This window comes from Mus musculus, chromosome 1 (genome assembly GCF_000001635.26).
Source record: "Mus musculus strain C57BL/6J chromosome 1, GRCm38.p6 C57BL/6J".
Taxonomy (NCBI): domain Eukaryota; kingdom Metazoa; phylum Chordata; class Mammalia; order Rodentia; family Muridae; genus Mus; species Mus musculus.
This window is the reverse complement of record NC_000067.6, coordinates 182,404,182-182,466,662: the sequence shown is the minus strand read 5'-3', so window position 1 is coordinate 182,466,662 and position 62,481 is coordinate 182,404,182. Positions and strand designations below refer to the sequence as shown.

The window sequence follows — 62,481 nt, the reverse complement described above, 5'->3', positions numbered from 1 at the left end:
GAATTATAGCACCATTTCAAGTAGTAGATGGGTTTCTCCAACACAGCTAAAGGTGGGCTGGGAAGGTTAAGAAGTTGGGAGAGTGTGTATGGAACTAACTCGGGTCACTGGATTGAGCTTTCTCTGTTCAACACTGAGGGGTTTCAGAATAGGGGGGAATGGGTTGTCTTGGGAGTATGGGTGACCAGAGTAGTGTTGGTGAAGGACTGAAGATGGGATTGGATGGAGGAAGGTGATAGAATGTTTGAAGTCTGAGGTTAGGAGACCTAGCAGGGAGAGGGTGGTTATTCCAATAAGGGCAGCAGTTCTAGACCTGGGTGGGAGTGAGGGCAGGGGTCCTGCTGTAAGAAGCTGAGAGGAGGGTGGTCTTGGGTGAGGTGTGAGCTGGCCCCTCCCAAGTGGCAGAGGCTACTCTTGACATCACTAGCTGGCAGCATGTAGCCAGCCCATCTGTCGCTCTCCCTGATGCCAACTTTGCTTTGTTGCAATGAGGACAGGGTTCAGTTCCCTGCATCTCATGGCAGCTCACAACCTGCTGTGACTCCAGTTCCAGTAGATCCGATGCCCTCTTCTGACCTCCATGGGCACTGCATGCATGTGGTGCACAAGCATATAAGCAGGCAAAACAACAATACACACCAAATAAAAATAAGTAAGCCTAAAACCAAAAACCGGTCGGTGCTCATTTTACAGGGAGGAGATAGACTCCCATCCTTTTTGATCCCATGGGAACTGTTCTGGCCTGCATCTCACCACCACTCCTGTAAACCTCTGCCCTGAATTGCTAGCCCACACCTGCCTTAGCTCTTCTGTGGACCGGACACACTCATCTCTTCAGTTTTTCTTCTCATAGCTTCTCCTCAACAGCATCACAATCACACTCCTGCCCCATCCTGACCCGTCCTTCCCCGGCACCAGGGATTCTAAACTGTCCTAGCTAGATTCACTTCTTTGTTCCCCAAATCGCTTCTCCACCTGGTACCGTCTAGCTAATTAACAGCCTATCAGTCTTCTCATGTGGCTACGGTCCAAGTTATCTGTCATGGGTGCTCCTAGGTACACCTCCAGCCTCCAGGCCCCCACCGCCCACCCCTGCCAGGCTCTGCTGCCTTTCATTCCACTCAGTTCTTCCTCTGACCTGAGTCCACATTCCCCTAGTTTCCTCCTGTCCCTTGCTTTTGTCAACTGTGACTCCAGTCACATGACACCACCTCCAGCCAAGACTTCACCTAAAGTTTACACTCTCCTCCTTAGCATGGCCCACTGCACAAGGCTTCCTTCTCCCTTTTGTAAAAACAAAAAGCACCTATAAATCCTGCTGTTAGACTGGCTAGCACACACACACAGAACTAAAGAACAGTTAAACTGTTGGATAAATTATGAGTTTGATATAGCCATTGAATCCTAACACACAATAGCAAGCAAGCAACAGAATACAGAATTGTTTCCAGCAGGCTCTCAGCTATGCAAAAAAAAAAAAAATCTAAAAACGAGACTACAAAACATACCCAACAGTGTCTCTCCAGTGTCCACTGCCTACTCTACACAAGACTTCCTGCTTTGTATGTAAAATTTGGAGTGAAATTACAAATGAAATAAATTATATGTACTCAAGTAGTATTAAAAGGAGAGAAAGTATTAGACTGAGTTCTGTTGTAACAACCACTTGTGGCTTATTTTCATCATGATTTGAAGACAGATTGACAACCCACAATTCTGAGGTCTTAGAAAACACTGAGTACCAGAGATTATTTCTGTTGAGTCGATTGTTATGTAAAATCTGGCCAGAATCGATGCCTTCATTGTGTAATTCCTGTTAAAGTCTCATAGGCATTGTTTAAGATGGTTTGCATATATGAGGTCTATGTGATTAGTTTGAACATCTGTGAATCCCAAATACATCTCTAGTGTGGGTGGACAAGGAGTTGTAGAATTGTACTGCAGAGGATTAATGTTGCTATACACAACTTAGGGGTGTGAATAAAAAGCTGCTACTTAGGAACCTTAAAAAAAGAAAAAGAAAAAAAAAAAAAAGAATTAGTCCTAGACAGAAGCTGCATCTAAGGCTGGTTAGAATGCTTCAGGTCCAGGGCTTAATCACTGAATTTTGGGCTAATTTTCGGCCCTTGAAAGCCACCTCTGTGTCAGACTAGCATCTGGTAATAGATAAAAACTGTCTTAGAGTCTATCAACCTAGAGTCTAAGAATGTCATCACATAGCATCTGAGACCTACAGGAGACTCCCCATCTTGCATAACTGCCTCTCTGATGTACCCACCAATGTCTTAGGTTGCCTTGATTTGTGACTTCCTTTGCTCTACTATAACCTTTGTGGAACTGCTTCCTTGTGGGAACACAGGAACCTGGAGTAACCTGGCTCCATATATCCTGGCCCTTGGTCATTCAAATTGACTGAAGACAAACGGTTTCTTATTTCCTTGAAAGCTGTGTTACTTTGAGTCAGTAACCTTGGTCTACACTTTCAAATATTAGCCCCAAGAAGCTTTGGTACTTTAATAATAAAACAGGTAAAAACCTACAAAGAGAATAAAAAGGAATGGTAAGGGTAAGGGATTTGCAACCAGCCAACAGCCGGCTTGGCTTCCTTCCCTACTTCCCACATCTCCTGCTTCTATAGACTTGCGATACTCCTCGGCAGTCTCCACAGTCTCACTGCCAGTGTTAAGAGAACAAGTCTCCCAGAGGTCAACTGTCTCGGCAAGGTCGGACAAGTAATGACTGCAACAGTCTAGTTCTAGAACTCACGTCGTATTTGTCTCCTACTGCAACAGCTCATACAAATCCAATGGCTTAAAAACATATCCATGCCAGGCAGTGGTGGCGCACGCCTTTAATCCCAGCACTTGGGAGGCAGAGGCAGGTGGATTTCTAAGTTCGAGGCCAGCCTGGTCTACAAAGTGAGTTCCAGGACAGCCAGGGCTATACAGAGAAACCCTGTCTCGAAAAAAACAAAACAAAAAACATCCATTATCTCACAGTATACAGCTGGGGTCCAACAAAATTTTCATTAGGGCACACCACACACATGAGGAGTCATCTCCGGACAGATCAGCTCACCTGGTAGGGTGTACTCAGGTCCACATGGCTACAAGCCTGAGGCCCTGTCTCCTGACAGTCCAGAGTTTTTCTTCATTTTCACACTTTCTGGCTCATGACCCCTTTCATCTTCAAAAACACCCCACATCTGGCTGACCACCCTTTCGGTGTCAGGCGCCTGCCTCTCCTGCTTTTCAAGGGCTCATGTGATTACTCTGGGCCCACCTGGATAATCTAAGCTGATTGGTAAAATCCCCAGTTCTGTGTCAGACTCACTAACTGGGGAAGGCACCTGGGTCTAGAATTCTTCCTGCTGTGCAGGCTCCATATTTAATCCATGTTGTCATTCTTTCTTCATTATCTGGAAGGCTATATTCTGTCTTTCATCCACTTTCCTTGTTAGAATTCAGTTACTCTTAAAAACATCTAGAAACAGGACAGCCAGGGCTATACAGAGAAACCCTGTCTCGAAAAACCAAAAAAAAAAAAAAAAAAAAAAAAAAAAGTCTAGAAAAAGTAACCAGTGGGTTTGCACCTACACCTTCTATTATGGTTTCACTAAGCAAAATGGGTTCTGATACAACTCATTACTTGGTTGGTAATAAAAATAAGTAAGTAAACAAGTAAATTTTTATAACTTTATGAATAATGTGTAAAGAGTGAGGACATTAAAGGACATTAAAATAGCCCAGCAGAAGTTGTAGGTCCAAGTAAGCTTTCTTTCACTATGGTCTCTATGACCTTTTTAAAAATTACTAAGTTAGGTGCTGGAGAGATGGCTCAGTGGTTAAGAGCACCAACTGCTCTATAGAAGACCAGAGTTCAGATCCCTTCACAGACATCAGGTAGTTCACCAACCATTTTAACCCCAGCTCCAAGGTATCCCACATTCACTTCCAGCCTCCATGAGGAAACAGGTACATAGCACACACACCCTCACCCCAGTCTCTTAAAAGCACAGTACTCTAGCCATTCAGCCTTGTAAACTGCAGAGATGCATATCTGTAATTAAGAACCACTTCTCAATCACACGACTGTCAGGAAGTTTTCCCACAGTGCCCGACTGTTGGATCAAGCAGTTCACTATTTCTCAGCTGTGCAGTAGGTAGCCCAATGGCTTATGCCCCATAACCAAAGCTGTGTATAACATTAAAAGGAAAACCAGGAAATAGCTTGGAGTCATAAAGTTTAATTTTATTACAATCATTTTTAAAACCAGCTATGATCTTGACAAATACAGGTAAATCTATAACAAATCTCTAATTTCCAAGATACAAAAAGACAATAAATATAGATTCAAATTCAATCTAAAAACAAGATTCTAAATCTACTTTAGATTAGGTAGTGTAGTTTAATTTCAGTATTTCAAATATACGCATAATTCTTAAATGCTACAATAACTCATACAATAGTTACTGCTCACTGACAAGCAGCTAACAGTTCTTCACTGATAACACACAAGTGTACAGCACCCGCCGGGGATCCCAAAGCCTGCTGGTGCTCAGGGGCAGTTGGAGATGGTGCCAGATGGCACAGGTCCTTTCTGGCAGGTCAGCGGAATGGGAACAGTGCCAAAATCACCCTACACAGGACAAGAAACTGATTTTCCCACAGTCCAGCAAATGGTCCCATTTCTTGACAAAGCCAGATGGCTGCCTCCTATGCTGCGCCGCCATGAGCATTCTGCCAGCCAGGGTGGTGCGGGCTCAGCAGCAATGCCTCTGCTCACGCCGAGTCCTTCGGTCCTTCATTTTCTTCCACGGCACATTCTTCATTGCTTCTGAGCTATACTGTCATTAAAGTAAGCCTTCTGATTTTTTTTTCCTGGATAATCATAGTATTTCTTCTAGCTCATTAATTCTTCATTAACTCAAGTTTCAGGCCAAGCTCCTTTGTCTTGGTTTAATTCTTGGGTATAGCTGCAAGAGAATTTTAAAAAAAGATTTACATGTGGCATATGTATGGAAGTTTTACAATATTTCAATAAGTACAGGAAGAGGGGCAAGGAAGCTGACACAGGAAACCAACTCGGGAAGGCACTGAGCTGTGGAAGCAGGAAGTGAATCTGCACTGATCACATCGAGGGCCCAGCAGCTGGAACAGCACCACAGAGCCGTGACACAGACTCCAGGCACGAACTCAACTTGCAGTTTGCTCAACCACACTGCAGCCCAGGGAAGCCAAACGCTGAAGACTACTTGTAAATTGCTGTGTGCTCCAGAATCTGGAAACCCATCATGACGGGCAAAAGTCGTTGTTTGTTTTTTTTTTTTAAGGCAGGGTCTTTCAAGGTAGCCCAGGTTAGCCTTACAATCCTCTTGCCTCACACTCCTAAGTACTGGAACCACATATGTAAGCCACACTTTTTCAACCTTATTTACAGGACATGGCACTGTGGGTGGAACCTGAGCCTATCAGGACAAATGCCTGAATCAGTGGACTTCGGAAGACATGAAATGCTTTGGGATTCTGCTGGCCTGTGCTTTCCCTAACAAGAGCGAGGGGAGGCTATGTGAGGGCTGCAGGGCTCTGTCTGGAGGCCCAGAGCAAGTCAAACTAGAATTTCACCATCAAGCTAAACAAACCCTCCCCTTCGTCTCCTAGGGACAAGAAAACAAAAGAGGTGGTGTGTTTATTTAAGAGTCAGTTTCAGCTGAGAAAAGACATTTGTCAAAGCCCTTTGCAGATTCCAGGCTGAGCCTGTCTAAATATTCCACATTGTGAAATTTCCTTTATTTTTTAATACTCAGAAGATACTAAAACATGACACATACAGCACACGTTTATAGAAGAGAGCACCAGGGAACTAGGAGTTCTAAGTTTAGGACTAAAATTACAACCTTTATCCCTGTCTGTTAATTTCAAAACCTTCTGAGAGCGCAACCCTGTCTCTGACTGACTGCTTCCCCCTCAGAATAATCCTCCATCTCATTAACCATTCTCTTCACTAGAAAATTCAACTTAATAGCAGTCTGTTGTACACCATAGGAATTAATAGTTAAAACCATACATACTAATTGAAAACTCGCTAACAGATTTTATTTCCATCACAGAATTAAAGGTCCGCTTTGTCAGGTTACACAGGTTACTAGCTTGACTGAGCCATTTTATAAATCAGCCATTATTGTAAACTCGGGTTAGGGTGGCAAGGAAGGAGCAGGCGGGATGTTCAGCAGCTGACGCTGCCTGCCAGGCGTCTTCAGTGGATCGCAATCTCAACTCCCAAAAATGTCTTCTGACTTCACACAATTACTGTGGCACATGAAAACTCTCCCCCCGCCCCCTCTGTTTTAAAAATGATTAAAAAGTCATGCTTCATACCACAAATATGTCCAATTAGTTAATAATTCCCAACAAATGAGGTAGGTCGGTGAGACATACCTGTAAACCTAGCACTTGGAAGGCAGGAGGGTTCAGTCTGAGGCTAGCCTCGGCTACATGGCCAAGCCCTGTCTCATCCCACTCACAGACATGGGGGAGGGGAGAAGAGGAACTCATCTGAGCAGCTCCTGAGAGATCAGAGCATTAGGAGGCTGGAGAGATGGCTCAGCAGTTATTTTACAATAAATGCTGCTCTCAGAAAACAGCAGTTAAGGTGCAGCAAATGCCTTTTAACAGACATGTGACAGACAAGCACAGGAAGGGGGTCACTGTCACAAGCCAGAATGCCAGGTCCCAGGGCCAGGCTCCTTGAAACACTCAAGCAGAAGAACCTTAGCAGAGAGAGCCCTGCTCCTGGTGTGATGCTGGGGACATCTCCCACAGGCTTCTAGCTAAAGCTATAGGACAGACCTTGTCTAACTGACGCTTGATAAAAACCTACCAATGTCTTATATGCACTGTCTGCACACCAAGCTCAGAGGCAGGCTTCTTCAGTCTGCACCAACACCTGCTTACACAGACCAGAAATGTTCTGAATGAACGGCGGCAATGTGGAAGCCAGGGCCCGTGACCTCCGTGACCCATGTGTCCATCACCGTCTCTCCTGCCCTTTAGCATGTTTCATGTTCCTCACCACCAGCAGATCCACAAGCACTCCAAGCCTGATCTCAATCCGCCTGCACTCTCTCTCTAATTCTCTCACTCACTCCGAGAGTCTTTGTTGTGTGCAGGCTGCAGACAGGAATATCCAAGCCCATGGAGGACCTTGTTTTTGATCTTCCTACTTCCATCTCCCAAGTGCTGGGAACATGGGCATGACCTACATGGCACCTGGGTTAAACCTATAAAAGAGCCTAAGGCACAAATTTGGAATATATTATCCTGAGCTTAAACTATTAATACACTCAAAGTATAATCAAGTGCACTGTAGATATACCTGTGAGTCTAAATTAAGGGCATCATAAATTTAAGCCTTGTGTTTTAAAAAAGATTTTATGTGTATGAGTGCTTTGTCAGCATGTATGTATGTATGTATGTATGCCATGTATGTGCAGTGAGCAGGCATTAGGTCCCCTAAAATTGGAGTTTCTAGACAATTGAGAACAGCCATGGAGACACCGGGAACTGAACCTGAGTCTTCTTCAAGAGCAGCAAGTGCTCCTAAGTGCTGAGCCCTGTATCACGTCTTATAACAAAGGCAGTAAACTGCACTGACTCTACACAGCAGTTCATATATGAAACACGTCAGCATTGGAGTGACTTACTCCTAGCAAGTTGCGTGGAACATATCCTTCCTTATCGTTAAGGCGCGCCCACCACCACTCGATCTCCTCTTCATCTTCTCTGCGGATGACGGTCATGCAATCTCCTTCTTTCATGAGCAGCTCATCGTCATGCTGCGGCTCGTAATCCCACAGTGCATAAATGACGCCTTTGTTCATTATGCCCATCTTCTCCTGAACGCCTACAAAAGACAGAAGAAAGACCACGTGGGCTTCGCCGCTCAGATTACACCACTCACAAGAACTTTAAACTCTGTGAAACCAACGGGGAAAGGATCCTCATTAGAATGTCAGAACTACAGCAGGAAGCATCCAAGAAGTAAACGTCCCAGCATGGGAGGGAACGGGAGACCAGCAGTGTTTATAGACCATAAATGATCCGTATCTAGGAGGCCAACAACAAACACCCCCTAGGCATCTCACAAAGCTTACCTTCCCCAGAGAGGAAGCATTCTGTTAGCCCAGCAGCTAAAAGAAAAACTGTTTGAATGTATGACACTTAAAAAAAGACTCTTGTCAACTTCTGGCCTACTTCTATACATAATGGCCACCCAATACACAGAGCAGACAAACTCAATTCCTAGTTATTAGAAGGAAAAATACAATATCATGTTAGAATGTAGAATATGGGGGGTTTATAAGATAGAAAAGTCTATATATGGTCACTCCAACAGAATTCTAGATGTTAAAAACTATAAACAGAGCATGAGAAAATCCCCAAAAGGCCGTTTTCCAGCAGTTATGTACTGACTGTGAGTTAGGGTCAACCTCCTTTTGCCCTAAAAGCGAAGGATAGCACAAGCCTAGAGAAATAGACAGCTGGCACCACAGAGGAAAGCAGATGTGGATACAACCATCACGTTTACAGAAAGCTAGTTATTTTTCATTTACCTATATGTCTTAAAAATACAGGAAAATACCTCCTTGGCGTTCAGACATATTTTTTCAACTCTGAGCAGCCAACAATTAGTTTATAACAATTAATAACCAGCAGGTACTGTACTTGCTCTGGGCAAACAAAACAAAACAAAGATCTGAAATTGTTCTTTTCCAAAAGAAAGTTCTGCCAAACTAAGGAGTCAGGTTCTGACCTTTTAAAATAACACACAAAAAAAACCCAGAACATGGAACAACAATATGAACTAACCATTATCCCCAGAGCTCGTGTCTCTAGCTGCATATGTATCAGAAGATGGCCTAGTCGGCCATCATTAGGAAGAGAGGCCCCTTGGTCTTGCAAACTTTGTATGCCTCAGTACAGGGGAACGCCAGGGCAAAGAAGTGGGAATAAGTGGGTAGGGGAGCAGGGCGGGGGAGGGCATAGGGGACTTTCGGATAGCATTTAAAATGTTAATGAAGAAAATATCTAATAAAAGAAATTACAAAAAACAAAAAAAAAACCAAAAAAAAAAAAAAAAAAAAACCAGAACAATAGCTGGAGGTGTCTCCCTCAGTGGGAGAAGGTCCAAGGTTCCTACCCAAACATCACAAACAAGACTGGACAACAAAACTTCACACAAATATAACTCCATAACATTTTAAAGCTTCATTGTGTTTTTGTTTGCAATGGGACTGGAAAGAAATCCTAGGTGCTATAAGATGCTCAAATTAACAATTCAAGTCACAGTTTTCAATGAAACTCCCATGAAGAATTGCAGGCAGGACTGTAGAGATTCTGAGTTGAGAGCACCACTGACTGCTCTTCCAGAGGAGCCAGGTTCAATTCCAAGCAGCCACATGGCAGCTGACAACACTCTAACCCCATCTCCAGGGTGTCCAGTGCCTCTTTTGACCTCTAGGGCATTGTCAACACTTGCTGCACAGACATACATAAAGGGTAGCCTTCTACGTGAACTGAATAAAATGGGAAGATAGATTTTACAAAGCAGTAATACTGTATCCGCGAGGTCACTTTCTTCTCCCTTAGATAAGCATCTGAGTCCATCACCAGTAATTAACCTTTATCCTGTACCATCAACCTTGACATCTCTGATACAATTATGAATCAAAAGACTATGACCAAATTTCCTTCATGTCTTTTTAAAAAAGAAGTCATCATATATAAATTAAATCCTTCATGTCTCTTTAAAAAGTCTATCACATATACATTTACAAATAAAGTTAATGTCAAAACACTCGATTGGTCTAAAGTTGAAAACAAACAAAACACAATCACAGGTCTCAATGACGACGCCTGCACAGCTTCAAGGGCTGGGTTCACTCAGTGGTAAAGACCTGCGACTTAGTATAAGGGCCTGGGTTCAAACCTAGCACCCAAAACAAATAGCAGAAAAATAAAGAAACACACTTAGATGACAGGAACTTTGTGGACATCAAGAACTCCCTCTCTTCTCTCCTACAACCTGAAAAAGGCAGAAACACCCAAGGAACATGGCTGGGCAGAGAGGGCAAAGACCGGTGCTTTAATTTCAAGAAGCTGTTTCAACAGTTGTTAAGAAAGAAACTTTGGAGAGCTTGAGCAATCTATACTCCTGAGACCTTCTGATTTCCTATTCTCTCAGGCCAAATTGAACAGAAAAATTAACTTCAACTGTAGTTTAAACAAAACAACAACAACAACAACAACAAAAAGCCTTACATAAAAGACAATCAACACATATGGATCTCAAATTCACTTCCATTTTTCTCTAAACAGAGATCAGTATCTAGGTACAGCCTTAGATAAGTACAGCATCTTTCGACAGTAATCAAAATCATAAACTCAGCATCAAGAAAACATGAAACAAAACCAAACTCCAAACCATGCGATCTGCTGTCTTTATTTTTTTTTAATCTCGTTTTCCAACATGCTGTAACTCACTAAGAGCTAAAGCCATAGAGAAGGTCTTTTGAATACAAAGACTTAATTAACACCAACAGTCAGCTATAGCTGACGATGTCGCTGGCAACAGCTCTTTAGGCACACACTCAGAAGCTGTGACCTAGACTGGCCTCATTTCAGTATCTGGAACTATGCAGAGCAAATAACACCATACTCACTGAGCTTTAGGCTATTCCCTCAAGAGACAGGGCAAATAAATACGGCAACCAACACATTAAACCACACTGGCTACATACCATAGAGAAACTGGGAGCACTGCGTGTAGCCTTCCTCCATTTCCTCGCACTTGTCTGCAGCAGTCTGCATGTCACTGTAGGTCATAGCAAACACAGCTGCTCCAGACTCCACCAGGAACTTACACACTTGGACATTGTTGCAGGAGGCAGCACAATGCAATGGCGTCCTGTGAGGTAAGACAGGGAACTGGTTAGAAACGTTTCTCCAGGCTCAAGGACCTCCGCGTAGTGAGTTACCTGTGAAGAAAGTTCCTCAGGCTCTTATCTACCAGCCTCACAAATAGCTTAGAAAGACTAGTTCAATCAAGACAGATGACTGAACCAGTAAGAGAATTACAGTACAAAGGAACATATCAGGAGCAATGGACCAATGGACCCAGCAGCTGAGTGCCAGTGTGAAGAGTCAAGGAAATAACGTCTTTACTGTGACCTAAAAAGAACAGAAAAAAGTGCATCTGGTTCTGTCTGGATTTCCCCAACCCTATAATCATCTCTTGTTGAAATTTTAGTTTTGCATGTATATGCTTTGCCTGCATGTGCTTATGCGCATCTCTTATGTGCCTGGTGTCCATGGAGACCAGAAAAAGATGTCAGATCCTGGAACTGGAGTTATGTACAATGGCTGTGAACTATGATGTGGGTGACTGGGAACAACCAGTGTTCTTACTACTAGGTTATCTCTCTAGCCCTGAAACCTGATCACTTCTGCCAGGGGGGAAAAAAATCTAGGAGTCTTTAAACTACATGCCTGCAATTCTTTTTCAACACCAACTTTCAAGGAATCTGGTTACACTCACAGGCTACATATATTTTTAAAACTCAAAGTAAATTCTGGCTGAAACTGTAAGTTAAATTCTAAGTGACTATAACTGAGATCATTTCTGAAAATACAGTCTCAGAATAGTGACTGCAACACACACACACACACGCACACGCACTCGCGAGCACGCTCGAGTCGTCCCTTCTTCCCCCCCCCCCCCCCCAATCTATTTTAGGCAATGAGTTAGCAGGAACTTATCAACACCACAGAAGAAAATCTGTGGTATCTCCTATCTCCAAGCTTGGAAGACTGGCTTGAGACATGCTCCTTAGCTCTCAAGTGTACAGTATTCCTCGGCTTGTCTTGCCTCCTTCGGTCTGGGTCCCTCGTCTGCATGCTTTTCCGTCTGGTCTCCCTGTGTGTCTCCTCTCTCTTTTGCATTTATTCTACTCTTCTATGCTCACAGTCCTGGGACCCCTGGTTCTTCATTCCAGACAAGTGTTCCACTGTTGAGCTAGGGCTCACCCGTGGTTTGGACAAAAGGTTTGTTTATTTATTTACAGATACCATTAAGGCTATACAGCACAAATATCTAACAAAAGGCAACAGTCTTCAAAGATGATCACGCAGTCACTTGGAATGATAGGTTAATTCAAATTTTTGATTTACATACATGAGCATCTGATATTAGAACATTGAAAGAGAAAACAAATTAATAAAATTAAAGTACTTAATAGGAGATTAAAGGGTAACATTTCAGTCCTTATAGAAAAAGTTTTCATATTCCTCCACAGAAAGAATTTGTGTCTCTTACAGTCTCACATAGGAGATCAACGGAGCTCCAAATCATTTGTGAGTTATAGACTATGGCTTGCTCGGAGTAGCACGGTGGAATCATTCTGTCTGCCCTGTCCCTTGCAGTGTGACTTCAGCACTTGGTCTGGAGAATGCACACTGTATATGCCACCTGCCCTGTGTCCACTTGGCAGCCACCTCAGCAGTCCCCATCCTCCATCCAGCCTTCAGTCACCACAAGCACAGAGGAGGGATGCTGGCGAATTTATTACAGTATACGCTAATTAAAATTTTAAACTCCATTGCTTCCCAAAATTGAACAAAATGGCTGCTACAAGAGGCCAGGCCCTCCAAGAGTAACACGGAGCTTGAGAAGGAGCAGGCTGGCTGCTTCTGTGCCTGCCAATGAGCCACACCACTGCTTCTACAGCGACGCGCACAGCTCATGTCTGACTGGAGTTTAAACACAGAACTTACCATCCATCACTATCTGCTGCATTTACATTCACACCGAACTGTACCAGGAACTTCACAATTTCTGTGTGGCCTGCACACACAGCATTATGAAGAGCTGTGATGCCCTCATCATTTGGTAGGCTTGGGTCATCAACCTGTCACACCAATAAAAAGGGTGAGAGCCACTCCAATTCATGTCGCATTAACTGTCATTACTAACTGGCTTCTTAGGATCAAGAAAGCAGAAAATTTGGGGACATTTTAAATACCGTAAGTGAGACAGAGGGGCCTCTCTCTAAGCTTTTACTTCTTCCTCTCTAGCCTTCCTTCTCTCTCTCTCCTCCCCCTTCTCTCCTCTTGGCCATGGCCAGCGTCTCCCTCTCTCTCTCTACCTTCTCTCTTTCCCCCTGCCTTTCTACAATAAAGCTCTAAAACCAAAAAAAAAAAAAAAAAAAGAGAGAAAGAAAGAAAGAAAAAAAGAAACAGAGGAGCCAAGAAAACTGTAAAGAAAAATCCTAGAAATAGGGCAGAGAACCTAGCTGAATTAAGTACTTATTGCAAGGTTTTGTTTAAAAATCATACCATCAGAAACTATATCCTTACAGTTACCCTGTTCTTCCTTCCAATTCCCGTCACAAACTGGTTTCTAAGGAGACATACTATTTGCTATGGGAAGTTAGAGAAACCCAAGTGAAAGTATTTTAAAGGAGCTGGGAACAGCAGCCCAGGCCTGGGCTTCCAGTGCTCAGGAGCCTGAGGTAGGAGAATCATGAATTTAAGGTGCTTTTACTTCTTCCTCTCTAGCCTTCTCTTTAAGTGCTCAGGACCCTGTCTTAAATAATAATAATAGGGTACACTAATGTATTTCAAGTGTAAACTCAACTCCTACCTTATCAAAATCTTACAGCTACATTCTTAAAATAACACAGCCTATTTTAGAGCTCAATATCCCTCTCCACAACACCATAGCCCCCCAAAAGAAAATTTTAAAATAAGATTTCTCTATAGTAGCTATTTTGAGCTTTAAAATAGAATACAAAGTTATAGTCAAGAAACTTACCTCATAGATAATTCTCTGTACAAGATCAAACTCTCCCTCCAGAGATGAATCTAGCAGCAAAGCAAGGGGGTTGAATTTCACCCTCATCCCGTGAGCAATCCGCTCGGAGCCAGTTTTCCGCAAGTTTGTCCTTTTGCCCTGTAAAGGAAGTGTGGGGGATATTAACATGGGCAGAGGCAGTGCTTAACTGAGGTAGTGAAAAGAATAACTACTTGGGGTTTTATTTATATACTTAATTTCCTCAACATTTAGCTGAGGCTGGCCTGAACTCACCATGTGGCCCAGACTGACTTTCAATTTACAATCTTCCTACCTCAGTCTCTCAAACCCTGGGGAAATGGGAGTGTGCCATGGTGCCTGGCTATGGAACTCAGAGTGAACTAAATCTGGTGGCAGGCGGACCAGTTTCTGATTGAGGTCCACAACCAGATAAGACTGTTTCTAAACCACTTATTTAAGAGTATAATGCAGAAAACCTCACTTGAAAACTGGGCAATGCTCAGACTCACAAAAGCTCACATGCACAAGTGATTAAAAGCCCAGTCACCCTGACTGCACACAGAAGGAAAGACACAGCCAGCAAACACCAGGGCCAGAATTTGAATCTAGGTAAGCCCTTCCTAGTACTTCACACCACAATCCTTAAGGCGCAAGCAAAACTAGGCTAAATAATAAAGACGAGTAATTATAACTAGATACACTGAGGGAGAACTTTACATCTTAGGACAAGTTAGTAAGTTAGACTTTAAAGGCCCAAGCGGTAGTTCTTCTCATCGTATGAAACAGGATTTTAAAACACACACACACACACACACACACACACACACACACACACACACATACACAGAGAGAGAGACAGAGACAGAGAGAGACACAGAGAGAGAGAGACATCAGACTTCATAAATTACATCTATCTATGTGTGGGCGTGTTTGGAGTGTGCATACTCATGTGTCACAGTGCAAGTGTGGAAGTCGAAGAACAACAGGAGTCAATTCTGTCTACAATGTGTGTGCCAGAAATAGAACTCAGGTTGTCAGTTTTCATGGCAAGTGCCTTTGCCCACTGAACCATCCTACCCCTTTTTCATTTTGATCTCAGATGTGAAGAGTCGGAAGTTTTAAGTAACAAATACTATACCTTGCAGATAGGAAAGACTACATGTTAGACTGTACAGTGAGCCTAAGATTGTACTAACAGCCTTCGGATGCTCCAGAAGGCAAACACCTTAGCCACACACTGTCAAAGAAACACACACAACACAGCATCTACTCATGTAAGACAGGAAGGAAAGAGCAGTCATTTTCCTAGGAAGAAAATAAGAGGCTCTTCCAAAGGAAGTACAAACTCATATAAAATATGGCATTGGGCATACAAAACCCATTTAAATAATCATTCAAAAGTGCCAGTTGGTTTTTACTGTGTTTTAAAGTCACATGCTCCACTATGTTCATAGCAGCCTTATTTATAATAGCCAGAAGCTGGGAAGAACCCAGATGCCCCTCAACAGAGGAATGGATACAGAAAATTTGGTACATTTACACAATGGAGTACTACTCAGCTATTAAAAAGAATGAATTTATGAAATTCCTAGGCAAATGGATGGACCTGGAAGGCATCATCTTGAGTGAGGTAACACAATCACAAAGGAACTCACACAATATGTACTCACTGATAAGTGGATATTAACCCAAAACTTAGGATACCCAGGATATAAGATACAATTTGCTAAACGCATGAAACTCAAGAAGAATGAAGACCAAAGTGTGGACACTATGCCCCTTCTTAGAATTGGGAACAAAACACTCATGGAAGGAGTTACAGAGACAAAGTTTGGAGCTGTGACGAAAGGATGGACCATCTAGAGACTGCCATATCCAGGGATCCACCCCATAATCAGCTTTCAAACGCTGACACCATTGCATACACTAGCAAGATTTTGCTGAAAGGACCCAGATATAGCTGTCTCTTGTGAGACTAGGCCGGGGCCTAGCAAACACAGAAGTGGATGCTCACAGTCAGCTATTGGATGGATCACAGGGCCCCCAATGGAGGAGCTAGAGAAAGTACCCAAGGAGCTAAAGGGATCTGCAACCCTATAGGTGGAACAACATTATGAACTAACCAGTACCCCGGAGCTCTTGTCTCTAGCTGCATATGTATCAAAAGATGGCCTAATCGGCCATCACTGGAAAGAGAGGCCCATTGGACACACAAACTTTATATGCCTCAGTACAGGGGAACGCCAGGGCCAAAAAAACGGGAATGGGTGGGTAGGGAAGTGGGGGGAGGGTATGGGGGACTTTTGGGATAGCATTGGAAATGTAATTGAGAAAAATACATAATAAAAAATATTAAAAAATTTTTTTAAAAGTGCCAGTTGGTTTTTACTGTGTTTTAAAGTCACAGTTCAACATTCTATTTTGTGTCTAAAGAAACAAAAACGACTTCTGACTAAGCTATGCAAAAGTAGGCTAGAGATTATGGTTGTCTCCCACCTATTTCAAAGTGACATAAACTTCCAGAACAATTTTAATATGTCAAGAAGTAAAGAAGGCATTTCCAGCCAGAAACATAGTTTTAGGAGAACTTGATTCTACAGAAAGAGGGGCCCAAGAGACTGGTACTTGCTAGTGATTTCCAAACAGCACTGTCCGGGAAGAAAGGCAGAAGAGCGTACCCCACTCTGCCTGTCTCTCTCCTGCCCCACTCTGCCCATTCTCTCTCCTGCCCCACTCTGCCCTGCTCTCTCCAATTCTCCTTCAAATTTTAACAGTTTTAAGTTTAAGACTCAACCTACTATTTCATTAAAAATACACTTCAGGGGTTGGTGAGGCAGCTCAGCAGTTAAGACCACTGGCTGCTGTTGCAGAAGACCCTGGTTCAATTCCCAGCACCCACATGGTAGCTTACAGGCATCTGTAACTCCAGTTCCAAGGGATCTGGAACTCTCTTCTGGACTCCTTGAGCGCTATGCACGCACACAATGCATGTTTATACAAGTAGGCAAAACACTAATGTACATAAAATGAAAAATAAAAATAAAATCTTTACACCTCATGGACAGAGAAATCAAAGCTTAGAGAGCAGCAGCCCAACAATGAGAAGACACTGCAGGTCCCACCTCGAAGCGGCGGGAACCCGGCCGCGTGTTTCCCACCCAGCATCTCCCTAGCGCACCTTCAGTGAGAGAGAAGAGAGGCAGCCCGTACAGATGAGAGAAGAAAAATGTTTCCTGAATAAGGAACCCACACACACCAAAATATAGCAGTGTTTTTCATAGTTTTTCATTTAATGTTACAGCATCTATCACTCCTACCCTGAGAGTGATTTGGTGGTGGTAAAGGTCTGTCTGTGTCTCAGCTATTCTAGAGGCACAAGGCCTGTCTGGCAACTAAGTAAGACTCTCTCTTTTCTAAGAGGGGGTAGGGGAAGACTGGGATACATAGCTCACCTTAAATGAGCTCCAATGCTGTCAAAACCCAAGACTACAGAGATCCACTTCATGCCAAGGGTTAGATCATAAGTTAAAAAGACAAACTGAGAACAGCCACCATGCTGAGTAGCCCAAGGGAAGGTCTCTATGTTACTTACACGGGACACTATGTTACTTACAGGAGGCAGAGACACCTGCCCGGTGATTTCAGGTGGGCGCATACGTGCGGAGTCTTCTTCGGACACCTCTGGCTCCCCAGATGGGTATGGAGGGGGTGGGTATGGGGGGTATTCTTCTAGGTACACTTCAAGTAAGTGGGGAGCCTCTGGGTTTGTTTCTTCTACGTTATTCTGCAGATTGGTACTGCTGTCTGTGACTCCCTCAGACACATACTCAAGGCCTGCAGAAGGAGCTGGCACGTCACTGTTCTCCGTACTGGCACTCCCCATATCCTCTGGGGACAGTGGTTCAGGGACTAAAGAGCCCACCTCCTTCTCTGGCTCCACATGTAAATATGGATTTGGGATTTCAACGGAGCTCTCTGGATTGACAGTCACTGAGCCTGGTGACTTAGATGGGTGTGAGGGGACTGAGATGGTCTCCATGGCAGCTATGGTGGTCCTCTGATACAAAAGTTTCTGAATATTTGGCCCATTAGGGCCTTCTGGTTCTGTAATGGAGCTACGTTTCTTTAGTGGCCGTGGTGCATTCGACAATTTTTTCCTCAGGGCTTCTAAGTCAGCATCGCTCTGGTTTCGATAAGGGTTAGACAAGAAAGGCAGTAATTTTGTTGGGCTGAGTGGTCGAGGAATCCTTTCGTTTTCATGGCTCTCATGAACTGAAGAAACGGTCTCTGTCTCGGGCTCCGGACTGCCAGGCTTCCCCTGGCTACAGGAGTAAATGTTCTCTGGGTGCTGTTGTGGATTCTGGGCAGCAGCTATCACAGGCTTGCCATACACTAATTGGTGAAGAGAAAAAGGAAAATTAGGTTAGTGCTAATTAGGCAAAACTGGTAAGAACACAGCTAATGGTAAGCCAAGTCTCTCTTCACTTCATAGCTACTACATTATTTCCCTCACATACACTTAATTTCTTTAAATAAAAAAATTTTATTTAAAGCAAGAATTTCCATCTTTGCATTTACTACAGAATCAAAATCTCCATTGATGATAACATGCACTGTGTGCTATGAAACAGTGAGAAGGAAACCACACCCGTGGTTGGGAATCTGTCTACATATACAGACTACGTCTACATATATACTACCCATCTTAAACACCACTAGAATGTTGATCAATGTGAGAAAGCATATTTGGCTCACTGAACTGAGAGCCACTAGTCTTTCCCAAAGACAATACCCTGAAACATTCCAATTATGTCAAAATAATCTGATTTCTAAATTATTATATTAGCAATATTTACCAAGGATTACTGAAAAGACTAAGAGGTAGCAGTACACGGACACTTTAATATCTGTTATGATAGCTTTAAACCACAATTACATGCTTATTTCATAACTACAAAGTCATTTCAATCAATTAAATCATGGTCAATTTTACTCTAGCCCTATAATATAACCAAGTCAGAAAAAAACCCCTCAACTATCCAGACTATGCACGTTTAACACAAACTAATTTTATTATAGCTTCATATTTATTTAGTGGCCATCTCCTCATTAGAATAGCTTAGAGTACAAGAGAATGTTGCTTTTAAAAATTCAGAGACAACATAATCATCCCATCCTCCACATACCAGCAACAGCCAAGCAGCAAACAGTAAGGATACAGGTTTCTGTGACCCCGTGTCCCCACATCAGTGACCTCCTTCAGAACCACTCCCATCTTGTCTGTCATGGCTAGTTTGTAACTCTCAACTTGCCACAACCTAGACAATCACAGTTGAAAAGAGCCTCAAACAGGTTACTATCCAGATCAGGCCTGCTTATGGGCATGTCTGCGGGATTCTTTATTGTTACCTGATGTAGGCAGGGCCAGCCCACTGTGTATAACACGGTTCCTAGGTAGCGGGTCCTGAACTATGTAAGACAGAAGAGAGCCAGCTGAGAACCAGCAGGCACAGTGGGTTTAGTGATTTCTCTCTGCTCTTGACTTTGGCTACAATGTGACCAGTTGCTTGAGTTTCTGCCTCGACTTCTCCAAAATGATAATAAATCTTTGCTTTTCTATATTGCCTTCTGTGGGGCGTACTATCCTAGCTGTAACAGTATATGTAGACTAGGCAGGGCCTGCAGTGACTACTGTAGTCGTAACACATAGCAGGAACTCCACTAAGCTCCCACTAAGCCAGAGCACAGCTCAAATTCTTACAACCAAAGTTTCCATCTAACTAGAGACTTGGTACTTTACTGTCTACCAGTAGCTTGGCATAGGACTTAAGCCTAAAACTGGTAAAAAATGAAACCAAGAACCTTACCTTAAATCAAGGGCTGGGTGAGACGATCGTATATAAAAGTGCTTACCATGCAAGTCTCACACAGCCTGAGTCCTATCCTTGGAGCTCCCCATGGAAGGAGAGACCTGACCTCCACCAGCTGCCCTCTGACCTGCAATGAACATGGACAGTGGCACAACCCTCTTAAAAATACAAACAATGGAACCTTACCACTTGAAAAGTGGGGGCCTCTGGGTTGCGTCTTGGTCAAGGCACTCTGCACAGCCTGCTGGAAGTTTTTTCCTGGTGCCTGTTGCTGGGTGTACATGGAATAGATGGAGCTTGCTGCCACAGTCTGGGGTTTTCGAAAGGCTGGAGGGAAGGTGTCCTTGGACGGCTGGGGCGTGAAGGGCCGGACTGCAGCAGCAGGAGGACTTTCTTGCTTAGATGCTGGAGACAGGACTTGGTCCTGACCACCTGAAGGGGCACCAGGAGACAGCAGCATCCTTGCCTGTGGCCCTGCTGGCTTGAGCTTAGCCCCCACGGATGTAGCAGCTATTGGCAATTGCTGAGCATTTCCATCTGGCTTCATGTCAGAAGGCGACTGAGCCGTTTGTCCAAAGTAAGGCAAATGAATCTGTTTTGGCTTTGTAGGAACGGGAGGTGGTACTTTAGCTACATTTTTATTTACAGCCTGTAACACACAGTATACACAGCAAGGAAGTCAAAATACTGTACAAAAGTACACACAATACAATTTGTCAGCTCACGTCACAAATACAAGTACATACTATAAAAACATCAGCTCTTGGGTCTCCAGCTAGCTCAAGGGCTAAAGCAGTTGCAACAAAACAAGTGGACTGGAATTTGGTCTCCCAGAACCCTTGTAAACGGTGAGTGAGAGCACGCTCTAGTTCCAGCCCACGAGCTATCTAGTGAGACTAGTCCCATCAGCAAACTGAGTGTTACTTACTTACTGAGACCCTCCCTGGAAGAGTAAGGTAGAAAAGCAACTGAAGAAACCTCCCAACATCAACCTTGGACCTCCACACCCATGGGCACATATATGCACCTAGATATGTGAAATGCATATATAAATATATTCCTGCACACTAGACACGCCCATGAAAAGTGGACAAGGCTGGGCGTGGTAGTGCACGCCTTTAATCCCAGCACTCAGGAGGCAGAGGCAGGTGGAGTTTGAGGCCAGCCTGGTCTACAAAGTGAGTTCCAGGACAGCCAGGGCTACACAGAGAAACCCTGTCTCGAAAAACCAAAAAAAAAAAAAAAAAAAAAAGAAAAGTGGACAAAATATTGCTTCCACATTTTAAAATCATTAAAGCTTTAAATCAAATATTAAAATCAGGTTAATATATCTTAGAGTGACATAATGCAATTCCTTCCCCAGCCCCATGACTCCCTCCTAGTCTTGCTTCCTAGCAGGGCAAAACTCTTTACTGACATCATTCATATCTATGGAGGGCATCAATACATGAAAACATTCTACATGTCTGAAATCCCAGCTAAGGCTAAAGGACAAGTTTGAGGCCAGCCTTAGCTACAGAACAAAAGCAAGTCTCAAAAAACCATACCAAAACCTGCAATTCCTGAGTTGTAAGCACTTGAAAATCGCTAACTCGCAGCACTCATCCACAGGTCCATTCATCCTAAGTTAAGATCCCCAATTCACTGAAGGTCACCGTCATGTCTTTGACATGACCTTGGTGCCAGAGTTCAAGGGTTTCTGTTGCACTTTCATCCTCTGAGACAGAATCTCACACTGCATCCCAGCCTGGCTGCCAATCTGAGGCAGCCTCTTCAGTGTTGGAAAGAAGATGTGAGTCACTATGCTCATCTATCAGATCTCAAAGAAATAAAACATCTGGAGGGATACAGTCTTCCTTGGTGTGCTTGCACATATTAGACAATTGCAAAAACCTGTGACCCAGCAGCAAATATGCCAGACGCCCACAATAGGGTGGCAGTGTACAATCATGACTCAACAGCAGAAATGGACATAACAGACACCCACTGTATTTTCCAATGTTCTAAATACTCTATTTTTGTTCTTCCTCACAGACAATACTTTAAAATCTTTTCTTTAAAAATGTACTAGGGAAACAAATTAGGTGATAGCAGCCGAGACAGTGCTAAGTACCTGAGCATCCCGCAAGATGTCCTCGCTGCTCTGGTTTTTCCTCAGGGTACCAAAGGAGGGTGGGGCAGCACACTGGTCCACTGTGTCAAACATGGAAAAGGGACGCACTTTCTTCTCTTTCTCCCTCACAGCAATCTCCCCATCGTCAACTAAAGACAAAGAAAAAAACCCAGCTCAATATTCAAACTGTTTACAATAAATCTGCTTATCATTCTTGTTTCTTTCTCCTAGATCTCTCTCAACACCAGGCCCGCCAAGTGCTTTCATAAACTGTCCCTGGTCTTAACCAACTGAAAAGGAGCTAGCTAGAAAAGGTACAAAGAATACCTTTTAGAGAGTCAAAGCAAAATGTTCAGAGGTAGCACAACAAGCCTCACCTTGGTCCAGAGCAGTTCCAGCACTCTGGGGTACAGAAGAGCCTTGGCTGGGTAAGAGGTCGGCATTGGAAGGGTTCCAATCGGGGCTAGCTGGGTGAGCTTTAGAGCCTAGAATGCAGAAAGGTGCCAGAGGTCACTCACATTCAAGGGCACTTCACTGGTTCAGTTCACTTGACTGCTAAGACTTTTAATCTCTAGAAAGAGCTTTACAGTTTGAGCACACACACTCCCAGCAAATTTATGTAGAAAGCACCTATGTTAGGTTTTGGTCTGCTTTTAGGTTTTCCACCTTACTCAAGCAGTTTACAAGTAGCCAAAGCAAAGAGAAAGCCGGCCTGAACCAGAAAAGCCCCATTTCATTATCCTTGACTGTGAGGAAGAGTGAGCATCACCCAGAGACAAATTCCAATACAGCAGGTTGAGGCTTGCAAGATAGATCTTATAAACAATGCTTTAATGATGATGGCTCAGTAAATGAGCACTCATAACTCCAATCCAGCTTTCACTATTTAGAGTGTTTATGATTTTCTACACTAGTAGTAATGTTTCAAATACCAGACAGGGGTGGTAGAGACAGGTGGATCTCTGTGAGTACAAGGCCAGCCTGGTCTATATATAGCAAGATCCCACCTCAAAAACAGCAACAACAAAACAGACACACACACACACACACAAATATGCCATGGCTTTTTTCGTCTTAGAAAATTAATATTATTAATGCTTTATAATAATAACTATGGCAAAATAACAAATACTTTAGAATCAGTTATATATATATATATATATATATATATATATATATATATATATATATAAAACAATGATACACAGAAGAAAACATAATGGTTACTTAAATGGTAAGAACGCTGAGACCCTGCACTTCCTCACACTCTCCTGTCAGCTACCCTTCCATTACATAAGTCTGGCTTGCACATTGTACCTCTGCATGTACCTGTTGACTACACAGAATACAAGGACAACTAAAGCGTGGAGCCTCGGCTGGCCTCACCTTTACAACTCCCAGGTCTTTACCTTTATTCTAAAATCTGTCAGCAAGCGATGCACATGCATAAAAGCTCCTGAATCTTTAACACTGTTCTAAAGAGAACGGAGCCACAGCTCACTTCTGTAACAATGGCACTACTGCCTTATGTATACAGTCTCTTCACACACGACGAGAAGACCTCACTTGTTAAACACCAGACCAAGCTTTCATTCAGAACAAGAACTGTTTTGTTTTCTTTCTCTTTTCTGAGATACTGTCCTACTGTATAGTCCCAGGTTGCCCCCAAAACAAAATCCTCCTGCCTCAACCTCTACAGAGAATGATGGACGAATGAATGAAAGGGGGAACACCAGACATCCTGCAAGGTCATTTCTAAAATAATTTAGATTTTACCCTGATTTGAACTATATTGGGTAAGGTTAAAATCACTGACAAAGAACAAAGGAACTTGAGATTTTAACATAGGGAGGTAATATGAAAACAACTTTGAAAATACTCAAAACTGGAAGACAGAGTGGGATGGGGAGCGCTGACTGTGAAGGACGTGGAGAGAGCCCACTTTTACCTTTACTTTGTGAAGCAGCCCCAGACCTCATATTGGGCAGTGTCTGTATCTTCATTGGCCCCTCTGCTGACTGCATGAGCAAGGAACCATCAGGCAGGGCTGGCTTCACGAGCAGCTCAGGTCTGGAGGGCATCCGTGGCATAGTGGATGACTGGATGTAAGGGCCTACAGCAGCCACACGACTTGGGGCTGACACTGCTTGTTGGGGAAGATTTCCATCAGGTGAAACCTTAGTTAAAAAGCACAAATCTTTTACTATTATACGTCTTACTGGATGACAATTCATAAGACTGAAATTTCAGGATCAGCACTTTCAGAATTTAGCCACAGAGTCTATAAAAAAATGTCCCCAACAGAAGCACTGCCCATGGAACTCTGCTACAACCTTGCTGCAAGTGTCAGGAAGAAAAGGTAAGAGCTGAACGTGGGAAGCTAACAGGTCGTCTTTGGTCGGCACAGCACTGCACTGTCCTCTCAGCACAGCTGGATGGATTCTGAGGATGCAGCTTCCCCTCCCCAGGCCCGAGTCCAGCAGCCCGCTCGCCCGCTCGCCCGCTCACTCACCGGGAGATTCTCTTTCTGCTGCAGTGCTGCCTTCTTCTTCCACAGCCGGTCCCTCAGCTCACTGACGCGTTTATCCATGACGGCCACCTCTGAATTGCGCTTATTCAAACACTCCCTCTGTTGTTGCAGCTTGGCATTCTGCTCTTGGTTCAGTTTGTTTCTTAACTGAACAAAACAGGAAGGGGGAAAAAAGATAGCCAAGGAAAAGAAAGAAAAGCACCTTCAGGAGGCAATCACATGGTTAACTATTACATAATATCCAAATATGTAAGGTGCTCCCTCCTGGTTTAAACTTAATGACATCGGTGCCAGGCCACTGGCTGTGGTTATGCCTCAAATTTCCTGTGTGAGGCATCTAAAGTTTATTCTGGACTCCCATTTCCACCCTCCTTAAGGAAAAGCAGCTAAAGGCCAAAAGCTATGGTCACTTTCTACGGACAGTTTGTGTTTCTAGGGACGAGTGCCCACTGCATTCAGAGGGGAGCCACACATACCTGCAGCTCCTTGTAAAGGCGGTCCAGCTCAGCCACGGCCGACTGGTTGTCGTGGTGGCCATCGATCCTGCCGTTCTTCAGCATCTCCAGCTGCCTCGTCAGCTCCTCCACTTTCGACACAGCCAGCACCAGCTCCCTCTGCTTCTGCTGGAACAAGCTATTCATCTGCTCGATCTCCTCCACTAGAGCAGGGAGAGGGCCCACAGTAAGAAAGAGCTTTAAAATGAACTTTCTAGTAAGTAGAGAGCTCTCTGAAAACGTCCTAGGACCAACCTACTTTTAGAAGCAACTGAAATCAACACAGACATCACTAAACACCTGCATTTCTGTCTAGATACAGACATTTGAAGACCCCGAAGAAATTATATAGTGAATATTATACAGTAAACATTAAATTCTAAATTTTGGAAATCAAATTTCTTTAGAGCTTTTGCTTTCAATTTTGTACCGGTAAATAGTGACTGAATCACTAAAACATTACTTTTTAATAATATGGCAATACAGTAACTAGAGGTACCATATAAACAAAAATATCTTCATTAAATCCTTGATCAAGAATTTAAGAAAAATATAATTTAAAGATGTAATTTTAAAATCTTACCAAAAAAAAAAAAATCAATGCTAACTTCAACCAAGAGGAACTTGCAATCAAAATTATAGCAAATCATTCTCTTCAAATTTTCTTTAAAAACAAACACTTATTCTCAGTACAAATCCATATAAACGCCCTGAGTCGCTCTGATTTCTTATGCCAAAATAATTCCAAATGTGGCCGTTCCACGAGTTACACACCGAGTTTTCCGTTGCTCAGCCTCTTTTGCTCCACATGGCCCTTTAGCGCTCTCACTTTCTTAAGCTTAGCTTCCTGACTTTCAGCTATTTCTCTAAGCCTCTTAAGTTTCTCCTGTTCAGCAGCTTGTTGCTGTTGACGTTGATCTTGCTGTTTTAAAAACTTTAAGCGTTGCTCCTAAAGAAAAAGAAAAGAAGCACTTACTGGGCTGTCATTTTAAACAGTCACACTCCCATCTTCAATACAACCTCGGGCAGCCCTTGCAGGCCAAGACTGGCGCTCTGGCGCTCCTCTAACCCTGTTCTGCTCTCCCACAATCACCTGCCTAGAATCCAAAACACACTCCTTGGCCCACCGTAGAACCTCGTGGAGAGAAAACCTAAGAATTAGGATTTTTAATCCCAGTGGTTCCTACACACTAAGCACGCAGTTTTATAAAACTGGAGGCAGTTTTATAAAAACCTGCTTGTAAAATGGGTAGCCGTGTAGGCTGGTGCATGTGTATACAGTGTATATGTGCATGCATGCCAGCATCAAAGACCAGAGGCCAACAATGGGTGTCTCCCTTGATCACCTCTCCCCCTCATTTCTATTAATTTTTTGAGCTTTGTGTGATGAAGTTTGATCATATTCAACCCTTGGCCAATTCCTCTCAGAGCCATACCTCCTTCCCTACCCACCCAACTTTGTGTCCTTTTTCTTAAAAGAGGGTTTTATTTTTAATTATGTGTGTGAGTATGTGTACATAAATATAAGTGCCTACAGGGACTAGGGGATTCAGATCCCCTAAAGCTGGAATTATAGGCAGTTATAAGCCACCAGACCCGAGTGTGGGAATAGAACTCAGGCTCTCTGGAAGAGCAGTATAACCTTTCAACTGCTGAGCCTTCTCCCACTTTAAAAAATCAAGTACAATTTGTGCTGCTCATGTGTTCCTGGCTGTGTGCCTTCCACTGGAGGATGGCCAACCTACCAGGGGTCATACCCTTAAAGAAAACTGACTCGCCTCTCCCAGAAGCTGTCAATTCACAACAGCTCCTCAGCTAGGGACTGCATGCCCAACTCCTTTCCCCAGCCTGGGATTCTGTCTGCCTTGAGGCTGCACAGGTTTTATGCATGTTGTCATAACTGCAATGAGTTCCTCTATGTAAATGCCCTGTTACATCTGGAAAACACTGTTTCCTTGTAGTCACTGTTTCTAACTCTTAAAATCGTTCTGTTCCCTCCTCTGCATGACCCCTGAGCCTTGGGAGGAAGGGGTCATACAGAGTATGAGTTACTCATTGAACCTGCCTGGCCAGACTAGAAGGTCACTGTGCTGTAGGGCTCCGCCTGTCCCCATCAGCATTCCCCTCAGTTCTTCCATCACAGATGCTGCCCGTGCACCCAGCTTTTACACCATGCTGAGGCTCCAAACTCAGCTCCTCTACTTGCCCAGCAGGCACTTCACCAACTGAGCTACCTCTCTGACCCCAGATACCACCTGTAAGAAGCTAATTTGGGGCCTGTAAGTAAAAGTACTTGCCTGAGAACTGAGTTAAATCTCTGAAACTCACTTGGTGGAAAGAGAGCCAACTCACAAGAGTTTTCCTCTGATCTCCACACTTTTACTGTGGTAGAGATGTGTGCACAAGCACACATATGCAAATGATAACTTTTAAAAAGAAGCTAATTTTAAGAAGGAGCCTGGGCTGGAGAGATGGCTCAGTGTTTAAGAACACTGACTGCTCTTCTGAAGGTCCTGAGCTCAAATCCCAGCAACCACATGGTGACTCACAACCATCCATAATGAGATCTGACTCCCTCTGCTGGAGTGTCTGAAGACAGCTACAGTGTACTTACATATAATAAGTAAATAAATCTTTAAAAAAAAGAAAAAGAAAGAGAGAAAGAGAGAGAGAGAGAGAGAAAGAGAAACAGAGAGAAAGAAAAAGAAAGAGAGAGAAAGAGAAAGAAAGAGAGAGAAAGAGAGAGAAAGAGAGAGAAAGAGAGAGAAAGAGAGAGAAAGAGAGAGAAAGAGAGAAAGGAAGGAAGGAAGGAAGGAAGGAAGGAAGGAAGGAAGGAAGGACGGACCCATTTGACCTGGGAGACAATGTAAGAAAGGATATGAATTCAAATTCAGATTCAAACCCAAGCTGAACTAAGTTCCTGCGAGACCTTGGACATATTATATAACTTCACCAAGAACAGACATCTGTTTCCACATCTATAATATGGGAATTAGCAATAACAACTACATGTTGCTATGGAAAGGATTAAATACAGAATATAGATCCTTGAGGAGTATGTTATATATTATAAATGCCATAAGCAGAAACTGTAAAGAGACAAGGGGGTAGGTAACACCTTTAGAAAGCTATAATTATATAATTTAAAATATACTTGTATTACTTTATAATTTTAAACTATCAGTTACAGTATCTACTATTAAGGTAAACATCTCAGAATATGCCTAAAACATGTAAAAAACATGAAATTTCAAAGTGAAGATCTTGAGATTAGAGATTCACTCTGCAAGTCAGCTGTTTATATGAATGTGTGTCTCACTGCTCACTGTGATGGCACACGAGCTTATCCTGAGATGTAGAAAGGCAGAACCTCAGACTCCAAACTTTGATTCACAAACTCATTCTTAAGTAGATCCCAAACTGGACCAAGATGATTATTAGGTCTAGCTAGAGAAGTGCTGCACCCCAGGATGGGAACTGTGGTGTGGGGTACCATACACGAGTGAGTCTGGACGCACAGGAACATAAGACAGTGTCACATGCAAGAGCACAGTGCATGCTGAGAACAGCTACCTGTCAAGTCGTCATGTCACTATCCAGCATCCTGGAGCCTCCAGTCACTAAAGGACAGGTTACGTTAAGGATTCTGAGTGAACAGACTAAGGGCTGACAAGCTAGAGCCTGAAAGTAAAACAAGCTTGGCAAGGTTTTTTGTTTTTGTTTTCAATCAATCAATCTCTCTTTCTCTTCTCATTATCCAGCATGCATAGTTAGGGCAGGGGTGTCTCACCGTAGGGAGGTTGGGGTCACAGACATCAGAATCATGGATTCTGAGATCTAAACTCAGGTCCTCACACTTGGACAACAAGTATATTAACCACTAATCCATTTCCTCAGCCCCTAAAACGTGCTGTTTTGGGCTGTTGAGATGGCTCAGAGGTTAAGAGCACTGGCTGCTCTTTCAGAGGTCCAGAGTTTAATTCCCAGCAACCTCATGGTAACTTATAACCATCTATAAAGAGATCTGGTGTCCACTTCTGGCCTGCAGGCATACACACAGGCAGAACACTGTTTACATAATGAATCTTTTTTTTTAAAGGTTTATTGGAACACGGCACACACCTGTGACTACCCCAAAGGCAAAGCTGAGTGAGTGCCACAGAGGCAGAGTGGCAGGCAAAGGCTAAGGCTTTACTATGGAGCTCTGAGGAGCCAACAGAAGCAGCAGCAGTGAGACTAGTTTCCACAGTGACTGAGATGTTCCCAGGGCATTTTTTCTTACTCAAGATCAGGGTGAATAAAGCATCTTTTGTTGCTGGGGCCAAGTAGCAAAACTGACAGTGATGGCGTTAGTAAATGTCGTTCCCACTGCAGCCAGGTGAGCTCCAGGGGAGAAAGCAAAGCATTCTTTTTAACTCTCCCATTTCTCTGACTCCGAGCATGGGGTAATTAGCCATTACCAAACCAAAGACTGGGTCTGGCACAGTGGTAGGGGCCTACAATCTCAGCTCCTCAGGAGCCAGAGGCAGGAAGATCACTTGAGTCCAAGAGTTTGAGACCAGCAAAGATAACAGAGACAGATACCTAACTCAAAAAGAAAAAAGAATGGTAACAAAGATTAGGGGTCAAGAAAATCTTGAAGGAGAATGATACAAGGATTTCTGAAAGATGCTGAAGTCACAGAGCAGGTAACTGTGAGAGGCAACTGCTTATAAGCAGAGTGACTGTGAACAGTTCCAACAACGACACCAGCAGTAGGAGGTGATGAGGTTTATGAAGACACTACCTTAGTAGCCAGCATTTGTTGCTGGGCCTCGATCTGCTGCTGCTGGCGAGATGCCATCTCCTGGAGCTCAGCAAGCGTCAGGTCCAGCCTAGGACTGTTAACCTGCAAACAGAAACACACCGCCAGCTGCTTCTATGCTATGCTCAGAGATCCCATTCAAAGGCCTACTTACAAGTTCCATCTAAACTAATCATAACAAAATTATCCAGAGATTAATTTTTACTTTAATAGTCACTGACTTGACTTATTAAGATGTAAAACAGACTCATACAGGCCAATGATCTTTTAAGTTGTAAAACTTAAACTAATTGTAAAATTTTAATTACTTAAATAGTTTGGTCAGAAACATAAACAGTCATGATTACTTTGTTCTGTGGTTAACTTACATTAGAACAGTAGACTGTGGCTGCATAAATGGTACTAGGGTGTCCACAGCAACCCCAGAATGCTGACATCAAGACAGGATTTAAACATAAATCAGCACTGGCTGGGCCTGGCAGTACAGGCTTCCAACCCCAACAACCAGGGGGCTGAAGCAAGAGTCTGACTTTCCAATCCCCAAAACCCAGTCTAAGGAAATCCCAGAACTTAAGATCCAGAGCAGGAGGAGGGTCACAAGTTCAAAACTAGCATAATCTACGGAAGGAGGCCCTCCAGGCCAGCCAGGGCTACACAGTAAGGCTCTGACTCAAAAAAAAAAAAAAAAAAAGAGGCAACCTGCTGTATCTCCTCTCTCAATTAGACTTATATAAAGCTTCCTTTGGAAAAGTAAACACCAATTTGGGGAAATTATTTGTTAGATTATACTTAGAGATATTTTGCTATCCAAACTACTTTTGTCACCTTCCACTGGCCTCATCACAGGTAGATAACTAACTGTAAATCAAAGAACAGAACCAGGAAGTTACAGTGGAGAGCAGGCACTTTAGATACCCGAGACTCTGGCCAAAATTAACTATGAAGTAAAGTAAGATAATTCAGCAAATTCAGATTGATATTTAAAATTCTGGGCTCTGAAAAGAACACCTTCAAAGGTATATCAATGCATATACAACAGCAAGATCATTAATAAATAATTTTCCATTTTTCTAAAAGTGATTATAGATAGCAACAAATAAAAGCATCAAATATTTCCTGGAACTTGCCAAACATTTATTTTGTTGTGAATTTATGGTATACTCAGCAACTAGCCTCTTAGAGTAATAGGCATATAAGAATCTGGGAGAGACCTATGAAATATATTTTTAAAAGCTTTTACAGGGACTGAGATGCTCGGTGGTTAATAACACATACTGTTCTAGCAGAAGACTCAGGTTCAATTCCCAGCACCCACAGTCAGCAGCTCACAACTGTGTGTAACTCCAGCTCCAGGTGATCTGATACCCCTCTGACCCATCCCCCTGAAATAACTAATAATTAATTTTTTTACATTTAAAAATAATTTTAAGAAAAAGCCCTTAAAAGGGGTCACCATTAATCTGCTGAATAAGAAAATGACAATAAATGAGATGCATCATTTAAGAGCATCACTGTGGCACAGAACAAGATAACAAAGGAACACTTACCCCATTCTCCTTCCTCCGATGCTCGCCGGGAACTTTGACACCATTTCTTTTTACACTTGGATCTTGGGATCTCGGTCCACTCACTAAATACAGATTAAAAAACTGCATTAACATCAAAGCTGACAGAAGTCTATGTAGCGTTTGTTTCTGTTTTACTGCTGTTTGATACTTGGGTAGCTATACTTAACAGCAATGGAGGTTAGGTCTCCTAATTGAAAATGCAACTTTGTGAAACAGTGACTAGCATCAAGGCATTTCACATCCCACCACTCCCTAGGAAGCTGCTCGAGTCACTCAACAATGGTGGGAAGTTACTGTACCTCTGACTCCAACCAATTCACACCTTTTACTTATACTCGTTCCTCCTGGTCTGGGCCATGCAGTGAGGAAAGAGCTTCATGGGGACCTGCTGGCACAGACCTACAGTCTCAGCTACTCACGAGGCTCAACCAAGAGAAGGCCAGGTCCAAAACCTGCCTGTCTCAAAATAAAAAGAGGGCTGGGGATCAGTGACATCTCCACAGGTTAATAAGGTGTTTGCTGCCAAGCCCAGTGAGCTCTTTGAATTCATGGACCCACAGGGTAGAAAAAGAGAACTGACTCGCAGTATTCCTCTAACTTCCACATCTATGCTATAGTACAACAATATGCACGCCATGGAATGAGCACATGTATACACGCGTGTACAAACACACACACACACAGACACACACGCTAGATAAATAATAATAAACAAATTTAAATTTTAAAAAAGTAAGGGGCGTGGGCTATGTGGAGATAACTCAGTGGTGGTGTGTGCTTTCTTGGCATGATCAGGATGCTGGGTCCGTAGAAGAACTGAAAATGCAATCAGTCCACCTCTACTCACTAACAGTGAGAAAAGCACATACTTCAAGAAGGAAGTAGTTAAAAACAGAACCTGTGGTGTTCTCATTATTTTATTTACTGGGACATTCTGTGGAAATTCATGAGCTTACTATAAAGTATATCCTCATTCATTTATGAACACTATTTCCATTTCTCTTGATTTGAGAAAGTCTAAAAATTAGTAACTACTCTGCTTTTTGACTAATAGGTTTTCAAGCCAAACCAGGTATCTCAGCACTACTCAATGCACAACAAAGGAAAGGAATGTATTTAAATTAATACATATATGAAGTATCAACAAAGATAACTTTTTTTAAAAAAAAGTGTTAAACTCATACCCATACTTTCTGAAAATTAAAGCAATCATTACAATTATTTGAGAGATTTTAAGACAAACATTTTTTGAATCATGTCTATTATACCTATCAGGGAACTTAGAACAAATTTTGTGTCAATAAATAAATAAGTAATTATGACTAGCTAGCCTCAGAAGCAAGCATTATATTCAATATGTAATTTTAATAACAGTTTTTAATGCAGTTTGACTCTAATAAAATAACCTAAGTAATCTATCACAGTTTCTCTCTAAGAAAAGCATTTTTCTACAGTATAAATAATTTCTTCTGTCTCAGGGAAAAATATTCAGTTAGCTTTTACTTATAGGCAGTTACACAATTAGAGTAAAAAGCAAAAGTTTTACAAGTCATTTCAAACACATTGTGGTCACAGTCGTAGCTAAACAGCATGCATTAGCAGTCTCTTAACCCTCAGCTAGTCTGAACTAAACGGGGAAGTCGAGCCCTCCCTATGGCAGAATGAACAGTCATCTTCTCTGTCCCAGTCTAAGCACTGTGGCACTGGTGTTTGCAACAATGGGCAAATAGGTCCTCTGTCTTAGTTGACACTTTTATTTCTCACGTTACAGATACACCAAAAGTGCATAATGCACTATTGGGAGACTACTTAATAATTCACCCAGTGTTGCACACAGCAAGACATTTGAACTGGGAGATGGATAGCCAAAATTCAACTTTATTGGAACTCAGAATGTATACAGTAATGTAAATACAGAATAAAATAAAAACACAATGCAAATGTCAATTAAAGTGTATTTTTAAAAGAAGGCTTAGGGGGGAAACTCTATATTTAAAATAAAACTACAAACACCAGTGATACTGAAACACATTTAAGTCAGCCTGCTCTGGGTGAGTCAGGTTTGTGCTCTTGGCTCTGCCACTAGGTGTGTGGCCTGACAACTTAACCCTAAGCCTCAGCACTTCTCATCTGTAAAGACGTCAAACTAAGTCAATTCTGGCCCCTGATACTAATCATTTTTAATGTCCAAGCAGCACGTGGATACTTGGATTAAAATAACAGCAAATAATAAGACCGGGAAGTTACACTGCCCACTAACTAAGATGTTATTTACATTCTTACTCCCAAGAAAATGATCCTTAACTTTCCTTTAAAAATCCCAGCATGTTTAGAAAGATAGAGTGATCCTGTTCAACCTGTGGCTTCCCCAGACTGACTGCGGATTCACCTGCACCTTACAGACGAAGCCCCATCTCAGTGTCTAGAGCACTAGCCGCCCACAAGTTCCCACTTGCTGTACTGCCTCTGCCCTTTCTGTCCTATATCAACTCAGGCCACAACTATCAGTTACAAAGCCCTTGCCATCCCACTCTCATTTTCAGAGTCTAACCTGAAAAAGGGTCTACATCTGAAACTTCATATTTAACTACTCTACTTTTCCATCACTCATTTCTCCCCTCACTACATTTGTCTGTTAATCTAATTCTGAGGTTCACCACTGGATACAATCTACTCTTTCCCCATAAAGCCACGCTTTCTTCACCCTAACCACTGTGATGGTAGCTAGTGCTAACCACTAACCTGACCACACCTAGATTCACTCATGAAATAAGCTCCTGGCCGTGCCTGTGTGGGAGCACCTTGAGCAGTTAACTAAAGCTTGAAACTGCTTTAACTGGGCCACTGCTCACTATGAGCGGCCCATCCCCTAGCCGTGTATACAGGAGAAGTGACCTAAGCACAGGTACTCATTGCTCCAGCTTCCTGACTGTGAATGTGAGGTGACTAAGTTCCTACCAGTTTGACTTCCTTCCAAACACACTGTACAAAGTCTTGACCCGTAAGCCAGGGTAAACCCTCCCTTCCCTAAGATGCTTCTGCCAAGTTATTTTGTCACAGCAACAGGAAACATCACTAAGACACCTATCTGGCCTAGATGTCACCTTGCACACACTTTCACCAACCCTAGGTCAGTCTGTCTTCTAGCACAACCTTGAGCTGCAGGGCACCACTAGAGGAAAACCACCACCTTCACATCTCTCATCAGATCGCCTCAATGTGTCCAGCACCCTAGTTCTCCAGTATGCACGTGCTCCTCTTCTAACAGCTCAGCCTGTCCACCCACCTCATCACTCCCACATCTCTCTCTCCACCCCAGGAAATTACATGTTTTCAGGTAAGAAACACCAGAGTTAAGTGTATCTCTTTCCTGTTCCTGTTAGGAGACCCAGCTTCCTTCTTTTATCTAAGAGGAGAACCTATCAGTGTGAGATACACATTTTAGGGACCTTGCTGTACTGGATAAGCCTCCTCTTCCTTCCATTTCAGCTTCTTTCCTTGACTCCTTCCTAACACACTGGAGACTAAAACAAGCCTCCACCTTCTTCAAGCACACTGTGTCTCCTTTTCTCCACTGTCAGTCACATCCTGACTAAGAACCCCGCGCTGTTGCTCTAATGTCCTAGCTTCCCTTCATCCCACCGACTCCCCAGCTTCTCCTCCCATGCCTCCGCCCCAGCTATTACGGTGCACAAAACAAAAAGCTCCAACACTAGTTACGATCCACAGAATATTATATACCAATGTCCCTGTTAGGGGGGCGTTCATGACGAAGAAAGAAGCGAACTTCATTCCTTTGACTTCCAAACCGCTGAAGAACATCAAACATCCGTTCGTTATCAGCAACTGGGCGTTCTAAAAGAAAAAAAAATTACATTATATACAGGCAAAAGAAAGGCAAATACACCCTTGATATAATCTATGTTACAGATACAGGAAGTACTTTGTATTTCACATATTTTTTCCATCAACAGAACTCAAAATATTGACATATCACTGATTTTCTACACAATCAGTGTCAAGTCAGTATAAAGCAGTAGAAATAATGGGTCTGTGCCAGTTGTTAGGGTCTTAAGAGTCTAATTCAGTGGCTTCTTATTATCTACAGGCATGCAATTTAACTTCTGAGGGTTTCAAAGATTTGTGTGATCTATATAACCAGAGACCCACTCTCACTAATATTAATGTTCAATGAGTCCCTAGACACATGTAGAAAAAAATTAAAATTAAATGGTCTCAGCTCAAGTTTTAATCTAGTCTTTAATACAGGTTATTTCCTTTTGTGAGAGGGAGTGAGATATATACAGATTGTGTGCACATGTGGCACATGTGCCCTTCTGCACACATTTAGAGGCCTGAAGCTAACATTAGGATGTCTTTCTCTAGTGGTAGACTTTCCATTTTCCTTATTTTCTGAAACAGAGTCTCTTCACTGAGTTTGAATTTTTGCCATTTTCACTAGACTGGCTGTCCAGTGAGTCCCTGGGATGTCCTCATCTGCAACCTGTACCCCGGTCAGTAGGGTTACAGAGCTCACAGCAATACCCAACTGCATGAGTGCTGAGCTGCAAACTGAAGTCCATGCTGTATGAAGCAATCACATGGACCCACACTCAGCCAACTTCCCAAACCCAACATTTAGAAACTATCTGTTTGTAAATAATGTTAACAGTCAAACTTATTCATTTGCAAACAGAAGAATATTTCAATGGGATGATATCTGGCCCTGTTGCGGTAAGGCTGCCAACTTTCAAGACTTTTCTAGAAACAAAAAAGACACAGCTAAATACTGCAATAACTGAGAAGAGCCTCAGTAGAAACAGTGTATCCTGAGTTAGAAAGAAATAATAAACTAACAAAGGATTTCCTACTTCAGGAGAGAAAGCTGAATTGAGAGACCCTTATGCTGGTTAAGAAGCAAGTGCATGAGCTCGGAGCTCAATGACATCGACAGGATTTGTATGAGAATGTTGACGTGGCCTATGAAAACTATACACTTATCAGTAATCACACACCACCTCTCAGCGCCTTAAATAAACAACATGGACAGAGACAGGGCAGCCAGGTATTCAGCAGCCAATTTTGTGACTGAACCCCGAACTTAATCTGCTCAGTTGGAACAAACGACATGCAGTCCTGGTTCTACTTCGAGTAACAGTGATGATATAACCACTTTATACAAAGCATACAAATTCTACAGGGCCTCCACAAAAGGGGATAAAATTCCGAATAGACACCCCACTTCTCCCCTAAGCACTACAAACCTGGGAGGGGAGGGGAGGGGAGGGAAGGGGAGGGGAGGGGAGGGGAGGGGGAGGGGAGGATGGGCACAGGCACTCATCTTTGTCCCTGGTACCCTTTGCTCTGGCAGATGGCACACGTCCATCTCCACCTCACTGCTGCTGTCCTCACAGCACTGTAAGAGGAACACGCTACCTGCTTTTCCTCCTGCACTGTGAGGTATCTGAAAGCAGGAAATTTCCATCTCTGCATCCCTCAAAATCTAATACACTGGCATCCAAGAAATGTTCTCCAAGCAAATGCATGAGCAGGCAGAAAAGATATGAAAAAGGAAGGAGGGAGGGGACTAGGAAGCGAGAGGAAGAAGAGAGTGAAAGCAACAGGAAAACACACTTAAAGCTTTGGAGTAAGGATGCTTTCTTTTTTGGTTTTGTTTTCTTCAGTTCTGGGGATTATAGGTCAAGTACTAGTAAGCACTGTGTTTCTAGAGTGTGGCTACAATGTGCCCAGCTCCCTCAAGATCCTCTTGCTGTGATGTCCCCACCATAATGGATGACAACCTGAACTATGGTTCAGAAGTTGGTTCTAACTATTTTAGCATAGCAACAGGAAACTAAGACAATCCCCAACATCAAAGAAGAGAAGGAAAGCATCAAATTTCTAATTAATGATAGCTTTTTGTTGCTGGTGGTGGTTTGGTGTTTCTTGTTTGTTTGGTTGGTTGGCTGGTTGGTTTTTTGAGACAGGGTTTCCCTGTGTAGTCCTGGCCGTCCTAAATCTACCTGTCTGTGCCTTCCAGATGCTGGGATTAAAGGTGGGTACCACCAATGCTCAGAAAGGAAAACTTAAACATACAAAATAAATAAACTTCTGAGTACCAAACACTTGACCATAACAATATCCCGAAGCTTCCATCCAACACACTTGTCACCTGTCTTTGTTCAGTGACTTCCTTCTGTTACAGAAAAAAGAAAAAAACAAAAGAAAAAGCGAGAACTTGACCTTCTAAGGTGCAGGTTATCCTGCTGTCTGTAGGTGAACAAGAATACCCTACCCCCCATCACAATACCAATCCTAGAACCCAAAAGGAACAGAAGATAGCAGAGCTCAAACAGAAAGCCGGGTCCATACCAGAGCCACACCACACTTCGGCTAAATGGCAGTCGTTCTCTCCAGGCTCCTTGCACAGATCCACCACATCTCTGCATATTGTCTCTGGGGTAACAGGAACTTCTGTGAAGTGCTGCTCACTGTTACTGAGGTAAACTGTCAGGAACATCTGAAACAGAGAGAAACCATTACCTGTCTTGTCTGCCCAGGTGGCATTCCCCTTAGATCCTTGCCCTGAAACAAAGAGTGGAGCTGGGGTAGGCCCACAGCCCTGGGCCCTTGTCCTTCCCCAGGTACTGCCTGCTGAACTGGAAACCCCACAGGGTAGCCAGAGGCAGCCTTCAGATAGAAGGGAAAAGCAAATCTTTTCCTGCCAGTTTCATATGTACTGTTTGTTCAGCAAAAACGGAGCTAGATCAAGACATCAAACAGATCTTTTCATGAATCCTTTCATACTTGATTAGAGAATGTCATACATGCCTGATGTGGTAGAACATACCTGTAGTCCAAGCTACTCAGGAAGCTGAGGCAGGAGGATTGTTTAGTTCACGAGTCCCGGGCTACAGTTTGCTATACTAATCAGGTGTCTGCACTAAGTTTGGCTTCAATACGATGACCTCAGGAGTGACTGTCACACACACACACTTATGGATGCATTTCTCTTTAGAAGCATATATAAAAACAGAGTAAGTTCAGATCCTGAGGGTGGGGAGCAAGAGACAGGAGCCAGGGCACGGAAGGAAACCTTATTTCTATATCACATGCATGCATTAACTACTCCAGAAACGTTAAACTGAAATGTTTCAATCAAATCCAATACCTACTCTAAAGTATGTGAATAAGTAGAAATTAGTTAGCATATCAAAACCTATGAGAGCCTGTATGCAAATGCAGTCCATAGGTAATTAAAACTCACTGTAAATCTTTCTCCTAGAACAATTAAACATCTTAAAAAGCACTGCTACCAAAGAATTCACATTGCTATGCCTGTCAAATTATTTAAAATTTTTGTAAATTCCTGAAGCTGAAGAATCAAACAAGCAGCAAACCAGTTTGATGAATACAACCTGTCCATTCAACCCCATGAACACCTACCCCATGGGAGTCGGTACACATCAGTATGAAGAATAACACCTGTTAAAAGGTATCCCACTTTCATGCTGAATAAAGAAAGAATGCAAAGACTATGGGAACTTGTGGGAACCTGATAAACAAACACCAGGTTATTGTCTTTCAAAACAACCAAATGAGACTATGCTGAGCTCTGAGAAAGTGTGAGGTTTATTCCCCCACCTCCACCCCCACCACACACACACACACACACACACACACTCACACACTCACAGCAGAATGTGTTGAATCCACACTCTGGTTACAGTGCCACAGTAGCATTACAGAGCTAGAGGGTTTGCCAAAAGTCACTTGACCTCCCTTGCAGGCTGAAACTCCTCTGGCCACCCTCCCAGTGAGAAAGCTGCGTAGCCTCACTGTGAAAGCAGCACTGAGAAGGACATCACACTGGGGACCAGAAGATTTGGAGGCACCTGGACTTAGCCCATTTCCTTGGGACCCTTCACCTCCCTTTTTTGCAAAGGTGTCCCCTAATGCATATAAAACACCTATCACATACAAAGTCATCCAGAAACATTAACGTGGATTCTGTTAAAACAGTAAGTCAATCATATAGAAGAAGCTAAAATGCTGTCAAGATTCCTAGTATGAACAGAATGCACCTCGGGCTTTGTGCATTCTGATAACTGTACCACATGAAATGTGGATCCTAAAGCCTCAACTTAGCCAACAAGGCTGCATATAAGCTCCTTACACATAGTGCCTTGACAATACTGGAAAAAATAAAGATTAACCAAGCCTAGAGAATGCGACTCTGTTGCTGCTGGGCCAGAACACCCAGCACACTTAACCAGAGAATTCAGTAATACTGCTCCATAGTCTTCACCCACATAAACTTTCTCTCAAGCTTAAAGCTTCAAAACAACTGTCTTTACTATTATGTTCACACTAGATAGAAGAACATTTACTAAACACACTACATCAGCAAATAAACACGGTTACACAACAGACCCCTGTACACGTCTATCTCACCTGCTACTTTCACCAGCATTACCCAAAGTCTTACAGCAACTCTCAGACAAACAGAACAAAGATTATCTTCTCTACCAATGAAGAAAAAGGCTCAGAGCAGTGATCTCCTTGGCTATTGAAACAAGGTCAGAATACAGCTTTTCCTCATCTATCCTTTACTCTTCAAGACGTCTGTGCTTTTGGCAGAGAAACATTAGGGAGTCCTCCACTTAGCCAGTCACCTCAGGTTTAACAGCAATCTAGCCTTTGCTTTCTAAAGCACAACTACTCTAAGAATGTGAGACGTGTTCCTCCCTGAGGAATTAATACTGGTGTGAATGGCAAGTGCCTGAGCCAATGCCCTTCTTCTCCATAAAAAGTAGCTGTGCTCCCAATGCCTGTGCTGAAATCCTCAATGCTGGATTAGCAATGGCATTTTGCTAGCTTCTTGGACAGATCTAATTGGAACCCCACACTTCTACAGAATGTCTTAGGAAGGGTACCTCTTTGAAATACTCTTATCTTATCTTTTAAAATGAGTCTTAAGTTCCCTAGGAACTGCCATTTAGTTAGGTGCAACAATAAAACCCAATACTGACTAGAGATCCACATGTCCTGCCCATACCAAAGACACTGCCACCATTAACTTTACAACTCCTTGCTTCTGTTCTACCGAGTGCTCCAAGTGCTCCACACCAGGCCAGGCCAGGCCTGCGCCCGACTGGGAACTCTGACTTGCTGCTCCTGCTGAGCATGCTCTTAAGCTGCATAGCTTGGTCTCCTTGCCTCTGCAGCTGTCATCCTCTCAATAACATCTTCCCGGCCACTCCACCTAAAATTCCAGCCCTCCCCCGCCCCCCACAAAGCCACTACCTCTACATAGGTTCTGTACCTGACAGTCATGAGCTCACCATTCATTACAAATGCAATGCCATGCAGCCAAGGGTTGTCTCTGTTAGTGTGCCTTCAGCACCTCAAGCTCCCTGGTAGACAGCAAGCACACAACCTGCATCAAATGCTGTAGATGGCAGTGCACTTTACAGTAACACACTGAAGCACAGCGAGGAAGGTAACCTCTGCAAGTCATACAGCTATGAAATAAATGGCAAAGCCAAGATCCAAAACCAAGGCTGGTTGTCTCCAGAGACTGAGCTCTTTAACTACTGTGTTACTTTGTGTCATCTTCATCACTGCACACATAAGGTCACACTTGTCACTACCATTAGCTCTGCCTTTCAGAGAAACGTTTTGGTCCAGGGCACACCATCTTACCCCAGCTTGTCTCGGTTATGTTCTATTCAGACATCATGAATGGTCTCGCATCTCGCGTATAGTATATAGCAAGCTATAGACTTGATTTATTCAGGTACACCCAACCACCACCATTTATTTCTGATTCAATATTCTTTCTATTCATTCGGCATTTACAGATGATCTATGGCCTGTACTCTAGTATAGAAATGATCTCTGCTGAAATAGTTAACACTGAAATGCAGAGGGAGAGAGAAAGCAGATGACAGAAGAACATAGAAGCGATGTGGAAAAGACACAGGGAGGAACTCAAGCTGGCTCCCTCTCTCTCTCCTATCCCCCACTGGGCAACCTCAAGGAGAACCAGATGGCTGGGGAGCTCTGGTAAAGAACAAGGTGAGACAGGAGGGAACTGTGTGGGGAATAAAACGCCAGCTGAGGAGCCCAGCTCCCCCTACAATGCTGAGAGGGCTCTAGGGCAGGCAACCACATTTAAAGGAAATGAGGCCCAAGTCCAGCTAAGGTTCAACAAGTATGCCACATGGAGAATAAAGGCCCAAAGAGGGAACAAACTGGTCACGTTAGTGGAAGATGAGGTCTCTGCGGAGAGAGGAAGAAGAAAAGATTACAGGAGCAAGCAGAAACTAGCATGCATGTATTTATGGGCAGAGGTTCTAAAATGCTGGCAAGGACAGAGGTATTTGAACAAAGACTGCTGGCCCACTCTGACAGTAGATGTTGGAAGGAGGCAGAGACTCCATTTCTAGCAAATCCCAGATGGTGCACACAAATGGCCTAGAAACCGACCAAGAAAACAAGGAACTTGAATTTAAATTTATGAGGCTCCTGGAAGCAAATAGTTAAAATAATAATAATAATAAATCCATGGTTGCCAAGGACCTCAGGAAGATAAAGATTGCTTCTTCATCCTCTTTGAAGACATGAGAACAAAATGACAAAATTAAAGTACCATACCTTTGAAATTTTCTGTTAAAATTATGTTAAACGTTTCCTTATATTCATAGTCATAAGCATTCCCCCAAATTATAAAGGTTAAATATCACTTCAAATCTCTCATCTTAAAACCTAGCCATGATGGATTTTAATGTGAAAACCTATAATTATATTTCAAATGCTATAAAGAGAGAGAAATGCAGCCTTGTTTTCAATAAATATCAATTCTTTTCTCCTTCCTTTTTTTGAAGAATAGAGAGATGGCAGCAAGTTAAGCCACCTGTGATGTCGGTGTGAGAGCGAAGGCTGGGCAGGCACTGCTACCTCCCTTTAGCTTTGTTTCACAAGCACATTCTTGTAAAGGAGCCAAGTATTCTCAAAATGACAGTTTAATTCCCACAAATAAAGCAGAAACAAAATGAAGCAGGAATTGTTTTGTTTGGATCAAGTGATTTTGAGTCACCATGATGAAAAATCAAACAAATTTTAAAGTCATATATGGTAGCATTCACACTTGGGAAACTGAGGCAGGAGAATTTTAATTTCCAAGCCAATTATTATATACTATGTATATATTAATATTTATATATATAATTGGTTTAAGGAATCAACTTACAACCATAAAGTATCACTTTTATTCATGCATATTATTACTCCAACACATCTTTGCTGTGCAATGTAAGATATATTTAATAATACATTTTTGGCATAACCATGCTGCCTCAACTTTAGTCAAGAAACAACTGAAACAATCAACAAACAAAAATTTAACCCCCATAATATTACAATGGAATGAAAATTACCATAAACAATGAAGATTTGTGACAACACAAACCTTAAAAGAACACCTTAAGTGACAAAAGCCAGACACAAAGGCCCCATAGCTTAGGACTCCATTTCTTTAAAGATTTACTTTAGTTTTTATTTTATTTTTCATGCAATTAGCGTTTGCTTGTGTATATATGCATGGACTGTGTGTGCTTGTGTATGTGTGTGTGCACACATGCATAAGCACATGAGCACACATTTCTCTATCCACATGAAGGGAGGTACCTGCTAAGGCATAGGCGCTGGATTCCCTGTAACCTGAGTTACAGATGGTTATGAGCCACTATAGTGCTTGCCTTGGCTATATTTGCAATTTTTCACTTTTAATAATTGGAAGACTCCTGTGATTCGGCTATGGAACCAAAAAAGAAAAAGAAAAAGGCTGGGCACACCTTTAATCCCAGGGAGGCAGAGGCAGGTGAATCTAAGCTTAAAGCTATCTTGGTCTACAGAACAAGTTCCTGGACAGCTAGAGCTACACAAGGAAACCCTGTCTCAAAAACAAACAAACAAACAAACAAACAAACAAAAAAGTAAACCAAGTATCAGAAGTCATAAAATCGTTATATTTTTGTTTGGTTGGTTTGGTTTGGAGGTTTGTTTGGTTGGTTGGTTGGTTGGTTTTTGACCAGGCTGTCCTGGAACTCCGAGATCCACCTGTATCTGCCTCCCAAGTGCTGAGATTAAAGGCGTGCACCATCACTGCCCAGCTGTATTTTGTAACCTTACTCCTGGAATTCAAAGAAATGACTGGAATGAAAGAAGTCTAACTGCCTGAAGATTTTCAGTTCAATGTTACATCCGTAAACAATGAAAGGGAAAACTATCCAGCAACACAGAAGAATTCAGTAAAAATACAAATATTAGGGGTACTGTGCCCCAGCTACTAATTACTGTCACTATGAACAGAGAATAAGACAAGTGTTGAGATACATAAGCCTGACATAAACACACACACACACACACACACACACACCGATAATACAAGCACTAGAGAGTCAAGAGACAGAGTGCTCAAGTTCAAAGCCAGCCTTGGATACTTAGAGAGTTCAAGGCCAGCCTGGGATACAAAGTGAAATAAACTCTGACTCAAAACCAAAACCAAATAGATATACAAATAATTGACTAACATGGAAACACAGAAATAATATCAGAGAAGTACACACCAATTTCCCTTAAATTAAAATAAAAAGTCAATGTTAATTTTTTAAAAATAATTTACAGCTTGAAAGCATGCCTAATATGATTGTTGCTTGTTTCTGCCTCTTGCAATGATCGGATCAATCTCAGAAGGGAAAACATGCAGGAAAAGATAAAATGCAGCCTCCAGCACATGGCACAGTAATTTGTGCCAAAGCCATGTCTGTACAGAACTTCCAGAAACACAAGGAAACACATAGTATTTGGTCAAAAAGAACAGGTCACAGCCCCATTGTTATAGTTCACGCAGTTACTGTAATTAATGTTTTATCACTGACATAAGAACGCTTATTTTCAAAGAGAAGCCGATTCAGAGGGAAGAAGGAGCAACCTTTCCAAGAAGACACACTCAACACTGGCTAGGGCACTGCAAGAAGCTTATTTTGAGTCAGAGGGGTACGTTTATTTACTTGGTGCTATATATGTATGTTCGTATGTACGTATGTACGGACGTGTATATTCACTGGAGGCGGTATGCACATCCGCTGTATGCGTGGAGGTGAAAGACAACCTGCAGCTATTGGTTTCTCTTCCCAGCACATGGCTCCCTGGGATCAAACTCAGGTTGCCATCACGGCAATAAGGACCTTTACTCACTGAGCCACCTCTGCAGCCCTGTTCATTTGGTTTTAAAAGCCATGTGAAGTCGCAGAGGAAGAAAACTGGAATGTGGGTCTAAGATGTTTGTTGTAAGAACAGGAAGGCTGACCACAATTCAGAGTTGCCATTTGCGAAAACTCATGCTTACCTGAGGCTTACCTGGAGGAAATAGGCATACAAGGAGAAAAAAACGTGCCCTTCAAAGAAAAATGAACCATCTATAAAAAGAACAAAAATCCTTCTCAAAATCCCCAACACATAAGAAACTTCCCACAAAGCTGCTAGGATACTGAGCTAGTGGTGGGATTTAGAGGAAAGCTGACCGGTTTTCTATGCTTCAGTAAAGAACAAATGTGAATTGTTCCTCCAGTTTTATATTTTGCTGAACTCACTCAAAGCCCCAGACTGCTTTCTGGGAACAATACTACAAAGTTCCTTTTTACCCAGCCCTGCAAAATTAACCTTCAAACACTTTGACTCAGTAAGGATTGTCTATGCGTGCATCTGTGTGTGTGCACAGGGGTGTCACATGGAAGTCAGAGCTGACATCAAGTGTCTTCCTCTATTGTTCTTCAGGTTACATTTTGAGACAAGGTCTCTCACTGAAATAGAACTGACCAACTGGCTAGATTGGCTGGCCAGTGAGCCTCCTACCGTCACCCCTGAACCTATCTATCTGCACTCCCCCCACACACACACTACTGGAGCTACAGTCCTGCATTGCCAAGCCTGGCTTTTCTGTGGATCTGTATTCAAGGTCTATGCTTCCTTCCACAGCAAGCACTTTACCCAAGGACCCATCCTCCCGGCCCCCACAGAGAGGACTTAAGAAATAACAGGGCCAATGAGATGCCTCAGTGGATAAGTTACAACACAAGCCTCATGTCCTGAGTTTGAGCCCCAGAACATACATACATAAAGCAGGAAAGGGAAAACTGTGTCCACAAAGCTGTGTTCGTGTACATGTCTGTGCATGAACATGTGTGTTCCCATGTGTGGATCTGTCTGTGTATCGTACACAAACAATATTGAATTTTTTAATTAAAAAAATAACATTAAGGACTGTGGTATTGCTCGGGGCAGAGCAAGGGTCTATCATATGCCAGGGCCTGGGTTTTTCAGCCTGACCATAGCTATGCAACACTTGAAGGGGTTTCAAAAGTTCAGACCATTCCAGTCAGCCTCCTGTTCCTGTGGTCACTCTGCTGACAGGAAATGTACCAGTCAGGTCGGCTGGCTTTCTCACACAGGCATGCTCTGTCCCAGCTTCTGCATGAAGCCAGTGCAGGGTTCCCCACAATCTCTGAGAGGCAGCATACAGTCTCAGTGGATGTGGAACCTTCTTCGGGAGCCCCAGGCACATGTCTCTTTGAGTCCTTTCCCACCCTCCCTGAGGACATTCCAGCTGTAATACGGTTCTCAGAAGGTCACTCCTCATAACAGCCTAATATGCTTGTCAAGTTTTCTCATACCTAGAGTCTACTCTGGGCTGTCACGTTGAAATTGCTATGAGTTCTACCAATCTTCTATTAGACTCAATCTAATTTAGCTCGTCTGTGCTCACTAAATACACTGCCTTTTATCCTGGCATACTTTTAAGTCTATCAGTCTCTATCAGTCAAATATGAGTTATTTAAAACAAAATCATAGCCAATGACTTTTTTTTTTTGCATTATCAACTATTTTCGGGACACTTAAAAGAAGTTAGAATTGGCTAGTAACACAGATATCAATCTGAGCAATATTCTGTGAGAAAGCTAATCACACATAAACTATGCTGGCACTTAATACCATGTGGAGCAGACTAACATTTTCTAAAACAATCAACATGGAGGAGCTACACAATAAATTGTGGGGTTTTGTTGTTGTTGTTATTGTTTTGGTTTGGTTTTTTGTTTTTTGTTTTTGAGACGGGGTTTCTCTGTGTAGCTGTCCTAGAACTCACTCTGTAGAGCAGGATGGCCTCAAAACCAGAGATCCACCTGCCTCTGCTTCCCAAGTGCTAGGATTAAAGGCATGCGTCACCACTGCCTGGCAAAATGTGGTTATTTTAATTAAAGCAAAATAGGATTATACATGAAAAATAGAGTTTTATAAGCAAGGATCCTGCTGGTCTTTGCTGTCATGTAACATAACCATTCCTAATATAAGCAAATTAACAGCTGCTTCTCTATTCATGGTAATCATCAAAGTCAGTCACTCAAAGGAAGCCCCTGTCTGCCTGCCCCTTAGCCCCTGCCCCTTGCTGACCTCAGTGTCCCTGAACCATGCGCTCACTAACATGCACAGTTACCATACAGACATAGTTCACGTAATAGGAATATAGTGATGAAAAACTGCCTTCTTGTGGCAGAATGGAAAGATTAATAATACACAGCTGGATTATGTAAGTTCAAGAATAAGAAGTGCTGGGCTGGAGAGATGGCTTGGCAATTAAGAGCACTGGCTGCTCTTCCAGAACACTGTAATTCAATTCCCAGCACCCACATGGTGGCTCATAACCAGCTGTAACTCTAGTCCCAGTTTGCTTCACTCTTCTATGGGTACTACACATACACGGTACACAGACATACATGTAGCCAAAACACCCATACACATAAAAATAAATAGATAAAATGTTTTTAAGGGATAAGAAGTGTAAGCTTTATTGATGGGGAAGTCATCAGAATAGTTTTGCATATTCTGATTAATTCTAATGCAATTATAGGAAATAAAGGCTGAGTATTCTTTACCCAAAAGGCTCAGGACTACAAATATTCCAGAATTCACTTTGTCTCTATATTTGAAAATACCCATAAAAATCTTATGAAGGAGACTCAAGTGTAAATATAAATTCATGTGTCTTATCACCTAATACATACATAAAGGTTGCATTTTTAACTGCTACTCTTCACGTGAAATTAGATGTCAAATTTTCTACTCATGACCTCTTGTCCACATTTAAGATTTCAGATTTTGGAGTAGTTTGTTTGTTTTGATCAGGAGTGCTATGTGCTTAAAGCTTAGTTGGATATGGTAGCTCACACCTATAATCTTAGCACCCAAGACAATGAGGCAGAAGGATCATTCCAAGTTCCAGGCCAGTTACATATAACGGGGAGCCCTAAAACTTCTATTAAATGATGTGCTCCACAGTAAGTTTCAAGTCACCAAGCAAGAAATCTAAAATCCACACTTTCCTCTCTTCTCGTCTAGAACAGCTTATTTGCAGACCCTGAGCATTCCCTTGTGAAGCCATCCCTACAATTGTAGCCTTAGACATAAAACCTCTTCTAGCTGCTCCTACACAAACCCCCCAACTGCCACAGAGTACATGTTCTCTGCCTGTCAACCTCTCGTGCCTCACTACATCCCACTGAGCTCACTCAGGCCCTGCACACAGCAGCTGCACAATCTACTTCTGTCTGAGTGAACTAATGGCCCTAAGTCAGAGACTTGAGGCTCCACAGAAGACAGCAGGCTAGAACCTGGTGGTCAGTTATCCATAAGCACATGGCATTACTTCATAGTGAGCTTTTTCAAAGCAAGACAATGTCTCAAATGAAAAGGATAAAACTGTGCCTATTTGGAGACAAAGTTTGGCGGTGCAAGCCTTTATTTAATGCCAGCACTTGGGAGGCAGAAGCAGGCAGATCTCTGAGTTCGAGGCCAGCCTGGTCTACAGAGTGAGTTCCAGGACAGCCAGGGCTACACAGAGAAAGTCTGTCTTAAAAAACATAAAATAAATAAATACCTTCGTTCTGTCTGCAACTCCTCTGTAAGGTTAACGCTGCTGTGCTCTCCCCTGAAGTGGGCAATGCTACTTTATGATTACGTGACTTGTTTCACACTGATTGTGAGCAAGCGGAAAAAGTAAACACACCAAGTAAGCCCTGCAGCACCCTGATGAGATTCCTCAGGAGCATGCAGTGGGCAGTAAGTGCAGCCAGATGCTCTCTTGTAAATACTGACGCTGGCGTTTTGAATCTTTTGATCACTTCCTGCAGGTAGCTAAAACTTCAGAAATGGGATATAGCCTTGATACCACCGGGCTTAATTTCATTGGGCTGGGTAACAAAGAAACTTGGTATCTGGATAAGGACGTTATTATATTGTATTCTTGAAGAATCCTGGAGAGGGAAAAACTGTTGCTCAGAAAGACCACAAGGAAAACACAATTTTGTATAGACTAGAACAAAAATAGTGACCAAGGTGAGCACTGCACCACCCCAAGAGAAAAACAGACTGGAGATAAGAGTCTGGTGCACACTGGCCAAAGGACCAAAGGAAAATACAGGGAAAATGGAGCACGACCGCCATGCCTCTGGCTCTACAGATCAACGGACAACATACCAAAAGACTTAGATACCTTTAAGTGGCAGTTGGAGGCCAGACAGACAGACAGCCCAGCAGGTCAGTGCCGGCTGTGCAGGCCTCACAGCCCAAGCCCCATCTCCAGAGCCGCTGTAGGAGAAAACCTCTCCCTTGAAAGTTGTCCTCTGATGTCCACATGTATACTGTGGCAGCACAACTGCACACTTGCACATACCAAATAAGAGAATAAAAATAATCTGTTACTCAAAATAGTGTTCCTGCTCCATAAAATAAACACAGTCATCAGAAATGGCCCGCATCTCACAACCTAGCTGTCAGCATCCACAGTTAGTGCGATGGAGAAAACATTATAAACAGTTTCTAAAACTAAAGAAGCTTGACTTGATTTCCTTAGGCCTCTGCCTACTTTGCATCTGTTAGGAACACAAAAACAGCACTGACTTCCAAACAAAAGGGACACCATGGAGCAGTCAGGTCTGAAGCCACTAGAGCAACCCAGCTATGTGTCAAAGCTTTCTAAAGCACTTACAAGGTTGTCCAGGCATGCTAATGTGAAAACTTCATTAATTAAAATCTGAACTGGGCCTGGTAGCACAGGTTATAAACCAGCTGTCTATCTGGAAGACTGAGAAAAGAGGACTGTAAATGCAAGGTCTTCCTGGGCCACAGAATACGGTTAAGCAAGACTGGGAAACTTATGGAGATCCTATCTCAAAAGTGAGAAAAGGGCCATGAGGCTGGAGAGACGGCTCTGTTTAAGAGCACTGACTGTTCTTCAGAAGACCTGGGCTCAATTTACAGCACCCACACTGTGGCTCACAATCATTTGGAACTTCAGCCCCAGGGGCTCTGACACCCTCTTCTGCCCTCTACAGGCACCAAGCATATACATGGTGAACAGACATACACAAGAGACAAAATATATTTTTAAAATAAATAATCATGGAGTTTGTTGTTGTTTAAGACCCAGTGCTGTGGACAGCACTCGCAAGGCCCTCCCCTGATCCCCAATACAGAAAGGAAAGTGAAGAAATGAACGACAGGTAAATAGCTTAATTCCTACCTTGTTCTGATTCCCAGCCCTAGGAAATCCATGATTTCTCCTCTCACCCCAGGGACCTCTCAATGTCATCCTAAAGCAAGCTAGCAGAGCAAGTAGGAAACTCCAAGTCTCCTAACCGGTGTGTACCGTAGGCTAGGCCTTTAGCGTGGCAAGGTGTGTTGCCTGCTCTCCCAGTGCTCCTACAGCCCTCTCCAACCCTTCCATATGGCACCCCTAGAACTCTTTCTCCATGGAACAAGCCTTCCTAGTCATCAGGTCACGCCAACTCTCAGTATCCTGCCCTTCCACAGAAAAGCTCCCCACTGCCAGCTCTCTCCCTTACTTCCTGCTGCTCTCTCCTGCCCTCCGAGCTCTGGTCTAGCTGGTTCCCAATGCTTCGTGATAGGTCTCTGCCCAGATGCTGGGGACTCTGCCCATAGGAACTGTTCCATGGCAATCTTCAGTGTTGGCCCCCTGCTTCAGCAGAAATGTCAGTTCCCTGACTACTCAATACAAAGGAGCTACATTAGCCTAACTTAAATCCCATCTAAGGCCATTACTTCCTTTCACATTTGTCTCCACCTCCCAAGCTCTATGAAAAGTCATCTCCCTGAAAGTTGTCCTGTTCTGTATCCATGAGACTCAGAAAGGAGCCTGAGACACTGCAGACATTCACTTAACACATACTGAATATGTGCTGTCCCCAAATAGCCATCATGAGGAAAAACCAAGAGGCCAATTAGGATTCCATCCAAATCAGACCTGACAATGGACTCACCATACAGTCCTGAGTGTGCAAGAGGTGCCCCAACCCTACCACCATGTCCACTCTTCTTCAGGTCCTTGAGTAACATCTAAACAACTGGAAATTGTCGAATGAGCCCAGCTATTTCGTCTTTAACATTTCCCAGTGCCTCTGCTCCATCCTTTGTCTGTTTGTTTTGTTTTCAACACCATCTCCTTCAAACCCTGTTTACAAGTTCCACTGCAGGTTTATTAGACATTCCTCGTAATTATTAAGCCCCTTCTCCCTCTCTCTGAATGAGAAAGCTCTGAGGTGCTCTCTACAGTAGTAAGGGAAACTATTTTAAAGGTCACTGCAATATTTCCTTTACCTAGAAGCAGGTAACCACCTCGCTTTCACTGGGAACTTGGTAAGAAATCGACCAATTTTCTCATTTAATGTGCATTTAAATAGAAAACATCTGTTTTCTTTTTCTATCTCAAATGTTAGTTGCATTCTGGAGAGAACTTTGTAAGATTTACTTTTATTTACGTGCATATATGTGTGTTGAGAGTATATGCGATATGTGTGTGGTACCTGTGGAAGTCAGAAGTGATGGTTGGATCCCCAGGGCAAAGGCTGTTCTGAACCATTTGACTTGGGTGCTGAGAAGTCAATTCCATTCCCTTGCAAGAGCAAGTGCCCTTAACCACTGAGCCTTCTCTCTAGCCTCTAAAGAGCAATATTTGAAGTTATTGTTAGCCATTAGCCAAAATAGCACACCAACTGTTTGCTCTGCAATGTTCAGAAATATCATAGCCCACGCTATGGGCTTGCGAGCCTGAACAGGGCATATACCTACCTGCAAGTAGCTAGTTCAAATCTCACTTCAGTAGAATGGCCAGGAGCAAACTACTGAAACAACTTTGAACTTCAAATTCTGTTGAATCAGAACAGAAAGATCAACTCTGCTGTGCAACAAGAAGATTAGCTACTGAGCTCTCTCCAGGTTACTGGGCTGTGTTAGGCAAAGGAGCTCCAAATAGAGGCCTTCTGCCTGACCTGCAGGGGAGTCAGGGTTCCCACACCTCCTCAACCCACCTCCCACTCCAGGTTTTCAAACACTTTGCCCCACAGTGGAAGACCAATAAAGTATCCTAGCCATCTTTTTTATTATCATCAGTAGCTTAAATTGATACATCATAATTACTGTATTTTCTATAACACTATGTTTCTATAGGGCTTTTCATTAATATGTTTGAAATCTACCTAAATTTCTAAGCTCCAAGGGATCTGGTACCTCCGGCCTCCACAGGCATCTCCATTCAATGCACATATATTCACTCTTACACAAACACACACAATCTTTTTAAAGTTTCCTAAAAAAGCAAATACCACGTTTCAGAAGTCCAGTTGTTATGTATGATCAGTCAACTGGGCATTTATTTTCATTGTTAGTATAATCTAAACAAAACATCTTTTAAGTTATTTTACATAGAAGAAAGCTATCACAACCAACAAACCATACTTGCTATGTCTCTTACCAACAACTAAGATGCTGCATTTCTCTGATAAAACAGTATTTAATAGTTTTGTTTTTTGCTTTTTTCCAGACCAAGTTTCTCTGTATACCCTGGCTGTCCTAGAACTCACACTGTACACCAGGCTGACCTCGAACTCAGAGAGATGCACCTGCCTTTCTTTATGCCTTCTGAATGCTAGGATTAAAAGTGTGGGCCACTGCCACCTGGCCTAGTATTTAGAATTTTAATAATGCTGCCGCCTTCTTGCTTCTTACTTCCCTAAAGAGCTGCTGTAACCAAAACTTCTACATTCAATATAGATGTAGAATCTTAAGTCTTATTTACCACTCCAACTAAGAATACACTTCAAATGTGGTCATTCTATTAACATTTTCTCATTCTAACTGATTAGAGAAAAATGTACCTAACACATTATCAAAACCCAGTCTTTAGTGTTTGGCTTGATGAAGTGGAATGAGCGGAAAAGAACACTCTGGATTCCTGGGCTCCCGTGCCTCTTATTCTTTGAGATACTTGCTAGTGGGAAAATCTAGGTAGAGGTTTATAACACATGAACGGATCAGAGCAGCGTGCACTGCCACACAGTTATCCCGTTTGAACTGGAGAAACCTGGTCAATCTGCAGACTTCACAAGGGCTCTCCGTGTTAAGACAGCTTAACTGCAGCCACTCTGCAGTAGATCACCAAGAGATAGGGAGCAACAGTATTCCTTAACAACTCCAGTGCAGAAAGTCCTCATTGTCTGAGGCAGAAGGGCCTGCCAGCTCTTCCTAGAAGAATAAGAATGACCCTCCAAGCCCCTTCCAGATAAGCTACTTCACTTGAATTTTTAAAATATGGGGCATTTCTTTATACTAATCTTTATACTAAGTCTGACTTCTCTGAACGGAAAAAACAAAACAAAACAAACAAAACAGAAAATTTCAAATGTGTTTCACATGTAATGTAATTGAAATCACAAGGCCACAAAACTGAAACACATAAAATGTGAGATTTTTTGCACATTTTTAAAAATAGATGATTCAAACAGCCTTTGATAATTACAACTCTCTAGAGACAGCAGCTCAGTTTTAAGAACTTAGTCCAAACTTCAATCTGGAATGAAACCCAACATACACTACCTTTTATATTCCTATTTAGCTGGAAGGAATTCTTTCAGAGCACAGCATAAGCACACAGGCTCAATGCTCCACATCTGTAACTCAAAAATTTTTTTTGAAAACACAATTTCAGGTTTGAAAATTTTGGCAAATAAAACTGGACTTTTAAAAATACAGTATTTAAGCAGAAGTTAGGCTTTGCACAAAGTGAAACTACAGAAATAGAAAAGCTGTTGACCACGTGTCAAAGTGCAAAAGGAGTCCCTGCGATAACCAAGTTGCTGCACCCAATGCCAGAAGCTCAAAGAATCAGATTTAGTTTTCCAGCACTACGAAACAGCTCCAAGTAATTATGCCCCTGCGGCATTGACAGAAAACATTGCACAAATTTAAAACTAAACCATGGTCAGGTCAACTGAGCTTTTAAAATAAGCTGCTGTGTCTGGAAAACATTACCTAAGGTATGATGACATCCGGTTTGATTGCACATGCAGGACAGTCACCACCAGGAACATTAGCACCACCAGGAACATACAGCCATTTTAACATAATTAAAATGAAATCATCTTAATTCATCCTGGTTCAGCTCCTCTCTCACAATAGCCACACTGTGTACAAGACACTAGCAGATAATCTAGGGCAGCACAGCCCATAGTCTACACAAGCGTGCCAAGTGCTCGCTCCCATACAGGCAAATGCAAGCCCTCTGGCCTTCTGTGGGGTGGGGTTTCCCATAGGTAATGTTTGCCTTTTAACTTGCCATTTCAATAGCAGATATGAACAGAAATTTTCATGAAACTGTTACCTGAAAAGAGCAGCAAGTGTAAGCTCTTTCATAAAAACATATTTTCGTTGGAATGTAACACTTTACCAAGTGAAAGTAATACATAAAAGAAATCTAGTATAATTTTCAAGTGGGTGAGAATTTTTGTTTTGGATAATTGCCTCCATTTGAAAATCAATTACAATGAATGGAACACTAAAAAGCCGCTCTCCCCAAGTACAAACAACCCTTCGTAAGTGAAGGTAAGGTGTCAACTATGAAATCAGTTTCTCCTCACTAAGTGGCGGAGAGACCACAGAGAAGAGATGCTAACCATGGCAGGTATCTGAAAATAAGAGTGACCGTCAACCCCACTTGCACAGCACCCTTTCATTAGCTCCGCTGTGACTCTACTTATTTTTAGTTAGCCTACTAAAATGCATCTTCACTGCTGGGTCTGTAGCCAATTATCACTTCATGTGCCACAGAAAGGAAAACTACTTGAGTCTGCATTATTTGGTAACAAAACACATGAATACCATTTGCTTGCATATATTTAATATAATTCAGTAGAACTCAAAAATGCCTTCCAAAGCAAACCAAGGAATGTACTCAGTGCCACAGAACTACACTTGAAAATAGCTAGAACCATACGATGATAAATTATGTATATTTTACATTTAAAAAAGTGTATCAAGGCAACTGGTCTTCGTTCTGAATGCCTGTCTTTTCATTAGTGCGACGCTTTTCCTGATAAACTGGTTAGTTTTCCAAAGTAATAATGAAACAGAACAAAACCTTACTCATACTAGACTTCAACTTCAAGCATAGTAAAAGCTAAAGAAGAAAACCATAAAGAAGAAAATGGTTTTAAGCCAGTGCTGGGATGGCCTGTGTCTGTTAGCCCAGCACTCCAGATGCTGCTGCAGGAGGACAGCTGTGAGCTAAAGAACAGCCTGGGCTGCAGAGTAGGTACCACACCAGCCAGATACTACATACACAGCAAGACCCTCTCTCAAAGAACCGAAATGTACTTTTACGGGCTTAGTAGCTTAGTGATGAAGTGCTTGTCTAGCATGTATACAAGATCCTGGTTGGATCCCAAGTACCACACACACACAGAAGTTTTATTTTCAAGTACCCTAATAACACAAGTATAAAGGCATATAAAACTAAGGCTTGGGTGCTGGAAAGATGGCTTAATCATTAAGAGAATTTGTTATTCCTTCTTACAGAGGTCCCAGGTTCAATTCCCAACACGTACCTAGCCACTCAAGACCATTCATAACTTATTTTTCAGGGGATCTGATGACCTCTTCTGATCTCTGTGGGCACCAGGCACACACATGGTAAACAGGCATACATAAAATAAATCTCTTGTAAAAAGAACACAAGGATGCTAAATGAAAATGTATCATATTTTTATCTATCACAGACTAAGAATCTCATGTTTAATCACTGTTGCTAATTCAGGGTGTTTTCTAGCAACTATTCCAAGCCAGGCATCGTATTAACCCCTTCCTTCATAAACAGTGACTCCAATCTTCCAAAGCACCCTGAGAATTGGCATTGTATCACCCCCAAGATACAGATGATGAAGATGAGAGACAGATTTTTCTTAAACATCTGGGATCACTAATGCTGTGCAAAATTCCAAAGCGCATCAAATTTCAAAGCTAGAATAGCATGCACACTACACCTTTCCTAGTAAGTCTACTCTGACACCAGGAAAGCAGTCAAAGCCACCAGACTTGCTGAAGTGACTTTAGTCCCAAGATTCAATAACTTTTTACAAGAATTCTGATCATCTGCTATGTGGTTTGGAGAAAAACACCCCTACATAAAACAAAAAAAAAAAAAAAAAAAAAAACAAAGGATACCTTGATTTAAACTGATCTTTCAGGAAGAAATCATCCTGCAATTAAAACCACCTATTCTTTTCCTTTCTCTGTTCAGGGGAAGCTGATGGCAAGCTGCAAAGGTTTTTTCACAACAGTGAGATAAAAACACAGGAATAAAAAAGTTAACAAAACAGTCTATCATAACCAAGGTATGCGTTTTAAGATATTCACATCACAGCCCTAACTTAATAAATGAGACTAAACCATTAGTTACAAAATGCTAGTAATTCCAAATTTCTTGACTCTTAGCAATTGTAACCATCCCAAGCCACCTAATAACCTAATAACCAAAATATTATATATGTGTCCAACCTAGAAAAATTTAGGAACACCCTCCACAACGCAAAGGGGCAAAGAGACAGTATAGTATATTCTGCACGTGTAATTACAAAAAAACCAAAACAAAATAGAACATTGAAACACAAATTTTAACACTCTTTCTTGGATTTTATAAAAGCAAAAAAATTAAGTTGTTTTAAGTTTTTATCGTTTTGTTTTCTTAAACAAGTGATGCGATAAGAACGTGAGTTGATGAGGGGTTTAGGGATGGATATGGCTAAAATACGTGACCTTTCAAAGAATATATAAAAATTATTTTTTAAAAAAGGACTTAGGTTGACTGCGATTAATCCTGCTTGAGAGGAGAACAAATACAACACCCACGAGGAAATAAATACACGGCTGCAGGAGCCACCATAACCAGTCAGATCTTGTGCTTGCTAAGGGGGCTTTTCAGAAACACCTCCATTCAACCTGCAAGTCACCTGTGACGCTGGCCAAGTCAGATGCCAAAAGAATTCACTCATCTTTCTTAGAGGTCTTGCAGAAAAAAAGCTGGGGGAGCGGGGCACTGAAGTTTTCCTCTGAACTAAAACTTTCAAGGCTGCATTTACTAAAACCTGTTTCCACAAAGAGATAGATAGGGTGACATGGCTGCTATCACCAACATCAGATCGAAATTCAAGTTAAAAAAAAAAAAAACTGGCAGAAAGAAAAAGAAAGGCAAGCCTTTTCAAGCGCTATGCTTCACTTCAGTAAAAAGCCTCAAAACAATTCAAAGAAATAGGCTAAGAACAAGGTTCCCCGGCTCTTGACCTTCAAAACAAGCTTCCCCAAAGGTCTCATCCGAGAAGCAAAGTTTGGAGCAGCGGCCCGGGCTGCCGCACTGCCTGCGGGGCAGCATCGCGACCGTCGCGGGGACCCAGAGGGACGGAGCCTCAGAGCCTCGAAGCCCGAAGCTCCACCGGCTCCGCTGACCCGGCCCCCCCGCCCTGTACACTTCCGGGCCCCAGCACGCCCACCCGCTTACCGGCATCATTTTGGACCCGAACCGCATGGAAGCGGGGGTCTGGCGGCGGCCTGGCCGAGCAGAAGTGACCCGAGGGTCGCGGGCCCGGGGAAGCCAAGCGAGAACGAGGCCGCGCGCCCGGCGGCCGACCTGTTGCGAGGCAGCGGCGCTGGAGTCCCCTCAGCGGACCGGGACGCCACCGAGTCCGGGGCCCAATCCCCTCGCCCGTCTCCGGGACGCGGCTTTGTCTCGGCGCTCGCGACTCCCACCTCCTCCTCCTCCTTCTCGCCGAAACCAACTAATCCCGGCCGGGCCCCCACCGAGGCGCGCTGGCCCCGCCCCCCACGAAGCCCCGCCCGCGGCGCGCCCCAAGGCTTGAGGTAAGGGGGAGCGGAGCGCCAACCGGGCGGCGAAGGCGCATGCGCAGATGCTGGGGGCGGTGCCAGAGGGGGCGGGAACCTTTGCTCCGAGGGAGGAAGATGCAGGCGGCGGAGCTGCTCCTGAACGCGCCTCCAGGCGGAGCCAAGGCACGGGAGGGCGGCGCCGCAGGAGAACAATAATCGTAAAACGCGGGGATGGAGCCCAGGGCTGTGTCCCTCACCTCCTTGGCGGTTCCGAGTTGCTCAAGAGAGTTGAGCCCTTTGCCTTAGGAACCATGAACCAGCCACAAGGCGCCGGACGCCGAGGGGCCTGGGCGGCGCCGCCTCACACACCTGACTCAGGGCGCCCTGAGGGATCCGAGCGCCCCACAAGATGGAGACCTGCGAGTCCGCCGGGCCGGAGCACGTTCCTGACAGAAGGCGCTCTCGGATTTGTCCTCATCCCTCAGGCGATGTCCAAGACCCCCCTCTGAATGGCCTGTTACTTCTATAATGTAAGAAGGGAAAAGCCCTTCAGTGTTGAGAAGTGGGGGGGTTCCCTGTGTTTTGAACAGCACGCTCAAAGGATTTGAAAATGGGTAAAAACAGCTTTCTGGGGCGCTCTTCAGCTCATCACGACCTGTAAACACTTTTAACACAAGGACCATTTTTTGGAGCCGTCGAAGCTCACGCTGGGAAATTGGCAGTAGTTCGCTTTGATAGGGAGGCAGATAGTCGAGTCCATTATCCAGAGAGACATAGGCTTCAGGAACACTAACTCCACGAAGCTCATTTCACGTCAAGTAACCCGTGCAAGCTCATTTGGAATCAGAGGACAGAAGAGTCCCCAAAACGAAATGAAATGAAGCACCAGAATGTATACAGCTTCAAGAATGGAGCCAGCTGAATGTGGTAGCGTGCACTAGTAATCTCAGCGCTTGGGAGGCTGAGCCAGGAGAATTGCAGTGAGTTCCAGGCCAGCCTGAGCTGAAAGAGTAAGACCTTACCTCAAATGACACTTTTATAAAAATTAAATATAAATTGACCTGTGTGTGGCACAGATCTATATCCCCAGGTACTCAGAATGCTGAGGCAGGAAAATCCCAAATTTAAGGGTTCCCAGGGCAGCTTTAGCAGAATAGGTCTCAAAATGTAAACGGGGGGGGGGGGGTCCCTGGAGTCAGACATAGTTTAGTGATAGAGTGTTTAACATGAATAAACTCCTGGTTTTAATACAAAGCACAACAGAAAGAATGAGCACTTATTGTTTGTCGTCCCAGCACTAGAAGGCTGAGGCAGGACGTATCAAGAGTCTGAGGCCAGCCTGGGCTACATGCTCTGTCTCCAAATAAATAAACAACAAATAAAAGAATAATTATTTTTTTATTTTAACATATCCCTTACCCAAAAAAAAGAATCATCCAACTCCCAGTTAACATCATCCCAGCTACTCTATCATCCCAGCTACTCTATCTAAACATGAAATTAAAACTGATACAACTAGAATTACCCTGGGTTAAGTAAAGGAAGTCCACACCTTGACTTACTCAGTAAAATGTATCAAAATACTGTAGGTCTTCTAAGTACTGTGGATCCATCAATGAACAAAACAAAGCTGAATGGACAATAAAACCAGTCTACATACAGTCACCCAGAAGAAAAAAAGAAAAGAACAAGAAAAAAAAAAAAAAAAAAAAACTCTTTTTGTGTTGTTGTTTGGTTTTTGGTTGGTTGGTTGATTGGTTTAGTTTTTCTAGGTAATGTCACTCAGTGTAGCCTTAGCTGTCCTGGAACTCATAGACCAGGCTGTCCTCAAACTTACAGAGATCCACCTGCTTCTGCCTTCTAAGAGCTAGGATTAAAGGTGTGCACCATCACTGCCCAGCTCAGTAAAAGAATTCCTATTGTTCATTAATGCTCCAGTTCTCAGTGGATCAAGGAATGGGACACTTACCCCATTACTACCAGAAAACTGACTGCATACAACAGTACATTATGTTTAATATGAGCACTGCAACACTGGGTTGGTTAAATAATAACAACAACAATAATAATTTTGTCTGTGTAAGTGCACACAGACATATATGCAGGCAAAACACGAATTCACATGAAATAAGCATAAATAAATCATTAGAAGTTAAATAAAAATGATTTCGGTGGAAATAGAAGCAAGGAGCGAAGAATGTGACTAATAAACTCCAGTTGTTTGTTTTTACTGCTGTTTGCACAAATGCCCTGCCCACGGGAAGGGAGAGAAAGGGGATGGTTGCTGGCAGTTTCTCCTGAAACTCATTCCAGCCAACTGAGAATTTCCAGATGCCAAATAGCAGCTATGTTTATAGTTGAGGGATTTTTTTTTTTAAATCATAGTAGCATTAAACCAAAGAAACCTTGTCTGTGCCTTCATTCACTCCCTTCAATTCTGTGTAAACCACACATAGCTGTTAGGTGAGTTAGTTGGTCAGATGAGCTAGCTGCCTTCCCAGCTTCTCGCTTTTTCTGTGTTCCCACCGTCACATTCTTACTCCTCCAAGAGCCTCAACTTGGTTCTCCCCACCCCTTAATTCTGTATTTGAGTCCAAGAAAGATAAATGAAATTACCACAAGCTGGTTGGGGAGGAGCTGCCTTCGCTCTTGACCTCACCCCACCCTTAGGCACAGTGCATTACCTATCTGTTTGGCTTGTGTCTTCCCCATGCTACTCTGGCCCATTTCCCACAGACGTTCCAAACCTTGACTCCTCTCCTCCCCTCAGAAGATGCATTTCCATGTTACTTTGTCAGTAAGATATTGATGACAGATCTTGAACCTTTTCATTTCCTTCTCCCCTCGGCCCCTCAGTTGTCTTACTCTTCCTACTTCTCTCATTGATTTGACTATTTACAATCATTTCTTCGTATCCATGGAGGACTGGATTCCCCCTAGATTCTAACATTTTCAAATGCTCCATCCCTGGCATAATGAGTATGGCGGCACATGCTTATAATCACAACACTGGGAGTGTGGTGCCCAAGGATCAAGAGTTTGAGGCCAGCCTGGGCAAAACCCAATCAGTCAATCAAATTGCATACAACCTATACATATCCTCCAGTTTACCTTAAATTAGCTATGTATTAGTCATTCCATTTGATACAATGCTAATTCCTTACAATACTTACTATCCTATAAAGATAATAGGACAAGGAAAAAGACCACTCTATACAAGTTCAGGTCTGACACAAGTTTTCCCTGAAAATATTCAAGTTGAGGTTTGGTTGACTTTGTATATGCAGGGCCTGTAGAAATGGAGAGCAAACTGCATTCTTATGTGCCCATATTTTGCCAGGCACTATTCTAGATTTTAAAGGCAATGGAGGCCCTTCTTGAAGCTGATATTCTGAGTAGAGATGCTGGACAATAAGCAAATGAATGCTGTAATCCTAAATGCTGTAGGGAAGAGAAAGCAATCAAGTAAACTGAGTTGCATAGTGTGTTTTAGACAGAGTGACCAGAGGAGGCCTGGGAGAAATAAATGGATGGAGAGTCAGACTCTGGGTAGTGGGAACAGCCAGGCAAAGGGGCCCAGACTGTCTTGTGTTTGGCATCCTAAAGGAGTGAAAGGGGCAAGGAGCTGTACCAGATGGAGACTGGTACGAGCCAGAAGATGGGGTGAGGGCCTGGAGCATCCAGGACAATTTAATGCTCCAGTTGTCCTTCCTAGACACTCCATCTATACAGCCTTTTAATGTATGTTTAAGGTTATGGGTACAGTATATATATCAAAATATGTATACAGTGTCTTAATGATCAAATGAGAGTAACTAGAATATCTTCTCCTCAGACATTACTTTGTGCTGGAAACATTGAAAATACCTCAGTAATGAAATACACAACTAATTGTTGCCAACCATAGCTATTTTTACAGATTCCTTGACCTATCAACTTATGCAATCTTTTCCTGCATTCTCCTTAATTAGCAGTATTAAAAGGCAAGGAGACCAGGTTGAAGTTCATATTCCCTGCTTTAAGTATAGCACTTAAAAGGGTGGGAAGGCTTCTTTGCATCTTTGAAGTTCCTACCTAAATGTGACTCTTGAAAGTGCCATTTGATGTTTCTCAAGAGGAACTGACCTCTCCGTTGCATGGTGCCACCTAGCCCTGGCCACATGACACAGACAAAAGCTTACATCCAACTAGATTCGATGGAAAGAAATACACTTTAGGCAGCTTCAGCCTTAACATTGCACCTAGAGCATGGTGGGAACTTTTATAAATGCAACATTGTTGGTACTTATCACATCTCCATCTGCCTCCCTCCTGTGCGTCTGCCTCCTAGGTCTATGGACTCTTTTGATGCTTGCCTTTGGCAGGTCTTCCTGCATTTCTACTTCCCATCAACCTCTAGCCTAGTGGTTCTCAACCTTCCTGGTGCTGTGACCCTTTAATACAGTTGCTCATGTCGTGGTGACCCCCAACCTCAAAATTATTTTTGTTGTTATTACATAACTATAATTTTGCTACTGTATGAATTGTGATGTGAATATTTTTGAAGCTAGAGGCTTGTCAGAGGGGTCTCCATCCACAAGCTGAAAACCACTTCTCTAAGCAGTTGCAAACTACAGGCCATATCTGCTCTCCACCTGTGTTTATATTGCTTCTGAGTTGTTCGTTTAGCAGTACTGATGATGGAACATAGGAAAGGACCACTGAGCTGTATCTCCAGGCTTCTTTTCACTTTTTACATTTTATTTTGATACAGATCTGGATAAATTGCCCAGTGGTCTTGAATTTGCCATTCTCCTGCCTCTACTTCTACCTCCCAAGGAGTTGGGATGATGTGCCCGTGCCTGTGTCACCCCTTGTGCCCCCCGCCAGTCCCCTTTGTTTTGGTTTGTTTGGTTTGATTCTGCATTTTTAAATCATGAAAGAGGGAAGCCAAAGATTTGTGCCAC

At 42.9% G+C, this 62,481-nt stretch overlaps 1 protein-coding gene across 1 annotated transcript; it reads right to left on the bottom strand.

Annotated features, from left to right (window-relative positions):
• Positions 1–4,226: 4,226 nt before the first annotated feature.
• On the bottom strand, positions 4,227–57,496 carry Trp53bp2 (transformation related protein 53 binding protein 2). The gene is made up of 18 exons (NM_173378.2): positions 57,213–57,496; positions 37,622–37,769; positions 34,991–35,104; positions 31,229–31,311; positions 29,664–29,765; positions 25,652–25,826; positions 24,860–25,041; positions 24,366–24,530; positions 23,802–24,030; positions 22,231–22,338; positions 21,854–22,002; positions 19,927–20,389; positions 17,484–18,262; positions 13,871–14,008; positions 12,832–12,965; positions 10,800–10,966; positions 7,704–7,903; positions 4,227–4,976 (listed from the first exon to the last, which is right to left on the bottom strand). Exons 1-18 carry the CDS (start codon positions 57,237–57,239, stop codon positions 4,935–4,937), a joined length of 3,405 nt encoding a protein of 1,134 aa, NP_775554.2. The 5' UTR covers positions 57,240–57,496; the 3' UTR covers positions 4,227–4,934.
• Positions 57,497–62,481: the final 4,985 nt, after the last annotated feature.

Coding starts and splice junctions, on each gene's coding strand:
- Trp53bp2 (NM_173378.2), bottom strand. CDS start 57,239: ATGCGGTTCGGGTCCAAAATGATGCCG. Junction 35,105..37,621: donor CGAAGTGTGGTGTGGCTCTG/GTATGGACCCGG, acceptor TTTTTCTTTTAG/AACGCCCAGTTGCTGATAAC. Junction 25,827..29,663: donor AACAAATGCTGGCTACTAAG/GTAGTGTCTTCA, acceptor CTTTTTCTTTAG/GAGCAACGCTTAAAGTTTTT.